This window comes from Homarus americanus, unplaced genomic scaffold, assembly GCF_018991925.1.
Source record: "Homarus americanus isolate GMGI-L3 unplaced genomic scaffold, GMGI_Hamer_2.0 scaffold54443, whole genome shotgun sequence".
In the NCBI taxonomy this organism is placed as follows: Eukaryota; Metazoa; Arthropoda; class Malacostraca; order Decapoda; family Nephropidae; genus Homarus; species Homarus americanus.
In genome coordinates this window covers 6,575,652-6,647,740 of record NW_024750852.1, presented here as the reverse complement: position 1 = coordinate 6,647,740, position 72,089 = coordinate 6,575,652, and the positions used below count along the sequence as shown (strand labels likewise).

The 72,089-nt window shown below is 41.1% G+C and overlaps 2 protein-coding genes across 2 annotated transcripts; one reads left to right on the top strand and one right to left on the bottom strand.

Annotated features, from left to right (window-relative positions):
• Positions 1-29,636: 29,636 nt before the first annotated feature.
• Positions 29,637-51,052, top strand: LOC121854372 (ATP-binding cassette sub-family F member 1-like). Its single transcript, XM_042349001.1, has 9 exons — positions 29,637-31,233; positions 33,464-33,660; positions 34,539-34,639; positions 35,861-35,945; positions 36,713-36,912; positions 42,627-42,813; positions 44,618-44,746; positions 45,734-45,832; positions 46,540-51,052. The coding sequence occupies exons 1-9, from the start codon at positions 29,748-29,750 to the stop codon at positions 47,386-47,388; spliced, it is 3,333 nt and encodes a 1,110-aa protein (XP_042204935.1). The 5' UTR covers positions 29,637-29,747; the 3' UTR covers positions 47,389-51,052.
• Positions 51,053-56,687: 5,635 nt separating this feature from the next.
• On the bottom strand, positions 56,688-69,402 carry LOC121854353. Its single transcript, XM_042348971.1, has 5 exons — positions 68,821-69,402; positions 68,122-68,236; positions 66,462-66,745; positions 59,467-59,587; positions 56,688-59,315 (listed from the first exon to the last, which is right to left on the bottom strand). The coding sequence occupies exons 1-5, from the start codon at positions 69,375-69,377 to the stop codon at positions 59,157-59,159; spliced, it is 1,236 nt and encodes a 411-aa protein (XP_042204905.1). The 5' UTR covers positions 69,378-69,402; the 3' UTR covers positions 56,688-59,156.
• Between the last annotated feature and the right edge of the window lie 2,687 nt (positions 69,403-72,089).

Genomic DNA, 72,089 nt, shown 5'->3' with positions numbered 1-72,089 from the left:
GGCTGCACTGGCGCTTCATATGTTGAGGGAGAGTGTAGCCTCTTGGTTTTTGGCTGCACTGGGGCTTCATGTGTTGATGGGGAGTCTGCACTGGTGTTTCATGTGTTGATGGAGTGTCTAGCCTCTTGATTTTTGGCTGCACTGGTGTTTCATGTGTTGATGGAGTGTCTAGCCTCTTGATTTTTGGCTGCACTGGTGTTTCATGTGTTGCTGGAGTGTCTAGCCTCTTGATTTTTGGCTGCACTGGTGTTTCATGTGTTGCTGGAGTGTCTAGCCTCTTGATTTTTGGCTGCACTGGTGTTTCATGTGGTCTGGGGGAGGATGGCCTTTTCGTTGTTTGCTTAGAGATTCCTTTAAAATTCGTTGTGGACCGAATAATTTTTATTTTGCTACCACACTATGTTTTATACTCCTTTGGGAGAGATATTTTCAAACCTATGGCGCTATTCTGATCTGGTAATTAATCCTTACATCGGTAGATACAGTCACGTAAGTGCCGTATCATCAGTTCATTTGTAGGCCTAAGAGCAGGGTCTTAGTTTTAGGACATTGTCAACCATTTTATTATATTTGTCTTGATGGGGATCCTTACCGTTTGCAAAATATGTCGCCACATAAGCCCGAGGCTGAACATCTCGCTGGCTTCTGAACATCCCCCTCCATCTCGTACCTCAGGAGCGTACCAGCAACATGTATAGGAGATGGGGCTCAAGAAAACCGGAGACCCAAGCTGTCTGCACATTCCCAAATCAATTATTGAGGCCTGATGGTCTCGGATGTTCACACATACATTATCTTCTTTTATATCACAGTGGGCATAACCCATCGTTAGTATCCCCTGCATTGCCTCATGTACTTATAACATGATATCGTATAGGAATTCTTCATCTACATCATATTTCTCGAAGAAATTATCCACGGTTAGGCCGGCATTTTCACTTAAAATGATTTTTTTTTCAACACACACGCCAAAACATCGCTACACGCCCCGAACACATTAAAATCGGCTTATCATATTAGCTTCTGAACTGAAAGCGTTTTGGGCATATTCGCCGCTTGAATGAGTAATGACTATTGTTTTAGAGCGAGGCTACATAATTGGATTGAATCCCTTCCGGAGTCTAGTATTTTTGTATTTGTGGTAATTGAGGGATACTAAATTTGAGCCCAGAATATTGACGTAGTAGTTCAGGCGTTCAGTCTCAAATACCAAACTCAACATTTCGCTTCTCGATACGATACAACACACTGTAATTTGTGCACGAGAGTGCCGCCGTTTCTCTTATATGAATAATTATCAAAGACAAGCCGAACATTCTCGTGATGTTTAGTAAAAAGTGGACAGTAGTAGTGTTAAGTAAAGGCGCCCTTTAGTGGTGACAGTAGTAGTGTTAAGTAAAGTTCTGTAGTGGTGACAGTAGTAGTGTTAAGTAAAGGTGTCCTTGTAGTGTATGAATAGTGTAGTGTTGGTAAAGGTGTCCTAGTAGCAGGACAGTGGTAGTGTTAAGCAAAGGTGCCCTTGTAGTGGTGACAGTGGTAGCTAAGCAAAGGTGTCCTTGTGTGCAGGACAGTGGTACTGTTAAGTAAAGGTGTCCTTGTAGTGGTGACAGTGGTAGTGTTAAGTAAAGGTGTCCTCAGAAAAGACAGTGGTAGTGTTAAGTAAAGGTGCCCTTGTAGTGATGGAGACAGTGTGTTACAAAGGTGTCCTTGTAGTGGGTGATACAGTGGCTGTGTTGTATAAAGCAAGTCGTGTAGTGGTGACAGTGGTAGTGTTAAGTGTCCTTAGTGTAAGGGACATGGTACCAGCAGCAAAGGTGTCCTTGTAGTGGTGACAGTAGTAGCAGCCAAGTGCAAAGGTGTCCTTGTAGTGGTGACAGTGGTAGTAAGCAAAGGTGTCCTTGTAGTGTGACAGTGGCAGTGTAGGTCAAGGTGCCCTGTAGTGGTGACAGTGGTAGTGCTAAGTAAAAGGTGTCCTTGTAGTGGTGAGCAGTGGTAGTGGTAAGTAAAGGTGTCCTGCAGGGTGACAGTGGTAGTGTTAAGTAAAGGTGTCCTTGTAGTGGTGACAGTGGTAAAGTGTTAAGTAAAGGTGTCCTTGTAGTGGGTGACAGTGGTAGTAAGCTAAGTAAAAGGTGTCCTTTGTAGTGGGTGACAGTGGTAGTGTTAATGTAAAGGCACCTTGTAGTGGCACAGTGGTAGTGTTGGCAAAGGTGTCCTTGCAGTGGTGACAGTGGTAATGTTACAAAGGTGCCCCTTCGTAGTGGTGACAGTGGTAGTTAAGTAAAAGGTGCTCTTGTAGTGGTGTGACAGTGGTAGTAAGTTGGAAGTAAAGGTGCCCTTGTAGTGGTGACACAGTGGTAGTGTTAAGCAAAGGTTCCTATAGTGGTGACAGTGGCAGTGTGTCTCAGAAAAAGTGACAGTGGTAGTGTTGGGCAAAGGTGTCCTTGTAGTGGTGACAGTGGCAGTGTTAAGCAAAGGTGCCCCTTGTAGTGGGTGACAGTGGCAGTGTAGGCCATGTGCCCCTTGTAGTGGTACAGTGGTAGTGTTGGCAAAGGTGTCCTTGTAGTGGTGACAGTGGTAGTGTTGGCAAGCAGTGTCCTGTAGTGGGTGACAGTGGTAGTGTTAAGTGCAAAGGTGTCCTTGTAGTGGTGACAGTGGTGAAAAGCTGGGTGAAGGTGTCCTTGTAGTGGCACAGTGGTAGTGTTAAGTAAAAGGTGTCCCTTTTGTAGTGGTGATAAAGTGGTAGTGTTAAGTAAAGGTGCCCCTTATAGTGGTGACAGTGGTAGTGTTAAGTAAAGGTGCTCTCTTGGGTAGTGGTGACAGTGGTAGTGTTATAAAGGTGCCCTAGTGGGTGGGACAGTGTAGTGTTAAGTAAAGGTTCCCTATAGTGGGTGATTAAGCAGTGGTAGTGTTAAGTAAAGGTGTCCTTGTAGTGGTGACAGTGGTAGTGTTAAGTAAAGGTGTCCTTGTAGTAGTGACAGTGGTAGTGTTAAGTAAAGGTGTCCTTGTAGTGGTGACAGTGGCAGTGTAGGTCAAGATGCCCTTGTAGTGGTGACAGTGGTAGTGTTGGCAAAGGTGTCCTTTTGTAGTGGGTGACAGTGGTAGTGTTAAGTAAAGGTATGTCCCTGTAGTGGTGACAGTGGTAGTGTTAGTAAAGGTGTCCTTGTAGTGGTGACAGTGGTAGTGTGTTAAGTAAAGGTGTCCTGTGTAGTGGTGACAGTGGTGGTAGTGTTAAGTAAAGGTGTCCTTGTAGTGATGACAGTGGTAGTGTTGGCAAAGGTGTCCCTGTAGTGGTGACAGTGTAGTGTTAAGTAAAGGTGTCCCTGTAGTGGTGACAGTGGTAGTGTTAAGCAAAAGGTGTCCCTTTTGTAGTGGGACAGTGGTAGTAAAAGCAAAGGTGTCCTGTAGTGGTGACAGTGGTAGTGTGTTGCTAAGTAAAGGTGTCCTTGTAGTGATGACAGTGGCAGTGTAGGTCAAGGTGCCCTTGTAGTGGTGACAGTGGTAGTGTTAAGTAAAGGTGTCCTTGTAGTGATGACAGACAGTGTAGGTCAAGGTGCCCTCTTTGTAGTGGTGACAGTGGTAGTGTGTTAAGTAAAGGTGTCCTTGTAGTGGTGATACAGTGCAGTGTTAAGTAAAGGTGTCCTTGTAGTGGTGACAGTGGTAGTGTTAAGCAAGGTGTCCTTGTAGTGGTGACAGTGGTAGTGTTAAGTAAAGGTTCCTTTTATAGTGGTGACAGTAGTAGTTAAGTAAAGGTGTCCTTTGTAGTGGTGAGGGACAGTGGTAGTAGTCAAGGTGCCCTTGTAGTGGGTGACAGTGGTAGTGTTAAGTAAAGTGTCCTGTAGTGGTGACAGTGGTAGTGTTAAGTAAAGGTGTCCTGTAGTGATGACAGTGGCAGTGTAGGTCAAGGTGCCTCGTAGTGACAGTGGTAGTGTTGGCAAAGGTGTCCTTGTAGTGATGACAGTGGTAGTGTTAAGTAAAGGGTGTCCCGTAGTGGTGACAGTGGTGTATGTTAAGGAAGGTGTCCTTAGGTGATGACAGTGGCAGTGTAGGTCAAGGTGCCCTTGTAGTGGTGACTGTGTAGTGTTAAGCAAAGGTGCCCTTGTAGTGGTGACAGTGATGCTAAGTAAAGGTGTCCTGTAGTGGTGACAGCGGTAGTGTTGGCAAAGCTGTCCTTGTAGTGGGTGACAGGTAGTGTTGGCAAAGGTGTCCTTGCAGTGGTGACAGTGGTAGTGTTAAGTAAAGGTTCCTTATAGTGGTGACAGTGGTAAAGTGTTAAGCAAAGGTGTCCTTGTAGTGGTGACAGTGGCAGGTAGGGGTCAAGGTGCCCCTTTAGTGGTGACAGTGGTAGTAAGCTAAGTAAAGGTGCCCTTGTAGTGGTGACAGTGGCAGTGTAGGTAAAGGTGCCCTTGTAGTGGTGACAGTGGTAGTGTTTGGCAAAGGTGTCCCTTGTAGTGGTGTGACAGTGGCAGTGTAGGTAAATGGTGTCCTTGTAGTGGCAGGACAGTGGTAGTGTTGGCAAGGGGTGTCCCTTTTGTAGTGGTGACAGTGGCAGTGTAGGTAAAGGCGTCCTGTAGTGGTGAAAGTGGTAGTGTTAAGTAAAGGTGTCCTTGTAGTGGTGACAGTGGTAGTGTTAAGGAAAGGTGTCCTTGTAGTGGTGACAGTGGCAGTGTAGGCAAAGTGTGTCCTTGTAGGTGGTGACAGTGGTAGTGTTAAGTAAAGGTGTCCTTTGTAGTGGTGACAGTGGTAGTGTTAAGTAAAGGTGCCCTTGTAGTGGTGACAGTGGTACAAGTAAAGGTGTCCTTGTAGTGGTGACAGTGGCAGTGTAGGTAAAGGTGTCCTTGTAGTGGTGACAGTGGTAGTGTTAAGTAAAAGGTGTCCTTTGTAGTGGTGACAGTGGCAGTGTAGGTAAAGGTGTCCTTGTAGTGGTGACAGTGGTAGTGTTAAGTAAAGGTGTCCTTATAGTATACAGTGGTAGTGTTAAGTAAAGGTGTCCTTGTAGTGGTGACAGTGGTAGTGTTAAGTAAAGGTGTCCTGTAGTGGTGACAGTGGTAGTGTTGGGTAAAAGGTGTCCTTGTAGTGATGACAGTGGCAGTGTAGTTGGGAAGGTGCCCCCTTGTTGTGGTGACAGTGGCAGTGTTGGGCAAAGGTGCCCTTGTAGTGATCACAGTGGTAGTGTTAGGTAAAGTGCCTTGTAGTGGTGACAGTGGCAGTGTTGGGTAAAGGTGCCCCTTGTAGTGATGACAGTGGCAGTGTTGGTAAAGGTGCCCTTGTAGTGGTGATAGTGGTAGTGTTAGGTAAAGGTGCTCTTAGAAAGTGATGACAGTGGCAGTGTGTGTAGGTAAAGGTGCCAGTGATGACAGTGGCAGTGTTAGGGTAAAGGTGTCCCAGTGGTGACAGTAGTAGTGTTAAGTAAAGGTGCCCTTGTAGTGGTGACAGTAGTAGTGTTAAGTAAAGGTGCCCTTGTAGTGATGACAGTAGTAGTGTTAAGTAAAGGTGCCCTTAGTAAAGGTGTGATGACAGTAGTAGTGTTAAGTAAAGGTTCCTTGTAGTGATGACAGTAGTAGTGTTAAGTAAAGGTGCCCTTGTAGTGATGACAGTAGTAGTGTTAAGTAAAGGTGCCCTTGTAGTGATGACAGTGGTAGTGTTAAGTAAAGGTGCCCTTGTAGTGGTGACAGTGGTAGTGTTAAGTAAAGTTGCCCTTGTAGTGGTGACAGTGGTAGTATTAACTAAAAGGTGTCTTTGCTAGAAATTGGTGACAGTGGTAGTATTAAGTAAAGGTGTCCTTTGTAGTGGTGACAGTAGTAGTGTTAAGTAAAGGTGCCCTTGTAGTGGTAGAAGTGGTAGTATTAAGTAAAGGTGCCCTTGTAGTGATGACAGTAGTAGTGTTAAGTAAAGGTGCCCTTGTAGTGGTGACAGTTGCAGTGTTAGGTAAAGGTGCCCTTGTAGTGGTGACAGTGGCAGTGTTAGGTAAAGGTGCCCTTGTAGTGGTGACAGTGGCAGTGTTAGGTAAAGGTGCTCTTGTAGTGGTGACAGTGGTAGTGTTAAGTAAAGGTGTCCATGTAGTGGTGACAGTGGCAGTGTTAGGTAAAGGTGCTCTTGTAGTGGTGACAGTGGTAGTGTAGGTAAAGGTTCCCTTACAGTGGTGACAGTGGTAGTGGGTAAAGGTGTCCTTGTAGTGGTGACAGTGGTAGTGTTAGGTAAAGGTGTCCTTGTAGTGGTGACAGTGGTAGTGTTAGGTAAAGGTGCCCTTGTAGTGATGACAGTGGCAGTGTAGGGTAAAGGTGTCCTTGTAGTGGTGACAGTGGTAGTGTTAGGTAAAGGTGCCCTTGTAGTGATGACAGTGGCAGTGTAGGGTAAAGGTGCCCTTCTAATGTAAACTACAATGACCTGATTTGGGTTTTGAGGGTCAGCTCTTAGCCTATGCCCGTGACTATACTATCATCTACACTACATCTACTGCACCATCATCTACACTACATCTACTGCACCATCATCTACACTACATCTACTGCACCATCATCTACACTACATCTACTACACCATCATCATATACACTGTTCCATCATCTACAATACCCATTACTATTTTATTTCTATCCTTGAATGTTTGTGTTATATACCCACATCTACAGTCACTCACTCACACACACACACACACACACACACACACACACACACACACACACACACACACACACACACACGCACACACGCATAGACGTAAACCAAATGCCAGGAATTTTTAGGCAGCTGTTGTAAGCGGAGTGACTGTTCCATTTTCATTGCTTCTTGCCTTGATGTCGAGGGCCACCCAGATAAAAATGGTAATGAGAGAAATTGGGTTTTCCACATCGGGCGTCTGTTCAGGGATGATCCAAGCTGGGTACTTTTGATGTCTTAATTGGACATCACGAGAGAGATCATTGGGTCACTGCCTCTCTCTCTCTCCTCTCTCTATGTGTCTTTATTTCTCTCTCTCCTCTCTCTCTCTCTCTCTCTCTCTCTCTCTCTCTCTCTCTCTCTTTTGTCCTTTCCAGTTCCTGATCACTTAATTATCATATTTTTTTATCTCTCCATCATTCTATTTATATATGTGGAGGGAGGAGGAGGAGGAGGAGGGAGAAGGGGAGACAAGGAAAGGAAAAAATATTCGATTGTTTTGGTATCATCTTGAATTATTTATTTTCGATTTTACTCTCTACTGTTCATTTTTGTGTGTTAGGTGTGTGTGTCTGTGTGTGTGTGTGTGTGTGTCTGTGTGTGTGTGTGTGTGTGTGTGTGTGTGTGTGTGTGTGTGTGTCTGTGTGTGTGTGTGTGTGTGTGTGTACAAGGTGGTGTAATGCGTCTTGTGTGGCAGCTACTTATCAAATCTTGGCAAAAACCTGCAGATTTTTTTTTTTAGTTTAACAAATTTATTGACAAAGCTTACAATACAGTTTGCCTATTCTGAGTAATTCAGTCAGGTCTTGACACTGTGGGTGGTATCACATCTCACTGCCACGCAGGACAGAGGTTCACACACAAAGAAATACATCATATTCATTAACAGTGTATATAGGTCAGTCACTGTTCACTGTTTATTGTCTTAACTAATGAACTTTTTAACTAATTAATTAACTTAAAAGACTGTCAGTTGACTGATAACGTCCAAAGGAGGGCCACCAGACTGGTGCTTGCACTGAAGCACCTCAGCTATCCTGAGAGATAAGAACGCCCCACAAGGCGTCTCAGCTCAAGGTTGAAGAAGCTACACGGTCAGAAAACTGTGAGGGGTAACTTTTTCGGAGTGAGAATTGTGAGCTCTTGGAACAATCTGCCAGAGAGTGTTGTGACGGCACCGAGTGTGAGCTCTTTCAGGACAAGATTTGTCCAACACTGGAGTAGGTTCAGATACATTCAGGAGTCAGTGCATGCCCAGTACTTGCCAACAGTGTGTAACAGAGACGTGACCGACCGCCCAAGCGGGTAACGAGCCGATCAGTGGTGAAGAGGATAATGTTAAGTATTTGGTTTTAGGTGTAAGATTATCCTAATCTTTTAAGGACAATGGTGTAAGTTCTAATACATTCCTGAATAAAAAAATATTGTAATCTATGAATGTTATTATTATTATTATTATTATTATTATTATTATTATTATTATTATTATTATTATTATTATTATTATTATTATGTTAAGTTACATCTAAAAAAAATAGCATCCCTTACACTCGAGTGCACTCATCAGTCAGACCAGGTGCGACTGGCACAGAGCTGGCTAACGCATCCAGGTAATTACACCTCAACCTGGAAGAAGTTATTTTATTAAGGAAATTATTATCATTTTTATTGTTTTTCAGGGAATTATGATTTATATAGCTTATGAGTGTGATGATCTCTCTCTCTCTCTCTCGATATCAGAATAAGTTTGTATTATTATTGGATGAGTCAGCAGCTTTATTCGTGACTCTTTAAACGACTGATTCACTTGTTTACTGACTCCCTTGTTTACTGACTCCCTTGTTTACTGACTCCCTTGTTTACTGACTCCCTTGTTTACTGACTCCCTTGTTTAACGAGTGACTTTCTTCAAGTATATGACTCACTTGTTTACCGACTCACTTGTGTATTAAATCACTTGTTTTCTGACCGAGTTGTAATGATCTTTGTTATCCACTTGACTTATGAAGAACGAATCTCCCAAAGCTTTGACGCATTATCTTCCCCTCCTCCCCTCCCCCTACCTCCCCTCCCCCGTCCCCCATTCACCAACTCTCAATGTAACTCAATCTGTTGCCATTTTTCACACACTATATATATTTATCTATACCAATATTATGCTCTTTTTTTTATACCTCTTTGGAATTTGTATATTCATTGCAAAATTTTCGTTACAAAAGTTTTGCCCCTCAAAAGAAAAATGGTTTTATGTATTTTAGTATTTCAAAAAAAAAATTTGTTTCGTTCCATGTGTGAATTTTGATAACTGTTGTCGTGTACATGTGTGGTAGTTTTTATTTTTATTTTTGTTTTGGGGGAATAACAGAAATAAATATAGAAATATATATATATATATATATAAATAAAAAACTGGTTGAGTATTGGCACCTGCTGGAACATATTCTTTCTCACGCTTATATGTATACATGTATGTCTGTATGTCTTTTGTGTGTGTGTGTGTGTGTGTGTGTTATATGATTGTTTTTTAAGAGTATTCTTATCTATCTGTTTAATATTTCCACATAATGTTCATAAATTCTTCATATTCTTAATCAATTTTATAATTCATTATTCTCTACGTATCACCTCTTGTGGTTATTTATTCAATGATGATAATATAAATAATCCAATTACTCTCCGTCAAAGAAAACGACAAGGTATTTACCGTCAAAGAAAACGGTCCAGTGTTTAGATGAAGTTTGTAAATGGTCGCTGAGTTACACAAACATGGCGTTCAATGTTGACGATGCCGGACACAACCTATACTGAGTCCGTCTTTCCATCTGTCGGTCTGTGTTTCTGTCAGGATGTTGTTTAAAGTTCAAAGAGAGACCAGACTCGATTTAAGGCCGCTGTTTAAATAAGCACACACACACACACACACACACACACACAGGGCTTTTATTGGCGGTGTAGGGACCAGAAGCCTAACCTAACGGGACTTGTTTCAGTCTTGGCCTTTAAGATCCATGTTGGGATAAGGAGACTGCAATTTGATTATTTTTATAGTAGTTTTAGGACTTTTGGATGGGCTGGCGACTGAGCAGCTTGAGTTAGAGACCAAAGGAACCTAATTCGTCTGGTTTCTTGAGTCAAACTATAGAGACTGTAACTGAAGAGCCCCAACCACGTCTTGACTTTCAGCATTTAAGAACATTTTGACGAAAGCCTCATGAGTTTTGTTTGTTTATATTTTTTAAGGCTGCGTTAAAAATGTCAAAATAAATCCTCCTCCTATCCTTCTCAATACCCTGACCAAACACCCTTACACCCTCAAATCCCTTAATAAAACACCTCTTGAACACCCCCCCCCCCCACCTTTACTTAAAAAAAAAGAAAAAACACACCCATTGTCCTCAAACACTCCAACCCCCAAAACCTCGGTATTACGGCTGGACAAGAGACCCAGGAAAAATCCATTTACTACCATGTTGCGCTGACCATCACTCCAAAAGCCTCAAAGCCCGACAGACAGAGAGACACACACAGAGATATTTCCTCCCTCTCACCCCCTCACCGCCCCCCCCCCACCGCCCCCCCCTCCCACTCCCACTCCCACTCCCACTCCCACATTGTCGGGTCGTCTCTTTGCTCTGATGAAACAAGAATCGAGTTTTAATTTGATATTCAAATGATGTCATCCGTGGCATTCTTGGCTCCTTTATCCCTGGCTCTCGTAGTCCTGCTGAACTAATAGAAAAACTTTAATTTGAATACTTTTTCCTTTTGTTTGTGGTGGTGCTGGACGAACCCTCCCTCTTCCTCCCTCTCTCCCTACCCCTCCCTCTCTCCCTACCCCTTCCCATCTCCCTCTCCCCCTCCCTCCCTCTCTCTCTCTACCTCCTCTCTCATCTCTCTTACACCCTATACCTCACCCTCCCTTCGTTCTTTACCTTCCTACCTACTTACCTATTTCCCTACCTACCTCCCCCCTACCTACCTCTCCCTACCTACCTCACTACTTACCTTCCTACGTCTCCACTCTCCTCGCAAGAATTTCTATTAAGAACTCCCTGTTTGACAAAATGTTGTTTCAAGGGATAGACGTCTCTCTCTCTCTCTCTCTCTCTCTCTCTCTCTCTCTCTCTCTCGGTAGTATTAGGTAAATGAGCGGCGCCTGGTTGGTGACAGCCTGGCCAAGGAAGTTATGGTTAAGTGTCTGAGGTTAAGATCTTACCATTACTAACGGAACAATAATAATGATAATGAGGATGTTATTATTATTATTATTATTATTATTATTATTATTATTATTATTATTATTATTATTATTATTATTATTATTATTATTATTATTATTATTATTATTATTATTATTATTATTATTGAAGATTACGATACTGATGGAGAAGAGGGGAAGAAGGGTCCTGAGGAAGGGAGGGAGGGGGGGGATAGAGTTCTTTTCTTTTTTTTTAGGTTTAACAACTTTAATAGCAAAGCTTGGGGTACAATTTACCTATTCATAATTATAGTTCAGTCAGGTCTTGACACTGATGGTGGTATCACTGTTCACTGCCACATAGGACAGAGGTTCACATACACGTCATACATACTCTATCTGAGGACTAATCAGTGTGGACTAGCAGCAAATTTTAGAAAGACAGCAAGAATGTCCTCAAGCACTCCAGATTCAATGTAGTAATTACATAGTTCATGATACAATAAGCCAGGTGGCCTGAAGTCTTTGACAGTGTCACATTCAATAATCTAGTGTTCAGGTGTATGCTTTAAAGGTTTACATGCTGAGTGTTCCGGTATGGGTACAGTGTTACTAACCTGCCAGATGGAGGAGGAGGGAAGAGGGCGAGGGAGGACCATCAAGTGATCAAATATGCCCTGAAGGGACACATGACCTCCGCTTCATCCCTGATGCTTCTGTCCCTCGCCTTGTACAGGGTGGAAGAGGGTGCACAATAAATTAGCCCTCGTGTTTGTGGGGACAAATTTAAAAATCTGAATCTAGTGTAGGACCTAGTGTAGTAGGACCTGGTGTAGTAGGACCTGGTGTAGTAGGACCTGGTGTAGTAGGACCTGGTGTAGTAGGACCTGGTGTAGTAGGACCTGGTGTAGTAGGACCTGGTGTAGTAGGACCTGGTGTAGTAGGACCTGGTGTAGTAGGACCTGGTGTAGTAGGACCTGGTGTAGTAGGACCTGGTGTAGTAAGACCTGGTGTAGTAAGACCTGGTGTAGTAAGACCTGGTGTAGTAAGACCTGGTGTAGTAGGACCTGGTGTAGTAAGACCTGGTGTAGTAAGACCTGGTGAAGTAAGACCTGGTGAAGTAAGACCTGGTGTAGTGAGAGGAGCCGAGGTGTACACAACCCCCCAGTCCTGCTCGCTCTTTTAGGCCACTAGGGAGGACGATCAAGGCCATTTCCTCTTACCCCTCCTTCTCCTCTTCAAAACCCTCTTCTTCCTCTTCTTTTTCCTCCTGTGTCCCCCTCTTCTTCCTCATCCTCTTCTTCCTCCTGTTCCTCTTCTTTCTCTTCCTGTTCGTACTCCTCCTCCTCTTCATCTTCCTCTTCTTCTTCTCCTATTCCCTTGCCCTTCTGTCCATTTAACTTTTCTCTTTCCTTCCATATTTCTCTTTCTGTCTCTCTTCTTCTTTCCATTCATTCACTCATCCATCTCATTCTCGTTATATATCTGTTTTCCTATCTCTTCCATTCATCCATTCGTCTCCTATTCAACCAATCATCCATTTACTACCTAACCCTGTCTCTCATCCACCACCTCTTTCCTTGTCCTCTCCACTTCCACTGACCCATGGAGAGAGAGAGAGAGAGAGAGAGAGAGAGAGAGATCCGAGAGCTACGATAGTCTTAGCACATATATTACGCCATTTTGTTTATCCCAAGACACAAACAGGTCTTAGGTCTTAGGGAGCCATTCATTTGGTCTTAGTTTTTAGGTGCTTCAACTACCATGGTCTTTAAGTACCTTCCATGTGTCTTATTGGGTGATACATGGTAGTGGGTGATACATAGGACACATGAACCAGGACTTCAGACGTAATCACAAGATCAAAGGTACGCCCCTCCGCCCTCTGCGACTCTCTCCTACACCACCCACACCACGACCTCCACTACGACCTCCACGACCTCTACGACCTCCACCACCTCCTACACCACCTACACTACGACCTCCACTACGACCTCCACGACCTCTACGACCTCCACCACCTCCCACACCACCTACACCATGACCTCCACTACGACCTCCACGACCTCTACGACCTCCACCACCACCACCACCACCACCCACACCACGACCTCCACTACGACCTCCACGACCCTACGACCTCCACCACCACCTACACTACGAACCTCCATCACGACCTCTACCACCACCTACACCACCTCCACGACCATCATTACCACCATCACCACCACCACCACCACTTACACCACCCATCATCACCACCATCACCACCACCATCACCACCACCACCACCACCACCACCACCTCCTACACCACCACAACCTATAAGTATTAAATAAGCAAACACAAAAGTTGGCTGAACACACACACACACACACATACACACACACACACACACACACACACACACACACACACACACACACTATAATTGGGTAGAAAATATTCAGATAGGTAGACAGTGATTTATTTAGTATCAAAAAACGAATAAACTTCTCGCCAAAAAGATGTTTAATGATTTATTTTTCTTTCAACGGAGAAGGATTTCTATCAATATTTTCCTTGAGCTAAAATATAATTTACGATTCAAAATAACATTGAATTTGGTGATTATGTTTACCATGAATCTTATTATTAATGTGATTTGTGTGATTAAAATGGACTGTAATGATAAATAAGGAATTAACTACTGTACAGCAATTTGGGACCCGGATGGACAGTTTTTCAGCTGATGGTAACTTAGGAAGGATAAGAACTGGCAATTAACAGTTGTAAAGCATGAACTGACAAACATAGCAACAAATGACGTAGGAGACATATAATAATATATATAATGGTTGCCCCTCGTGTAACGGGCCCAAGGGCCACCCAGGCGTGAATTTGTTTAAGGTGTAGAAGCTGTCGCCAACACAACAACCACACCCTGAGTTAACGAGTTGCATGTCCCGGTGTCAAGGAATAGTCCGAGAAGACCGGACAACTCGCCAACTGCACTGGCTAACCATTACCCCGGAACACGATCTGCAAATCGATTAACTTCCAGGTTCCGAATTACTGCTGGGTAGACAGAGGCAAATGGCGTAAAGAAACTTGCCCATGGTTTCACCCTGCCCTGGTCCGCTCGCTTGCGAGGCGAACATGCTGACCATTACTCCACAGGTCGCCAGACACTCACACACTCCACATATGTCCTTAATATTAAAACTTCACACACCATTAAAATATTATTGAAAAATTATCCACTGAAATATAATATGGAGAAAATATCTTATATATATATTTATATTATTTCATCGCCATCTTATTTACAATATTCTCATTTTCTATATTTTTCCTCACCAGTTGTAAGGTAGACCAAAGCATTTTTTTCCCCTGTTCAATATCAAACCAATACATTATATCGTCTCGGTTTTCGAATCGGCTATTAATATTTATGAGCTGTATCTACCTCTCAAAATGTCAACGAGTATTATCATCAATATTTCCCTTATTTTTATCACTAGTTATCTTAGTCAGTCTACATTATAATATTTCCCTGCGATGTAATACGTACCTAAAAAAAAATAAAGAACTCAACCAAAAATATTCGTTAGAAATTGGTGGAAGGTTTTTGGTGGTATGTGTTATTTTGTTGGTTCTTTTGGGTGTTTCTGGGTGAGAGATGACAGGCTGGGGTTCATATCCCAGGAGTGAGGGTCTTATAAGATTGCAAATGTTGTTTACTCTCTTACCGTCGGCCGCGTCGCAACGCCTCACTGCCCGCGACCCTTTTAGGGGGGCCGTGTGTCGCAGGTCCTCTCCCTCCCCCCTCACCACCACCAACCACCCCCTCCCCCCCCTTTTCCTCCTTGGCCTCCTTTTTCTATCTATCTATCTATCTCTTTCTTTTCTTTCAATTTGTCTCTCTTCCCCACTTCTCTGCTCACTCCCTCTCTCTCTCTCTCCCTCTCTCTTATCTTTCAATTTCTGTCTCTTCTCTCACCACCCATCCTCTTGCCTGTCTCGCCTTGCCCTCATTCGTCTTCTCTTTCTCTTTTATCTCTTATTCTCTCCCTCTCTCTCTCTCTCTCTCTTCCAGTATTCTACGTTTTTTGTATTATTCTTCCTCTTTTGATTCTACCCACTCTTTATCTTCTCCTCTCCCTCTTCCTTTTATATTTCTCTTGCTTTCCTGTATCTGTTTCTGTATCGTTAACTTCTTCTTTTCACTTCCTTCTTTTATCATACTGTTCCACTTCCGCCTTTTAATACTTGCCTTCTTCATATCTCTCTTTTATCTCATCTTCCTGTTATCATATTCTTCTGTCTTCTCCTCTTAACATCATTTCTTCTTTTTTCTTATTTGTATTAAAAAAATTCGTGATTCGCTTATTTTGTTTATTCTACTAAGGCCTTTGCGTATCTCTTGTGCCCTATGCTTCTTCATTTGTTTTATTTAATTATCTGTTTCCTAATCGGTTTTCTTCACGAATGTATTTTGTTTTCTATTTCTATCGTCTCTTCTTCTCTGTTTTTACTTATTTCGTTTCATTATTCTATTCTACTTGGTATTTTCCTGTCTTACTTGGCGTCATTGAAGCTCCCCGCCGCTGTGTCTAGTGGCGTCACCCCTTCCTTCCTGAACTAAGTGGGGATTGTTATGACATAGGCTGCTATTACTGTCTAAATTAGCTATTGAATGACAGGCGAGACGGCCAATTTGAGCTATTTTCGAATTAGCTTCCTTGATTCATCGACTAAAAAGTGATTGGCGTGGAGGGGTTGAGTCTGAGAGAGAGAGAGAGAGAGAGAGGGAAGTTCTCTACAATTGGCTTTACGTAGCGAACACATGTTGCTGAAAATTTACCCTTTTTCGGTATTTTTCGGGAATTGTTTTATTTTCTGGTGAGAGTTTGGTGTATATTTTTTTTTTTAGTTAGTGTCGTATTTTTATTGGATTCTTAAAGGTCTTTGTGTCCTTGTTGAATGATTCCTCGTTTTGGGAGTCGTTTCCTTGACAGTTTTATTTCCTGTTCGTCTTATTGCCTTACCATCGCTTTCCTCTAAAATACAAACTACGATTTTAACCCTTTGGTGGAAGTCGGTGAATTGAGTCGTCACTGGTAACGGCTGTGAAAAGAATAAAAAAAACTCAAATTGAACTTGAATCATGTGACGTAATGAACCGCGAAGGGTGATCATTGGTACATTCCCTGCGGCGACCGGGCATTGTTAGCCAATTAGAGGCGTTCCCGCGCCCGCCAAATTTGAATTGATGGTAATTGCGCGCCCTCTGCCTGCGGTGACGGGCGGCGCCGAGCACCCCAGGAGGGGCCCACTGCCTGGCCTCTGGGACCCTCTACCCTCTGATCCCCTATCCCCTATCCCTGCCCCTCATCGCTCCTCTCAGCCCCTCACCGCCCCAGGCTGTGGCCAACCCTCGCCCCAAATGTGTCATCACGTGGCGGGGGTCCTGGCTGACGGCCGTCCCGCGCCCGACTGGCCTGTGTCATTATGAAGGTGCTGACGATATTGTCCAGCGGCTGACACACCGTGAGTCTCCTGCGGTTATTAAGATGCAAGCTGACACGCATTAATATTGGGGCCCATTAGGACTGGGGTCCATTTGGACTGGGGCCCAATTAAACACCCCAAGTCCCCGCTTTCTCAAAGATCCACACACACACACCATTGTCTTCACCTGGTGATAGATGAAACACAAGTTATTGACTCAACTACGTTATAACAAATATGGCGACCATTATGGCGTTGTATTAGTACTGTGACTATACCGACCCAGGGGGCGAGTGTCCCTAGTTAAGGTAGATAATGAAAGCGGGGGAACGAGAGTAAACAGTATACGGGTGTTTTTCTCAAGTGAACAGGTGTCTCAGCTCATACATGTCTCAGCTCACGGTAAATCTTCTAATAGCTGGTAGTAAGGTCGTGGTGGTGTTGACAGTAGTAGCAGCAGCAGTAGTAGTAGTAGCAGTAGCAGCAGCAGTAGTAATAGTAGCAGTAGTTGCAGCAGTAGCAACAGCAGCAGCAGCAGCAGCAGCAGCAGTAGTAGTAACAGTCGTAGCTTTTATAGATAAGGAAAATAGATAAATAAATTGTTTCGTAAATATATAAATCTAGTAAATAAAAATCCTACAACAATAACAACAATAAAACGATACATTTAGTAATACAATCATCTTAAATAAATCATTTACCCCACCCTCCCTCACTCCTTCCCCTCTCTCTCCTTTCCTCCTTCCCTTCTCCCTCCCTCCCTCTTTCACTCCTTCCATTCCTTTCTCCCTCTCACTCCCTCTTTACCATCATCACATAGCCCCCACTCACCCCTCCACCCCTCACCCCCTACCCTCTCACCCCCCACCCCTCTCACCCCCACCCCTCACCCCCCCCCTCTCACCCCCACCACACCTCCACCCTCACCCCTCACTCACCCCTCCACCTCTCACCCCTCCACCCCTCTCACCCCTCCACCCCTCCCCCACCACCTCACCCTCCACCCCTCTCCCCTCCACCCCTCCCCCCCACCACTCACCCCTCCACCCCTCACCCCCCACCCCCCCCCACCCCCTCCACCCCCCCTCACCCCCACCCCTCTCACTCCCCACCCCCTCACCCCTCCACCCCACCCCTCCCCCCCCACCCTCACCCCTCCACCCCTCTCACCCCTCCCCACCCCTCCCCCCCCACCCTCACCCCTCCCCCTCTCACCCTCCCACCCCTCCTCACCCCCACCCTCTCACCCCTCCTCACCCCTCTCACCCCTCACCCCCCACCGTGCTTGTCACAGCCAATGTTAATATCCAACATAATACAGATTAACTTACCTCTCACCCGCCTCGAAAAATCTGCCCTCGCGGTCCGCCATGGCTTGAAGATTTAATTGGCCAATATAAACTTTTCCGTACGTGTCACTATTGCTCTGGCCGCTCGCTTCAACCTTAATTTAAAACTCGTCCACAAACACTGTATTTTTTTTTTTTTTCATTAATATTATTCGCGACAATGTTTTTTTTTTTTCGTGTAAGACAAAAATTACGAGATATTTAAATTCAAAAGAGATGATAGAGATATTAGGAGGTGTGTGTGTGTGTGTGTGTGTGTGTTATGAGTCAATTTTAAGTTCAAGAAGCTTAAGATATATATTTTTTGGGGGGTTTTGAGAATTGGTATATCATTTAACTATTTGTCTTCAGGTTATTTTTGTGCCTAAAAGTGTAGAGGAGATGTTATGTCATTTGTTATTGCTTGTTCGGAAGCTGTTTGTGTTTACTGTAGACTCTCTCTCTCTCTCTCTCTCTCTCTCTCTCTCTCTCTCTCTCTCTCTCTCTCTCTGGGTCCTGGGGGTGGGTCCTGGGTCCTGGGTCCTGAGTGGTGGGTCCTGAGGTGGAGTCCTGGGTCTGGGGTCCTGGGTCCTGGGGAGGGTCTCGTGAGTCTGGGGTTGGTCCTGAGGTTTATCCTGAGGGTGGGTCCTGAAGTGGGTCCTGTGGGGTCTGGGGGAGTAAATAACTTATTATGATATAAACAATTACTTCTGCACATAACGACACAGTAGGGAATAAATTGTCGAAGCTAATGTGGTCTGTTTATTTTACGACCGAAAGATAAATGTTTTAGAGGTTTTGTTGTGGAAGGGGGAATAACGCACATAGACACACACACACACACACACACACACACACACACACACACACACCTATACATACATACACTATAAAAAGAAAATTAATATCTCACCAATTTTGAACTCTTGAAATAACTTTTATATAGAATCAAATTTATACTTAAGAAATTTTTAAATTATAATGCATTTCATATTGAGTAAATCCTTCAAGGGCGTAAATATTTTAGACAGATATATATATGTCATGTAGATGTTGTATATTATAGTAGTTTATTAGGGAGGTGTTCAGGGATATGTCGTACAGTCAACTTTGGGGAATGCATACAAGTAGGTGATGTGTTTTTGCTTGTTGTTGTTAGGATTTAGGTTATTGTATTTGTTATTGTTATTGTTTAAAAAAATATATGATTATTTTCTTGTTAGTGACGTCATCATCGTTTGTGTTGTTGTTGTTATGCTTGTTGTTGTTGTTGTTGTTGTTGTTGTAGTTGTTGTTGAAGACCGGAGTTATTTGCTGCACGAATTCACAATTACACCTGGAAAAAAAAATTAAATTATCACTGCACATTAATTTTATTGCCGCAGTGCATCAAAATAATTAAAAAATAAATAAAAGTTAGAATAAAAACACATAAAAACAAATAAAATAATAACAAAAGAAAACGAAAAAAGTTAAGTAAATTTCTCACCTTCTCTTTACATAGGTTCAATTAATAGCCATTAAAGCCAAGAAATTCTGGAGCGAAATTACATTATGGCAACTCGAGTACTATAAGTTAAGAACGGAGTTACCGGTTCACCTTTTAATGTTAACTTAATTTAACCACAATTTAACCTAGGTGATAACATTAACTTTTATCCGGTTAGTGTGTGGGGAAGTTAATTCTACTTCATTTATGAGGTGAGAGAAGATAAAAGAAATTAAAGAACACGATGATAAATGGGGGAGAAAAATTATTGGATTAGCATTTGTTTATTCGCAGTGTAAATAAAAAGTTTTGATTTGTCACTTAAAATAATAGAAGAGAAATAGATGAATTTACTCCATTCACCCCCTGACCACTCCTCTCTCTCTTACCTCTGCTCTCCCTACTCCCCTCACTCCTCTCGCTTCCCCTCTCACTCCCCTCATTTCTCCCCACTCTCCTCACTCCCCTCGCCCCCACTCCCCCCACTCCCTGTGCTGTCGTCAGCGGCTGGCACATTAGCAAGTCAAATGCTGGTGAGGTAGGAGGTGTCTGGGGGAGGGAGGAGGTGTCTGGGGGAGGGAGGGGGTGTCTGGGGGAGGGAGGGGGTGTCTGGGGGAGGGAGGAGGTGTTTGGGAGGGAGGAGGTCTGAGGGAGGGGGTGTCTGGGGGAGGGGGTGTCTGGGGAGGAGGTGTCTGGGGGAAAGGGTGTCTGGGGAGGAGGAGGTGTCTGGGGGAGGAGGAGGTGTCTGGGGGAGAGGAAGAGGTGTCTCAGGGAGGGAGGAGGTGTCTGGGGGGGAGGAAGTGGTGTCTGGGGGAGGGGAGGGGGTGTCTGGGGGGAGGGAGGGGTGTCTGGGGGGAGGGGGTGTCTGGGGAGGAGGTGTCTGGGGGGAGGAAGGGGTGTCTGGGGGAGGGAAGGGTGTCTGGGGGAGGGAGGAGGTGTCTGGGGGAGGGAGGAGGTGTCTCAGGGAGGGAGGAGGTGTCTGGGGGAGGGAAGGGGTGTCTGGGGGAGGTAAGGGGTGTCTGGGGGAGGAGGGGGGTGTCTGGGGGGAGGGGAAGTGTCTGGGGGAGGGAGGAGGTGTCTAGGGGAGGAAAGGGTGTCTGGGGAGGGAGGGGTGTCTGGGGGAGGGAAGGGGTGTCTGGGGGGGAGGGAGGGGTGTCTGGGGGAGGGAAGGGGTGTCTGGGGAGGAAGGGGTGTCTGGGGAGGAAGGGGTGTCTGGGGGAGGGAGGAGGTGTCTGGGGAGGGAAAGGGTGTCTGGGGAGGAGGAGGTGTCTGGGGAGGGAAGGGGTGAGGGAGGGGGTGTCTGGGGGGAGGGAGGAGGTGTCTCAGGGAGGGAGGAGGTGTCTGGGGAGGAGGGGGTGTCTTGTGGGGAGGGAAGGGATGTCTGGGGGAGGGGTGTCTGGGGAGGAAGGGGTGTCTGGGGAGGAGGGGTGTCTGGGGGGGGAGGGAAGGGGTGTGTGGGGAGGGAGGGGGTGTCTGGGAGATGGAGGAGGTGTCTTGGGGAGGGAAGGGGTGTGTGGGGGAGGGAGGGGTGTCTGGAGGAGGGAGGGAGGGAGAGTAGAAAGGAAGGGGAGGATAGGGAGGGGGAGGTAAGGCTTCTTCCCCCATTTATGACTGCTTGGGCCCCAATATATCTTATTCCAGGGCCCCAAATGTTAAGATGGGCCCCCTAATCTCTCTCTCTCTCTCTCTCTCTCTCTCTCTCTCTCTCTCTGCCCCAACTCTCAAAAATAGGAACTCTTAATGTGAACCCAATGACCAAAAATCAGTACTGAGTTTTCCCTGCTCTTGTCCCCCATCCTTTCCCCTTTTAATTGCAAATTTTCCCTAACTTAGTTTCAAATTCTCCCTGTTTGAGCTCCAATGTTCTCTCTCTCCCTTTCTCTCAGATTCTCCCTGCTCAAGTCTCAGTCTCTCCAAACTTTATCTCAAATTTTCCCTGTGTAGGTTCTGTTCTCTCTCCATTTAATCCCAAATTTTCCCTTCTCGTGCCATAAATTTTCGTGATTTATTCCCAAAATTAAGCACAATATATCCCGCAGGAGTCCCAAGTTTTCCCCCAGTATGGCTCCGACTACGTTAACTCCAGGCCAAATCTCCCCCAGCTAGCAGGGGAAAGTCACCAAATATTCCCTACTACTGAAGTAAACAATTCCCTAACTCTCCTCATAGCCCTAATGCAACTGGGTCGAACAGCCCTCGCCCACCGGATTTTTGTCCCTAAAAGGTGGGGGAAATCCCTCCTCTCGCGCTCCAGTTTCTCCCTAGAAAGAGGGAAACTCCCCTCGTGTCCTCATTTTTCCCTACAAAGAAGGGGTGACAACACATGTTTTAGGTGCTGGCATTAGTGTTTGGGCGGGAATTTTCGTTCGAGCCTCAACACAGACCTACTAGACGAACATACTCACTGTTTCTCTAAATAATAAAAAAAAGAATGATGTACTGCGTGTTCTGATTTTCCTCCACCACCCAGTATCAACACCTTATATTATGCTACCAAACTTCAGTAAAAATCTATCGTATTTACTGAACTATTTCAACAAGGCATCAATCTAGTTCAGTTCATGACAATACAATAACATCTCACTATCTTAACTCAGTAAAATCAATCATAAATACTGTATTGTGTAACATTACCTGATCCAGCCACAAGATCCCACCCAACCTAACCTGTCATTAACTTAACACCACTTAACCTAATTAAACCTTATATAACGCTTATTTAACCTATTATATCCCTAACATAAATCCAAGCCTTAGCCTAACCTAATCAAACCTAACCTAACCTTACGTGTATGTGAGAGGAAAGAAGAAAGACACTGATTTTCCAACCCATACACACTGGACAGCATCTCCCACACACACTACGACCCCCCCTAAGCCACATCATGACTTAAGACCAAAGATTATAGAGAAAACATCAGTGTACGAATAATCTAACCTCTTAGTCCTTTACAGATTAACTTTACCATTAACGGAGGAAAGGATCTTGATGATACTTGTACCATCATCTCTGTAATGTAGATTTACTAAGTGAGGAAAGATATTTTGAAGGGAAAGAACATTAATTGCGCGTATAATTGTGACTGCGGGCCGGGCTAGACTAGAGGCGCGCCAACCAGCCAGCGACCTCTGGCATCTGACCGTTTCCCCCCCCGCACACACATTCTTTACTGCACACATTATCAAGGCCGTAAAGACCCTCACGACGGCCCAAATCATCCCAAAACTTCAAATCCAGATTCCTTATAAATTCCGCATTTTATTTTGCATCGAGTGTTTACGGAATTTCCGAGAAGGAGTGGTGGCTGAGTGTTGATGTAATGGCCACTCTGTCGTATAGATGCCAGATGCTGCTGGAGGACTGTCCTTTCTCTCATTCTCATTCTTTCTCAACTCTTTTATCTTCTCAAGTCTCTGTTTTAGTATCTCCCTAATTTATTATATACCTCCACGATAATGATGCATTAGAGGTCATCCACTTTTTATTCTTTTCTGGTTTTATTTTGTTGATTGAAATTAAAAAGTTTATTACCGGTACTGAACCTTGACCTCAAAAGTGCTAATGTTTACACTTCATGTCCAGGTATATTAAACTGAGTTGTTAGCATTATCTACACTATGCTAAGGAGAACTGTTCATTATCTACACTATGCTAAGGAGAACTGTTCATTTGATAACACATATAAAAATATCAATATAAAAGCCCAAGGTATTAAATGAGTTTTATATTTTGTATATTAGCAAAAACTATATTTAAAGAAAATGGGATATGTGGTGCCTAATTTGTGGTGAAAATGTAGCTCTCTCTCTCTCTCTCTCTCTCTCTCTCTCTCTCTCTCTCTCTCTCTCTCTCTCAATCGAGCCCGGTAGCGCTAAGCAATTGCGTTCATTTACATTACTTTATCATGATATTCAAAACGGCCGCAGGACAATGCTTAGGTGTATCACTGCATAGTCCCCCTGTGATCTGTATCAGAAAACGGCAGACCACAATTTTTTTTTTCGACTACACTAAAAATGTGAAAAAAGATTCTTTTTTTAGGTCCCGGATTGGTGGACGGCAACGCAGAAAAAATGCAAATCCCTTCACATGACCCAGGCAAAAATTCATTACGCTCGCAGTCCCTTTGAATGTGCTGTTGTCTAGAGTGACTTAAAATGGTACGCAAGAATGACGGGATATTTTGATGCAAAAATAAAGGGCATCAGGTGTGGTATACCTTTATAGAAATAACTTGTAGTCTTATGTTCTTCGTCTGTATGCGTGGAGAACATTCTGCTGAGAGAGAGAGAGAGAGAGAGAGACCACTTAATATTTAATTGTTGATAACTAGTGCAATTACTAACCTCGCTTGAAGACCTTAGTTGTCGGAGTGCAGTAACACATCAACAATATACTAGTTTGAGGAATTCGGTTGAGTTTCTTCTCGCTAAAGTTGAGTTGTGACTGAGAGGGGAAATAATCTTTGTGGTGTAGAACGTCACTCACACTCCCGCTGTAGGTAAGGGCTGGTGTAGAACGTTACTCACACTCCTGCTGTAGGTAAGGGCTGGTGTAGAACGTCACTCACACTCCTGCTGTAGGTAAGGGCTGGTGTAGAACGTTACTCACACTCCTGCTGTAGGTAAGGGCTGGTGTAGAACGTTACTCACACTCCTGCTGTAGGTAAGGGCTGGGTGTGGGACGTTGCACGGCTTCCCTGGGTCAAGTGCTGTCCCCCCTTGACCGTCCCTAAGTGCCCTGCCCCTGCCCCTGATGTATGGCTGTGTGATATACCTATGTCTAAACCTGGGGACATACATACATACATACATACATACATACATACATACATACATACATACATACATACAGCAGCAGCCAAACATCGACTTATTTTTAACAAAGTCGATGATTTACGTGTTTATTTCAGTATGTTTATCTAATGTGATATAAATTTCTGAGTGAAAGTTACTGTCACACGCCACTACAACAAGGTGAGTCAGGCCTGGAAGTGAAGCCTTGAGGATGACCCCCCCCCCCCTTCAGGAGAGCTTTCAGACGTCACTACCCCGAGGCCAATGTAGTCTTATAGTGTCTAGAGGTGTGTTACTCCCACTTCACCCTGTACCGGGCCATAAGTCTCGTCACACAGATCAACTCGACCATGCCTCCTCCCTCCGTGTAGCTCAGATGTGGTTCCTTGTAACTTATTAATTCTCTCGACATCTCAAATCCCACCTCCAAGGATACCTCTTTCAGGATGATTAAAAAAAACTGAAGGACGCTACTGAGATATGGTTTAACCCTTTGAGTGCGATGAATTTAACCCTTTAGGACTCAAAGGGTTAAAGAGCAGTATAGGAAGACTTCGATTAGACTATTGAAGGATAAATGGAGTAAGTGTATTGACAGTCGTTGATAGATTTCTCCAGTCATTATCTCTGCTTGAGCTATCTTTAGCAATTTCAGTATATGTCTTCCTTTTACATACGCTCTCTTTAGCGAACTCTGCTTACGCTCTCTTTAGCGAACTCCGCAATTAAGCATCAATGTTTACACCAGCGCGGACGTGGGTAGTCGACCGTAGATTAGTGATGAGCTTTTACCCTCCCTCATTTCCCTTCCTCCATTCCTCCTGCCCTCGTCCACCCCACCGCTCCAGAGAAGAGGAAAATGGGGGAAGAGAATGGGGGAAGACAAAGGTATAGGGAAGAGGAGGAGGAGGAGGACGAAGGGAGGGCGGAAAGAAAGAGGAGGACAACAAAGGAAGGGGGGGAAAGAGGAGGACTAAAGGTGGGAGGAAAGGAAGAAGAGGACAACGGATGACGGGAGGAAAAAGAAAAGGGAAACGGACGCGAGGGAGAAAAGGGGGGTAAAAGTATAGGGACGATAGGGAGAAAGGGAGGGAGGGAGGGAGGGAAGGGGGAAGGGAGGGATTTAAGGAAGGTAGAGGGATGAAGAGGAGGAGGGCGAGGGGCAGCAGGAGGAGGAGGGCGAGGAGGAGGAAGAAGATCCAGCCGTGATAAAAGGCTTTAGTTGTTTTAGCCATTAATGAATTTCATTAGAGAGCTTTCGCGAGAGTTTGCCGTGTGTACTCAGGGAATGAATAGGGCGTGTATCTATCACTTAGATGAAAGCCGCTATTAACATATCCATACATTACTGCCTCCTGCCTGCGTCCTTCCTCGAGTTCTCAAAAAAAAGTTTCTACGTTCAGTTTTATTTCTCCCCTGTAACTGTTGACAAAAGAACTCATCTATTTGACGCTCAAGTTCAAGTAGAATTTGTTTTGTTTAGTATTTCAAGGTGGTAGAATTAATTGATAAGGACCTAAAATTCAATGATCAGTTTATAGATATATATATATATATATATTTTAACCTAAGGTCCTTTAATAGGGATTCTTAAAAGATTCTGTGAAGTAATTTTGTCCCTTAAATGGTACTAAGTGAAAGGGATCTAGTTAAGGTAGAGTCTCAGGGTAACTTTAACACCATCTTGTTGCTCCATCTTAAGCTTCGGTCAGACAATTAGATGCGACCTCCTGTTAAGGTAGATTAGGTTTGGTTAGGTTAGATTAGGTTAGGTTAGGTTTGGTTAGGTTTGGTTAATCGTTGTTATGGAGAAGGCAATTGTTATATAGGGGCGATATAGGAGGAAAATATCATCAATATTATTACAACTTTTATAAGATTGTAAAAGATGCTAACTCATATATCGGTAGAAAACAGACATACAGACAAACAGACATACAGACATACATCAGCAGACAGACAGACAAGCAGATATAGACAAGTACACAAACAGATATAGGCAGACAGACAGATATAGGTAGACAAACAAATATGGACAGACAGCCAAATATATAGGCAGACAGAAAAAATATAATTAGACAGAGAGACAGACACAGGATAGCCTATATAAACGATGTAACAGAGTCGTTTTTTAGGGTAAATTATGTCATGTAGAGAAAATCTGTATGAAAATTCAACTTGGACAATAATTTCCCGCCATAACGCCCGAAAAGACTGTGTGTTCCCGCTGTAAACCATGAGTGCCTGGGAGGGCTGACCAATGACAGTGTGAGTGTCGTAGGCCTGAGCCAATAACAAGATCCTATAAACATGACGTCATGAGCGTGTGGCGTTCCTTAGAGACCTTCTTTGTTTCTAAGATCAGTCTGTGTTGGGGTGTTGTGTAAAGAGGTGTGTGCCCGGGGCGTCTGAAGTGACCGACCGCCCAAGTGTTGGTGGTGAAGAGTACAAAGGTCAAGAGTAAGAGCGTTATGAAGGTGCATGAACGATCTTTGTATAAATTCTAGTAGTTTATTCTCACACTGGTCTTAGAATTTTTAGTTCGTTGTCAATATACAGACTTAAATTCTTTTCACATTTGACCTACGTTAATATTATTTCGTGGCCAGGTTGGGGCTATGTGATACTTTTCCTTACTGTTGGTCTATCCAAGGGCGGATCCAGGGGATTACTGGGGGTCCGGACCCCCCTTTCACCAGAACATTCCAATACTTTTTCTTGAATGCAGTATTGTACTCAGGCATTTTTGTACAGTAAAAAGTATTAACTATTTACTTCGGAATCTTTCCTAATATCAAGTACACATGGCATTAAAATGGCCTCAAAATAACCATGATATTGGTCAGATTTAAACAAAAAAAAATATCTGGGGAGGCTTACAGCACCCCCCCCCCCTCCCCCAGATCCCCCAGCTGGGTAAGCTCGCTGCATTGGCCATGTTCCTCCACCCACAACTTCTTGGACCCCTGCTACCACAAGCTCGACCTGACAAGATACGTACTCAAATATTCAGTTTGTATGTCTTTCTCTTAAAATATTATATTATTCCATTTACTTCTATCATTTGAGGTAATTTTCCTTTCTATTTTAAGTGTTATTTGACATGTCATCATTAACTGAGTTTTAATTTATATTTACTTTGATATATACTAAAACTTTACTATTAAAACTTATTATTTTTAGCTACATCGTCTAAATATAAACTATTTATCATAAAATATAGCTTTTGAATATGTACCTCTGCTTAACTTCTTTAATTTTAGCTTTATTATACTTTAGTACACACGAGGTGTTAGAGGCGACCCCAGGAAGAGAATTTTCCCGGGTTAACCCTTTGAGAGTTAAGTATTTACGTTTTCTATAAAATACAAATATATTTGTTTTCTGTGACAATGATACAAGATTTGGTGGATAACTCTACGAAATTGTGTTTAAAATATTGAAACTACGTTGCGAGGAACAGGATGCTGATAGTCTATCAGTGATAGAGTTGGGGAGTTAAAATGGCTGGGTTGAATTGGGAAAACAAAATAGCTAGGCAGTTTATTTCTTTCTTGTCACGTTTGTTGTGGTGTCTTATCGTGGACGGCAACAGTAGTTTGATCAGCATCTTTCCAACTGAGACATCTGATATTATATTTGATAAGTAAGATTATGCATTAATATGAAAGGAGATTTTGTTCATAAATGGTACAGCGAATCTCGACATCTAACAATAACTAATTTAAGTGTGTCAGCAGCTTGAAAGTCAGTCCAAATATAACAACGGAACCAGTTCAAGAAGTCATCAGTGTTGCCCAGAATTTTATGTCTGATGTCTAAGTCAATCAAACTGGTAATGGTAAATATAAAAACCTGAACATACTCAGGGCAAACCTGTATGTCAGAGAGAAGGGCCTTTGGAGCCTACCACCCACTGAAGACGTATTTGTTCACCATGTAAAGCGAGCTACACTGTCTTACACACATATATTTGGGTCAAGGCTGATCAAACACAACCTGTGGATAAGATAAATCTTGATAAAATCCGTTGTTTCCCTTTTCCCGTGTGATTTTATCAAGATATATATATATATATATATATATATATATATATATATATATATATATATATATATATATATATATATATATATATATATATATATATATATATATACATGGATAATATTGATTTGTGAGTCATTAATCTGGAAATAGTATTTCTTGTAAATTGTAGATTATAATGCATATATAACACTTGACATTTGTATAGTATGTAGCACAGGTAATGGCACTCAATAAAAAAATACTTATTTCTTATTAGTTACATATTGTTGAAAATTAGATGTTTGGAGTTTTTTTTTGGGGGGGGGGGGGTTGTGCCTCCCCCTCCCCGTAACATGTCATCAACCACTGAACACCGTAGTAAATCTTAAGGCTACCTCAGCTAAATTTTAGTACTGTACCCCGACCTTAAATTGTCTCTAGCCAACATAATCTGTTGAAAAGAACATTAAACCCTCCTGCAGCTCACACTGTAGGGCAGTGGTGTCAAACTCTAAACCTTTCGAGGGCCAATTCTTATTTTAGTTACCCTCTTCAGGGCCAACACAAGTGCTATGTCACATATTTGCAGGATTGAAGTTTACAGCTTCACACATTGCCTTACCTGGCTTACCAGGAATACCTCATTTGGATTTGTCTAGTCTTATGTATGTAAAATTCATTTTACTAAATAAACATGATTATATCTACTTTTTTTTCATAATTTCACGGGATGATAAATTTTACCGTCATCTGCAGGCCACACCTGACCCTCCCAAGGGCCACATTTGGCCCGCGGGCCATGAGTTTGACACCTGGTGTAGGGTACCACTCAAAAGCAAATTTGGGTTTCAAACTATTAATATTTTAAGCGTTACGCCAGCTTGCTATGTCAGGTCTTATTCTAAAACTAGTCATTCCCCAATGCTGTACTTAGGTACTTAAAACTACTCTCTGGTTGTACTACAGTGATTTACTTGCACATATATATATATATATATATATATATATATATATATATATATATATATATATATATATATATATATATATATATATATATATATTAAAAGTGCAATAAAATTGCTTAAATATAAAATGGAGTTTAATTAAATATATAGTTATAAATAAATCAAAAGTGAATTTGAAGAAAGTACATTTTGTTGCTCACTGTTTTCTTTGACATCACTGATCCACACACAATGAAAACAATAAAATACATTAGCCACTCACTACAGTACTGTATTACCCACTGAATACCATAAAAACCTCAAATTTGTCATTTATTATTGTGTTATTATTAGTATACCCATATTTCTGATTTCTTTTGTAAAATTAAAAGATAAAACCATTTATTTAGTGAATAAAGTGAGTACATAATTTCATACAGATATTTAGTCTCACATTTATTGCGTCATTCGTGTTAATTTAAAGCAGATAATCGGAGAATGATAAGGACCATTAATATATAACTTCTCTCTCAACATCCCTTTAAATTATAATAGATATACATTACATGAATATAATTATAAAAGTTATTTAATTATACATAAATAAAAACTGGATATAATTTTAGATACGTATTACATATTTGTTGTTTATATAAAACTTTATGTATGACAATAGTTATAGTTGTAATCCCTTAAGGTGGCTGGTCTCTCCTGGTCCACATGTAGAGAGAGGTGGCCGCCGCATAATACCACAAATTTGTTAAGTTTACCTCCTTACAGACTACATAACATCTTTAATTGGCTACCAGGATGCCACCCAAGAAAGGCAAGAAGGGTAAGAACAAGGGAGATTGGGGCTCTGATGCGGAGGAAGAGAAGAAAGTAACGGGTAATGTACAGGACAGTGAAGAGGAAAGTGTGACAGCTGTACAGAAGAAAAATAAAAAGAAGAAAGGAAAGAATAAAAATGAGATAAGTGATGATGAGGAACTAGTGAAGAGCCAACTAGTGGAAGTAGATGATAAGAAGAAAGGTAAGAAGAAGAAAGGTAGAACCAAGAATGATGTGAGTGATGAGGAAGATAATGTTAAGACACCAGCCATAGACATGGAAGAGAAGAAGGGAAAGAAGAAGAAAGGAAAGGGGAAGAACGACGTAAGTGATGATGAAGACGAACCACCTGTGAGTAAAAAGAACGAAGCAATGCACAAGAAGGGGAAAAAGAAGAAAGGAAAAGGGAAAGGAGAAGACTGGAGCGAGGAAGATAAGGCGAAGAACGACGTAAGTGATGATGAAGACGAACCACCTGTGAGTAAAAAGAACGAAGCAATGCAGAAGAAGGGGAAAAAGAAGAAAGGAAAAGGGAAAGGAGAAGACTGGAGCGAGGAAGATAAGGCGAAGAACGACGTAAGCGATGATGAAGACGAACCACCTGTGAGTAAAAAGAACGAAGCAATGCAGAAGAAGGGGAAAAAGAAGAAAGGAAAAGGGAAAGGAGAAGACTGGAGCGAGGAAGATAAGGCGAAGAACGACGTAAGTGATGATGAAGACGAACCACCTGTGAGTAAAAAGAACGAAGCAATGCAGAAGAAGGGGAAAAAGAAGAAAGGAAAAGGGAAAGGAGAAGACTGGAGCGAGGAAGACAAGGTAGTCGAAGACATCACAAACCCTGCCGGCGAAAGTGACGAAGAAACCACCAAAGAGAAAGTGACAATTAAACACATGAAGAAGAAGAAAGATAAGAAGAAGAAGGGGAAGAAAGACGATTGGTCCGATGATGACGAGGATGTACTGGCGGATAAGATGATAAACATGGACTTGGAAGACGGAACCGATGACGAGATGTCTAAACAGATGGACTTCAAAGCAAAACAGAAGAAAAAGAAAGAAAGAAAGAAGATTCAGGAGGAAGAGGAGGACGAAGAGGCTGACGCAGAAGACGAAGACATGGAAGAGGAAGAAGAAGAGAAGGAAAAGGAAGTGGAGGTGGTGAAGAAAAAAGAGGAAGTAGCAAAGATGGAAGAGGAAGTAGCAAAGAAGAAAGAGGAAATGGAAGTAGTGGAAGAGAAGAAACCAGAAGATGTAGATAGAGAGGAAGTAGAGGAGAAACCTAATAGCGGAAAAGAGAAACAGAAGGAAGAGGAGAAGGTAACAACACCCGAGCCTATGGAGGTGACGACGACCCCCTCACCACCCCCGCCGGCCCAGGTCTTGGCCTCACCCCCGGCAGAGGAGTCCGAAGAAGAGGAAGAGGAGGAGAGTGAAGAAATGAAGTTAAAGAAGAAACGTCTGGCAGGTTAGTGTATTCTTGGCATCTGAACGAACCTCTCTTAATTTTTCGCTTCGGGATAAAATAAGAATTGTGTACAGTAGCTAGTTCCTGTATTATGCTTGGGAAATTTTGGTTGGATTAGGTTAGGTTAGGTATGGGCCTTGTTATGTTTTTAATTCCACATTTTCTCTCTTCGAAACCCTACCAGTGGGGCCAATACTCATAACTCTAATTACTGTATGCATTGCCCCAAACTTTGAACACTACTGTATTAGCGTGAAAACCTGTCTAAATCATTTGCTATTGTTTACAGAATAATTACCAGGTTTATTTTATTCCTAGTATGATCATTATTGTATGTTCTTTATTTGCTGTCTTGTAAACCTGGTGCAAGGAATGTCAAATTTAATCTTGGCTTTAAAGATCTTGTATATTGAAGGAAAGTTGTTGTGATCCTCAAAAAGTTACACAGTATATATTTGCCTTAAGAAATGATTTATTGTATCCTGTATAGTACAACTGGCATCATAGTTACCTAACCCGCCCCCCTCCAGGTAGTGTTAGGGGGGAGCCACAAAGTACCCAAAAGTATAGCAAATAAGGGTCAAACCTTAACAAATATCTGTTATACATACACAAAACATGTTTAATAATATTTTTAGTGTAATTTTGTAAAAATAATTTGTAAGATGAAATAATAAACAGCGAAAAACTTTCAGTATTGGCGAACGCTAAATTCCAAAGAGTTCGTGAACAAGGGAGATAACTCAGATCCATCGTGATGCACTTCACTAACCTAACCTAACAAAAAGTAAATCCTACGGCTATGTTAAATACCCCAAAGTAACAGAAACATCGGTAAGTATATCTCCATTTTGGATAGGTGACTCTTTGGAATTTAGCATTTTTCGCTGTTTATTATTTCATTATTTTGACTACATTTCAATGAAAACAGCATTAATCAGGTTTTATTGATGTAAAACATATATTCGTCAAGATTTTACCCTGATTTAATATACTTTTGGGTACTTTTGGGTATTTCGTTGGACCGGTGTTAGGGTATTTAATCATTATGTGAAGTTACGGTAATACTTTAGATGTCAGACTCATGGGAAGGAACCACTTAGGGAATTTTTGCAGCACTGGAAGATGTTGAGGTGTTGACACGGGCATCTCAGGGCTTCCCGTACCAGACCTGGTCAGTTTATAATGACACTTACCCGGTAAACTAAAACAGTGTACAGTATTGTTCTGTATTAAGCATGGTTAATTAAGCTAAATATTAAATACACGTAGTGATTTAATGTCCCGGGATTTGATCTGATATCATATGAAAGAATAAAGTGTTAATTGGATAAATGCAACTTTTCTTCTTCAGATAAAACTACAGGGTATATCAAATAAAAAATTCAGTAAAAGCAAAACTATTAAAATGAATATACAGGTACATAAGGTGCCCGGTATACTTAGTGTTGGTGCGGCACTACAGAATTACCATTTTTTTCGCTCTCTCTCTCTCTCTTGAAAATTGGTTGATTTGTTTTATTAGAAAATAATTTTTGGATATAGGTCTAGAATAAAGACCCTTTGTTGATGAAGTCTTTACTGATATGTCTTGTGTTAATGTATTAAAGGCACACCTGGTGGTGAAAAAAGGACATAATGAGTGTAATGGTGGATGATACAAACACCATTTAATCTTCTGACATTTGTTAATGCTCGGGGTCTTTCTGGATAAATAAAATTACAGTTAATTTCTGTCACCAACACAGAAAAATCACTTATATTCCTAACTTAAAGGCCCCATACACAAGCTACTTTGAGCTTCTGCCAGCAGTTTTAACATGGACTTCAAAGATGTGGCATGTGATTGTGATTTACTGCTAAGCAGCAGAAGAATGAAGCATAAAAAAAGTACTATACTGTACTGGGTACATCTGATCATTGCTCAGGGGTCAATTTTGCTCCATGAGGATTTAAGACTAGCAATTTCTCATGAAGTCACCAGTATGAGAAAATGTGTGCCAGCAGAAGAAAGATTGGCAATAACTCTTAAGGTAATAAGAAAACTAAACAGATAGTCTGTTCAGGCCACAAAATAGTGTCTTGTGTGTGTGCTCTCTTACAACAGAAGTTTGTCACCTTAGAACGTACAGTAGTCTTTGGCCATGAGCATAAATTTACAGTTTTAGGAAGGGGAATTCCGTATACAAATTTAGAATCAAAGTGCTAAAGCAATAATTTTTTTAAACAGAAAAAGAAGCATTAAAGAAGTTGTCGCACAAGGAGAGGAAGAAGATAAAGCAACAGTTGGAGTACGAGAGACAAATGGAAGCCATGTTGAAAAAGGGAGGACACGGCTCCTCTGCCCTTGATGACACATTCTCTGTCTCCCAGGCAGAAAAATCTGATAAACAGCAATCACAGTTAGAAAATGCTGTGGACATTAAGGTAAGAAGGTTCTGGTATAAAACAGTAGCTTTTATTTAAGATGAAAAAATATATATAATTCCATATTAGAAACAGTCGTCCTATCTTTCACCTGTAAAATTGGAATTATTGCAATATTTAGGTGTAACCTGTCAGAGAGTGAATGTTCTAGTTAATTTGAATATTTTAAGATAAATTATTACTATATGAATTTATAGATTTTCAATTATATGTTCTATGCAGTAACTAACATGTACAGTAGCTATAATGAATGTACCTATCAGCCCATACAGTTGAATTTTAAGTATCCATATCTCACACACTTAACAAATTTTGATGCACAAATTCACCAGAGGTTTTGGACACTGATGTATTTTGATGGCCACCATTATCATGCGTCAAGTCACTGCTGTTTGGTATTTAATACGGAGGTAGATCTATGAGAGTTATGGTGCGAGTTGCTCCATTGCTACAGTACATTTCTTAACCCTGCTCTGTTATTGTGTTTCTTCCTACATATCTTGACATCATCCCCACTTAGACATAATAACCCATGGAAGTGTGGAAAATGGCTGTAAAAGATTGATGATTGATGATGACAGGCAACACACAACTTCACATTTTTTGCACTAACACTGGCTTGCAATGTAATGTTTAAGCACCCTTTGTTACTGACTGCTAAATGATACAATTGCTGCAGATGCCATGACAGTACCCATCGAAGGGTTATCATACAACTCCCCCTAACCCATTTTAGTGGTGAAATTCTCTACAGTATTCTGTTTGTCTCTGGAGGCTGCATCACTATCAACAAAACACCTCCTCCTCCTCCTCATATCCTGCAACATGAAAAAGTGTGTTATTCATAGTTCATTACAATATTCTCATCTTCTTTCCAGATTGAGAACTTCAGTATATCAGCCAAGGGCAAGGCACTGTTCACAAATGCTTCACTCATGATTGCAAATGGGCGAAGATATGGTCTGGTTGGTCCTAATGGGTAAGTGTAATTAATCCTTCATACTCTGCTTAGATGACTTTATATCCTGTCTCTGCATACATATTTAATCATCATTGAAGTTAAATTTGTATATACAGTATCATTTTGGTTTCCTGAATTGTTTAGATTTTCTTTAGCCCAAGTTGTTTATTGTGTCCTGCTTCCACGCAGCTGACTGGCTTGAGGTATAGAAAGGGGATCCATCAATCCATTTCTTCATATGTCCGTTGAGGTGTTTCTCCAGAGCATAACGCTTAACCCATCTCAATTGGGTTTCTTAAATGATTTTTTTATGCAATTTAAGTTAGCAATACAGAGAATCTTTTAACGAAACTGGATAATTTCAAAACAGTAATATCTCCGTTAGCCGGAATACCTCAAACCCAGAACTCTCCGATAGTCGGAATTTTCCAGGAAATTCCGGCGTTGGGAACGATTTTCCGAGGGGCACATTTTCCGGAAAATTACGGGGACGGAGGATATTTTCCGGGTTTGAGAGAGAAAAAATCAGGCGCATTTTCTGGAAATTCCGATAAAAATTTTCCGTTCCCTGGAAAATTCCGGGGATGAAGGATTTTTTCCCGGGTTCGAGAAATGATGTAATGGGCAATTTCTGGAACTTCCGAGAACATTTTTCCATAACCCGGAAAATTTCGGGGATGAGGGATTTTTTTCCGGGTTTGATAGAATCGTCTTGTTACCCAGAAATCCCTCATTCCCGGAAGTGCTCTGCACCAATTGTTCCGGCTAATGGAGATATCACTGTATTGTTATTGCGACCGGGTCAGTTAAGTAGTAGCTTCAGATGAGTAGGCAGTTTTATAATGCTTGAATATAAGTGATAAGTACTGTACTGTACTGTGTATATTTTCACATATGTACAGCCAACCCAAAACTATCAACTCTCCAGGTTCTGATGGAATAGAAAACAAGCAATAACCTCCATCATACTAATGTATCGGCTGAGTTGAGTTGGTCTTTACCTGATGTTTCATAATCTTTTAGACACCTGGGGACTCAATACTGTTGGATTGGCTGTACTGTAATGCTCACTGTATTAGATACATAGCTGGAACAGTGGAGAGTTCATAACAAGTGTAAACTATTAGTGAGTGGAAGCTATGCCTGTGGCTCATGGTGGCACCTCTGGGTGCTCTACATCATGTGTTAGAGAGGAACATAAGATCCCAGGAAATTTATTACCATTATGATCATTTTCAGCCATGGCAAGACCACTCTACTACGTCACATACAGTCCAGGGCTCTCAACATTCCTCCAAATATCGATGTTCTTTACTGTGAACAGGTAAGTCTTGCCTTTATATTTTAAATTTTGACAGACCAATAATTACATCTTTAAGAGACCTTCCATAAGTCAGTCAAGAATGGGCAATAAAGTGGCCAAACCTTATTGAGTCTCTTCTGAGCCAGTTGATCGTGTGTTACTGTAGGTGTGGTCAGGAAACTTAACAGGTGAAGGAGAAGTCTTAGCTGTCCTTCTCTGCCTTGTGGATTAAAAGTTCTGTACCGTATTTGCTATTTGTCAGATAATAAGACTATTTTGTTTGAGAAGTATTTTTGTTATTTGGGTTTTTTTGATAAAGTTGATAAACATGTCTTGAGGAATGTCTGCAAGAACTTCACCATCAGGAGATTATCATATGAGCATTATCTAGTAGTTACTGACAGATGTGGATGGTGATGATGTAAGGTTACTTCAGCTACAGATAATGGCCGTCTGTGAATTTAAAAGCTTAGTCATTTTTTTTATTATTATTATTATTCTTTCAAGTACCAAGGAGGGGATAAACTCATAAATTGTTATTTTAGGCTAATGCAACCTCCTCTTTTTGTGTATACATTTATTTCTTGTTAAAGGTTGAAGAGTTAATCCAGGTTTTCTTTTATATAAAAAGACTGTAATTTGTACTTTCCTTCAGCTTGTATTTTATATCAGCACTGAAAAGTGTCTTGGATGTCCTTTGGACGTACGGTGCAGCTAGCAGGTATTGCTTATTCTTTAGATCTTATTGTACAGTACATCAAATGCTCACTAACTTGATGATTTCACAGGAGGTAATCGCCGACGACACTCGAGCCATTGATGTCGTCCTCCAAGCGGACAAGAAACGCAGTGATCTTCTGAAGGAGAAAGACGAACATGAGGGAAACATGAAGAAGAAAAACAAAGAGGTGGATATGGATCGTTTACAAGATGTTTACGATGAGCTGAAGGCTATTGGAGCAGATAAGGCAGAGCCCAAGGCCAGGAGGTATGTTGTTATTACAAACTGCAATATGAAATACCTGTACAGTTGAGAGGCTTGTGCATGTTTATCTCACAACTGTACATCAACTGATTACCCCACCATCACCCACACCCCTTTTTTGCCATTCTTGTGATATTAAAATGGTAAGCTTGTTATCACCATTTTCCAGCCATTTTTCCATGTTTTGGGGGCTGAACTTGATGACCCGATGGTATGGGGTCTACAGTTGCCATCAGATATATTGAAGTAAGTTTTATGGCTGGATAATCCCAGGGCTCTTCCCTACATTTTCCAGCAGTTCTCTTGCTAGTGGTAAAAAGGGAACAAGAACAATGTGACAAAAATCAGAGGAAAACTGTTTTAGACATTTCAGTATTTAACATTTATCTATAAGCTGTAGACATTTTATGTTTAAGGTTAGGTCTCATACAGTCATTTGAAGTACTGTATACATAAATGAAAAAACATGGTGGGAGAATTGCTGAGGCAAGTTAAAACCAATAGCAGGGCTGTGGAGTCGAAGACAAAATTTTTATGCTTCCGACTCCGACTCCTTGGCCTATTTGTAACAACTATTTCTACCATCCTAATTGTAATTTGTATGTTGTAACCTGCATAGGTAAAAAGTAAAACACCGTGGCTATACTGCTACAGCTTTATTAATGATCTGGACGATATTTAAGAACTACAAAAAGATGATAGGCTTGACTTTCAAAGTTTCAATCAAAAGAAAAATAAATTTATTAAGAATTCAAGATATTAACTAGAAAACACCATTTACATGTATATCTAAAAGTTCGATCTCAGCATGTGAATTTTGTTTAAGCTCATAATCTGATGTGGATCTAAATGATGATCCTACAATTCCTTTTAAAGTACAGTAAAGTTATATATTTATGTACATTAAAGAAATGAATACCTTATTAAGGAAAATGGATAAACCTTACATGATTAAGTTATTAAATTAAATTTGCCTTAATCTCACCAAAAACAGGTTGTAGCTAATTGTTTTGTAGCTGAGAGCCTCTGTGCAGTTTTCAACGAAACAAAATTTGATATAATTCAAAATTTCAAATGGTAAAGAAGAGACTATCGTCCAAAATTATAGTGCTATACTGTGCCTGCTACAATAAATTCATAATAATGCTTATAAAATGGAAATAAATTCTTTTAATAATTTAAGAAAATTAGTGGGATCAGTGGAATCACTGCAATGAATATGCCTGAGTTCATATATTTGTTCTTAGGAACAGAATAGCTTCAGTCGGAGTCGGAGTCGGAGTCTGGACAATTTTACCGACTCCGACTCCGACTCCACAAGCCGAAATTTTCCGACTCGACTCCGACTCCGACTCCACAGCCCTGATAGGTACTCCTGAATGTGCTGCTTAAGGATCTGTTAACCAAAATTTGATATCTTGATTATAACTTGTTCAAATGGCTTTTAGAAAATGTTCAAATGATTTTTAGAATATTTTAATTACTTTTGCAATGCTAATTACTCGCCACTTATGGGTTTTCGAGGTCATTTCTTGGTGCTTGTGTATTATTCTGGATGTACTTAAATAGTTAGGCACATTAAATTTTAGTTCAGAGAGAAAACGTATTTTTGGCCAAAAATCCTTTAAGGCTATAGACTTACAATTTTTGTCATTTCGGCCAAAAAATGGATTTTGTTCAAAATTTCAGTATAGGTACTCCTGAATGTGCTGCTTAAGGATCTGTTAACCAAAATTTGATATCTTGATTATAACTTGTTCAAATGGCTTTTAGAAAATGTTCAAATGATTTTTAGAATATTTTAATTACTTTTGCAATGCTAATTTCTCGCCACTTATGGGTTTTCGAGGTCATTTCTTGGTGCTTGTGTATTATTCTGGATGTACTTAAATAGTTAGGCACATTAAATTTTAGTTCAGAGAGAAAACGTATTTTTGGCCAAAAATCCTTTAAGGCTTTAGACTTACAATTTTTGTCATTTTCGGCCAAAAAATGGATTTTGTTCAAAATTTCAGTATAGGTACTCCTGAATGTGCTGCTTAAGGATCTGTTAACCAAAATTTGATATCTTGATTATAACTTGTTCAAATGGCTTTTAGAAAATGTTCAAATGATTTTTAGAATATTTTAATTACTTTTGCAATGCTAATTACTCGCCACTTATGGGTTTTCGAGGTCATTTCTTGGTGCTTGTGTATTATTCTGGATGTACTTAAATAGTTAGGCACATTAAATTTTAGTTCAGAGAGAAAACGTATTTTTGGCCAAAAATCCTTTAAGGCTATAGACTTACAATTTTCGTCATTTCGGCCAAAAATGGATTTTGTTCAAAATTTCAGTATAGGTACTCCTGAATGTGCTGCTTAAGGATCTGTTAACCAAAATTTGATATCTTGATTATAACTTGTTCAAATGGCTTTTAGAAAATGTTCAAATGATTTTTAGAATATTTTAATTACTTTTGCAATGCTAATTACTCGCCACTTATGGGTTTTCGAGGTCATTTCTTGGTGCTTGTGTATTATTCTGGATGTACTTAAATAGTTAGGCACATTAAATTTTAGTTCAGAGAGAAAACGTATTTTTGGCCAAAAATCCTTTAAGGCTATAGACTTACAATTTTCGTCATTTCGGCCAAAAAATGGATTTTGTTCAAAATTTCAGTATAGGTACTCCTGAATGTGCTGCTTAAGGATCTGTTAACCAAAATTTGATATCTTGATTATAACTTGTTCAAATGGCTTTTAGAAAATGTTCAAATGATTTTTAGAATATTTTAATTACTTTTGCAATGCTAATTACTCGCCACTTATGGGTTTTCGAGGTCATTTCTTGGTGCTTGTGTATTATTCTGGATGTACTTAAATAGTTAGGCACATTAAATTTTAGTTCAGAGAGAAAACGTATTTTTGGCCAAAAATCCTTTAAGGCTATAGACTTACAATTTTTGTCATTTCGGCCAAAAAATGGATTTTGTTCAAAATTTCAGTATAGGTACTCCTGAATGTGCTGCTTAAGGATCTGTTAACCAAAATTTGATATCTTGATTATAACTTGTTCAAATGGCTTTTAGAAAATGTTCAAATGATTTTTAGAATATTTTAATTACTTTTGCAATGCTAATTACTCGCCACTTATGGGTTTTCGAGGTCATTTCTTGGTGCTTGTGTATTATTCTGGATGTACTTAAAAAGTTAGGCACATTAAATTTTAGTTCAGAGAGAAAACGTATTTTTGGCCAAAAATCCTTTAAGGCTAGACTTACAATTTTCGTCATTTCGGCCAAAAAATGGATTTTGTTCAAAATTTCAATATAGGTACTCCTGAATGTGCTTGGATCTGTTAACCAAAATTTGATATCTTGATAACTTGTTCAAATGGCTTTTAGAAAATGTTCAAATGATTTTTAGAATATTTTAATTACTTTTGCAATGCTAATTACTCGCCACTTATGGGTTTTCGAGGTCATTTCTTGGTGCTTGTGTATTATTCTGGATGTACTTAAATAGTTAGGCACATTAAATTTTAGTTCAGAGAGAAAACGTATTTTTGGCCAAAAATCCTTTAAGGCTTTAGACTTACAATTTTTGTCATTTTCGGCCCAAAAATGGATTTTGTTCAAAATTTCAGTATAGGTACTCCTGAATGTGCTGCTTAAGGATCTGTTAACCAAAATTTGATATCTTGATTATAACTTGTTCAAATGGCTTTTAGAAAATGTTCAAATGATTTTTAGAATATTTTAATTACTTTTGCAATGCTAATTACCGCCACTTATGGGTTTTTCGAGGTCATTTCTTGGTGCTTGTGTATTATTCTGGATGTACTTAAATAGTTAGGCACATTAAATTTTTAGTTCAGAGAGAAAAAGTATTTTGGCCAAAAATCCTTTAAGGCTATAGACTTACAATTTTTCGTCATTTCGGCCAAAAAAGTGGATTTTGTTCAAAATTTCAGTATAGGTACTCCTGAATGTGCTGCTTAAGGATCTGTTAACCAAAATTTGATATCTTGATTATAACTTGTTCAAATGGCTTTTAGAAAATGTTCAAATGATTTTTAGAATATTTTAATTACTTTTGCAATGCTAATTACTCGCCACTTATGGGTTTTCGAGGTCATTTCTTGGTGCTTGTGTATTATTCTGGATGTACTTAAATAGTTAGGCACATTAAATTTTAGTTCAGAGAGAAAACGTATTTTTGGCCAAAAATCCTTTAAGGCTTTAGACTTACAATTTTCGTCATTTCGGCCAAAAAATGGATTTTGTTCAAAATTTCAGTATAGGTACTCCTGAATGTGCTGCTTAAGGATCTGTTAACCAAAATTTGATATCTTGATTATAACTTGTTCAAATGGCTTAGAAAATGTTCAAATGATTTTTAGAATATTTTAATTACTTTTGCAATGCTAATTACTCGCCACTTATGGGTTTTCGAGGTCATTTCTTGGTGCTTGTGTATTATTCTGGATGTACTTAAATAGTTAGGCACATTAAATTTTAGTTCAGAGAGAAAACGTATTTTTGGCCAAAAATCCTTTAAGGCTATAGACTTACAATTTTCGTCATTTCGGCCAAAAAATGGATTTTGTTCAAAATTTCAGTATAGGTACTCCTGAATGTGCTGCTTAAGGATCTGTTAACCAAAATTTGATATCTTGATTATAACTTGTTCAAATGGCTTTTAGAAAATGTTCAAATGATTTTTAGAATATTTTAATTACTTTTGCAATGCTAATTACTCGCCACTTATGGGTTTTCGAGGTCATTTCTTGGTGCTTGTGTATTATTCTGGATGTACTTAAATAGTTAGGCACATTACATTTTAGTTCAGAGAGAAAACGTATTTTTGGCCAAAAATCCTTTAAGGCTATAGACTTACAATTTTTGTCATTTTCGGCCAAAAAATGGATTTTGTTCAAAATTTCAGTATAGGTACTCCTGAATGTGCTGCTTAAGGATCTGTTAACCAAAATTTGATATCTTGATTATAACTTGTTCAAATGGCTTTTAGAAAATGTTCAAATGATTTTTAGAATATTTTAATTACTTTTGCAATGCTAATTACTCGCCACTTATGGGTTTTCGAGGTCATTTCTTGGTGCTTGTGTATTATTCTGAATGTACTTAAATAGTTAGGCACATTAAATTTTAGTTCAGAGAGAAAACGTATTTTTGGCCAAAAATCCTTTAAGGCTATAGACTTACAATTTTCGTCATTTCGGCCAAAAAATGGATTTTGTTCAAAATTTCAGTATAGGTACTCCTGAATGTTCTACTTAAGGATCTGTTAACCAAAATTTGATATCTTGATTATAACTTGTTCAAATGGCTTTTAGAAAATGTTCAAATTTTACCGACTCCGACTCCACAAGCCGAAATTTCCTCCGACTCCTCGACTCCGACTCCACAGCCCTGACCAATAGACACTATTTGCATTGTGTCGTGACTTAATTTTGCAAATTTCATAAATGCTGTGTTATTTTAATCACATTTTTTAACCTTACATAAAACAATGCAGTCTTACATTAATGTTGACAGAATCTTGTGTGAACAAAGTACTGTACTGTGTATTGTTGTGCTTGTGTACGTAGCTGAGTGTGATAATGTTTAGAACTTTGAAAATGCCATTTGTTATTTTAATGTGTAAACCTAGGGACTTTATATGATATGTAGAGACAGAAATGGTAAACATCTAAAACGAATGATATTTCAGGATTTTGGCCGGTCTTGGGTTTACCCGTGAGATGCAGGGCAGAGCGACCAAGAACTTCTCAGGCGGTTGGAGAATGAGAGTGTCCCTAGCCCGCGCCCTCTTCATGGAACCAACTCTGCTCATGCTTGACGAACCTACCAACCATCTGGACTTGAACGCCGTCATTTGGTTAGACAATTATCTGCAGGTAAGGTTTTTCTGTAGCACTTGTAAATTGAATTTGAGTTGTTTAATACAATTTTTGTGTTCTCTCTCATTTCTCTCTCACTCACACTGAAAGTACCCAACCCACCTTTGCCAGTTCAATCAATAAACATTTATCCGTACACCAGCGAGGGTTACCAGGATCAGCTGGGAGTAGTTATGTTATGATTATTTTTCAACTCATAGTTTTGGATAAATATACTTAACTTTGTTCACCTTTCTTTTCTACTCAGTTACCTGCACTCACAATCCTACATCAATAATATACAAAAAAAAAAGGTTAAAGGAAATAACTATCTTTGGTCAAAAAGGGAATAAACATTTCTTTGTGTGAGAGCCGGGCTGGGCTGTGTTGCTATGGTAGCCACTCATGAAGCAGCCACTGTCTATGCAAATGAAGCTGCTGGCGGCTGTGTTAAACTTTGATTTAGGTTTTCCTAAGTTTAAGGTCCACTAGTGTTGTTGTGAGCTCTTGTGCTGGGACACATTACTGTACTGTGATGGAGCAGGAGGTGACAGTACCTATTATTACCTCTGTCAGAAAGTGTTAGGTGGTTTTTCCCCCTCACCTTTTTATAACTATTAATATTATTGTCGTTTTTAGTACTATTATTAATACAGTATTATTATTATTTATTGTTTTTGTTGTTATTATTAGTGTTGTTACTACAGTCATCCCCTGGGTTACGGAAGGGTCCTGTTCCTGAAAATCTTTCCATATCACAAAACTATTTTTCCCATTGATTCCCAGTATATATGACGAGATATGTTCCTGCGGAAATGTTTGCAGCCCAAAAATGTAACACAAGCACATATATGAATGAAAATAGATGCATACAATGATTTATTCATGATGTAACATGACAATAAATGCACGCACTGGAATTTAGCTCACCAGAAACAATGTTGAGTGCTGCAGGCGGTGGTGAGGTGAGGTGAGGTGGTACGATGGGAGTTACTGGGAGTCACCTTAAAACATAATGTTTATTGTTTAACGTAATTCCTTTCTGTAATCTTTTATCATCGCTGCTTTCACTTAAACTTGATGGTCTTCTTCCTCTCATCTTGAATAAGGGTACATAGTAACACAGATGCATAACAACAAAAACTGGGGAAAGAATTCACACCGAGGAGTGCCATTGTTGTGGTGGCTGCTAGGTGAGCCACACTCCATCCATCTTGTAGCTACCACACAAAATATATTTCATAATTTCAGTGAATTTTTTCCTCTTTATCAAGATTTTTTCTTCTGAAAATCTTAATAAATTAACCATAATTCCTTAATGGCAAATACAGTCCCGAACACAGACACACAGCTGAACACAATCCAGGGAAAGAATTCTAACTGAGGAGTGCCATTGTTGTGGTAGTTGCTGGCATCTGAGGAGGTGAGCTGCCCTCCAACCATCTTGTAGCTACCACCAAGAATCCACACCAAATTGTTGTTTTAATTTTGTTGAATTTCTTTGTTATTTATCGCAATTTTTACGTTTGTAAATTTTAAGAATTTACCAAAATTCTGCGAGGGCAAGTTTTTTGTCCGTATTGTGGATTTTTTTGTCATAATGACGAATTTCCGTAACCCAGGATTCCGCATAGCTGGGGTTGCCTGTAATATTATTTAATATTTTTATTATGTTTGTTAGGTTAGGTTAGGTTCTAAAAGTTTTTGGAAACTAAAATTTTCAACTGCTTTAGGTATTTTGAAATCATGATGAAAGTTAATGAACTTTTCCCCATATTGTATTTCCTTTGTATATATTTATCCAAATTTACAAAAATTCCAGGGTTGGAAGAAAACTCTTTTGGTTGTTTCCCACGACCAGTCCTTCCTTGACAATGTGTGTACCGATGTTATCCACTTAGACATGCACAAACTACAATATTACAAGGGCAATTACTCCATGTTTAAGAAGGTTAGTACTGGACTAATTATGAGTTATGAGTATTTGTGTGTAAATATTTCATCTTGTTGTCTTACCTGTTTCCTATCCATATCTACACATCATTGCATCACTTTCCTCTATTGTTGTTTCTTATGGTATAGTATTATTATCGCTATAGTACTGTACGTCTGTCCTTGAAACAAACACCCATCCCCCACAAGAGCAAAGACAACAGATGGCTCGAGTACAGTTGTGATGCGAGTGTATTATTAGACAGGTCCTTTGTCCATTCATTAAATCTCAAATATCTGTATACGTATTCATAATAACTTTAACTGGCATAGCTAATTATGATACAATATATATAATTATTAGACTTTCTTCATTTGAGTTTTAAATCTTCCAATGGATGAAACACAATCGTAACACACCAAGGTTCTTAAAGAGAATGTGACGCTTGAAGGTTTTCTTATAGGACAAAAGGTTTCTGTTCTAACACTGGAAGGTCTTACATAGTCATAGACAGTAATGCCTCAGGTATGACTTATTATTTTAGTGGAGTGGACTAAAGTAGATGACCCAGTGACTGTGTGTGTGTGTGAGTGACCCAGCATATAGGAAGAGGAATGGAGAAGTTTTTGTTGATGTGATGTAAGGTGGTCTTGGTATTTGGAACAACCTGTGGCCATGATGTCACTAATGTTGTCTGGAGTACTGTACTCGTCTACTGGTATGGGAGTACTGTACTAGAAGGGCTGTTAGGCAGATTAATGACACTTGAAAAGATTTAGCTAATACAAAATTTCCTACAGTTCCAGGAGTATTTTTGTGAATATTTATCCCTTGTTAGTTATGTCCCTTATCCAGGAGGAAGGTCATTCAAGTAATAAGGAATGTTAGGAACTTTTAACCCCTTCACTTTGGGGATGCCACTTTGGATATTTTTGGCCAACACCAGATTATTTTACTGGGGAAAAACTATAATCTTTAATGTTTTTGTTATTTTATTATTTGTAGATGTTGGTTCAAAAGAGAAAAGAGCAGATAAAGGCGTACGAAAAGCAGGAGAAGCGAATCAAGGATATGAAAGCCTCCGGTGCCTCAAAGAAACAAGCTGTAAGTTTTGTCACGAGCGTTTGTTTTATTCTTCGCTAAACATTGCTTACCAAGAAAACTTAAGGCGATTGAACTGATCAAATGGTGTGATTTTTCATATCTTTAAAGTATTTAGTTTACAGACTTGTTTAACTAGTACATACCTGAAACAATATTGTACTTTTTACTTTCAAATATTTGTCTTTCACTTTTGGTATTATATACTATCAATGTGAAGTGATAGGAGTCGGCCAGATTTGGGGCCATATTAAGGAAGGGAAATGCCTTAGTTGAATACGTCTTTTACAGCAGTCAATCAATCAGAGTACTGTCTTCATATCTGAGGGTTGGCGACCACAGTCCTCCACTCTAAACATTCTCTGGCTGTTTTACCAATCCTCTAAGGTTTGGTATCTCTTGGGACCCAGTTTTTAATTTCATTCATCCATCCCCTTCTCCTGGCCCTCTTACCCTCATTAATATTTTTTTATTATTCCCTCATCCCTAATCACATCACTTAGAACAGCTTAATGAGTGGAGGGTAAATGTGGGTCAGTATTTTTTGTCTTATTTTTTATCATCCTGTCTTTAATGGAAAGGTACTAAAAATAGCAAAAAATAATATATATACATATATGCAAAGCATTCGTATTAAAGTTTTTACAACAAAAATGAAACTAAAAAGAAAATAAGTAATTGTTTGTCCCTAACACCTTGTCCCTCTTCAGGAAAAGAAAACCAAGGAAGTGCTCACTCGTAAGCAGGAGAAGAATCGTGCCAAAAACAAGAAAGAGGAGAAAGAAAACGGACCCACTGAGTTACTTGAAAAACCTCAAGAATACATTGTCAAATTCAACTTCCCAGAGCCTCCACCCCTGCAGCCCCCAATTCTGGGATTGTATAATGTTAGCTTTAACTATGATGGTCATAAGCCACTTTTTAAGAAAGTTGATTTTGGTATAGACATGGATTGTCGGATAGCAATTGTTGGTCCAAATGGTGTAGGAAAATCAACATTCTTGAAGTTGTTATTAGGCGAACTGTCCCCGACCATAGGAGAATTACGGAAAAATCACCGTGTGAAGATTGGTAGGTACGATCAGCACTCCGGAGAACACCTGACTGCAGAAGAGTCTCCATCTGAATATCTAATGAGACTTTTTAATCTTCAGTACGAGAAGGCCAGGAAAGCCCTCGGCACATTTGGTCTTGCCTCTCACGCACACACCATTAAGAATAAGGATCTCTCGGGAGGCCAGAAGGCACGAGTGGCTCTGGCTGAACTTTGTCTGTCTTCTCCTGATGTTCTGATTCTTGATGAACCCACCAACAACTTGGACATTGAAAGTATCGACGCCCTTGCCGAGGCCATCTCGGAGTACAAAGGCGGCGTGATCATTGTCTCTCACGACGAGCGCTTGATCCGAGACACCAACTGTAACCTGTGGGTCATAGAAGAGCAGACTATTAATGAAATCGACGGAGGCTTTGATGAATACCGTAAAGAGCTGTTGGAGGAGCTCGGTGAGGAGATCAACAACCCAAGTATTTCTGCTCATGCTGCTGCTGATCTGTAAATTTTTGGTATTGTACACATGCTCATTATATTCATTTTTATATAGTTATTTAGTCTTCACACACACACACACACACAGACACACATATATATATATATATATATATATTGGTCTTTTGCTTCTGGTTATGGCTAAAAACCAAGTATCTCATTGTAACAAGAGTACCTGCTATGTCTGAATTTTATTTTATTGCCCACTAGGAAAATATTCATTACTTAAGACTCCACCAACCTAGGAGATTTGGGATGAACCACTTGTGGAGAGCCAGTTATAATGGATAGTTAGAGCAGTACAGCTTCGAAATTACATACAGTACATAAAATTTTAGTAAAGCACATTATTGTACCTTTATGAAACTTTACTTCATAAACAAAAATTAACAAGCTTTCCTTTAAGAAACTACATTGCCTTTTGTGCCAGCATTCTACCACTCACACTCATGCTGTGGGCGGTAAGTACGTACAAACATATCCAACGTCTTCGATCTTGGTAATGCTTTCTTGCTCCTCCTTGACATAGGTGTTTGTTAGTTAGGATAAATCTTCAAATTAGTTTGCTTGTGTATGTCATCGCTTTTCTTTATTCTCCGATGCTGAAGTTAACATAGTACAGTAATGTTATGGCTCTCTTCAGTTTGATGGTTAACACGTCACATTTTATCTCCCGTACTTTCACTTTTGATAATGGGGAAGACAGTAGGGGCAGTTCTCATTGTCCATTGCCCCAGTGTTAATTTTTTCATTAACTGTTCATTTGAAAAGAAAGTTGATAGTTAAATTATAATTGACAAAAGGCCCCATCCTTTTCAGGATAGTTTACCCAAGTGTGTGACAGTAATGGGTGTTGTGTAGTCCTGCATACAATAGTTCATTGTACAATGTAATTCGTCCGTTTCACTTTTATCGTTAAATAATATTCAATTAAATTTAATTATAGACTACTGTATTTTGTATTTAGATTATTTGTAAAATCTTCACCAACATCTTTACTACTTGAAAAGTAAATACAGGTATATATCATTGCAGAATATTAAGTAAATTCAATAAATTCTTTCAGACAAATGTGCAGAATCAGACATTTTCATGTTTTAAACACAAATGTGCCAGCCCTGCTGTGCCTCATGTTGGGTTACCATTTTTTTTTTTTTTGCATTAAAGTGCCCTCCATTTTTAGATTATGGCCTCTTTAATTATTCGGTAAGTGATAGTGGTGCACCGTGAAGAGGAGCAACATAACACCTGAAGATCAGAGCCTATATATAATCAGTGTAAACAATTTTTACCTGGGAGTGCTGTGATACAAGCCCAGACCACCAAGGGCATGGAGTCCTTGAGTTGCAATTAGTAGCTAAGGATGGGTAGCTTTTAGTCCATCGTGGTCCAGTGGATGACTGGGTTCAAATCCCGGCACTTGAGGTGAAAATTTTTTATATTTGTGTCAGCTTCCAGACCATCACTAGTAAATGTTACATGTCAATTACTGCCAAGATGCATTTTGTAAGATGTTATTGTAAAAACACCGAGTGAAATTAGATACAGATACAATTGTTGGGACACATCTTCCATGTATTAGATGAAAGTCAATGGGGGTAGTCGACCCCTTCATTCATCATTTTGATTTTAATTGTGGTCCTCAGGAGTTCATCCCCAAGGTATAGCGAGGACTCACTGTACCGAGTGTTTGGAAGCTGACGTGTTGATTTAGTGATATAAACATCAGAAAATTGGATAAAGTCACAAATGTAACAAGAGTCTATTGCTTACCTCAGGAGATATAATATGCGGACTGAGTGTATGCCAACCAACAATCTGCTGTATTCCATCTTATTGTTGATTGACTGGTCTGAAGCACCCAGTTTTCACTGCCTCACAATGGACTGTGATCAACTTTGCTATGTATCTGATGTGATATACGTGTGACCACTGACCCCACGGGTAGTCTGTTTTGGTCTGTGGATTTTTTTGCAAAATTGCGTTTACTTTTGAGATGGGTGAAATATGTGGATAGGTGACAATTTCAGTTACTTAGAGATGACGATTGTAGCAAGTCTATTGTATTATTGTACTGTACATTCAAATCACATTTTTGCTCTCCTTTTGTTCCCAATAAGAAACTATTATTGATTATTTTTAATAATGTACTATCATGCCTCTTTTAACGAAGCCTCGGCCAATGGAATTTCATTTAACGGATAAGAAAAAATATGCATTTAATAAGTACTGTATAGTATAGCATCATTCAAGAGACATTCAAGAGAAAAAATAAAAGCAAGTGGTGAAAAAGAACAAAAAATAAAATCCACCACTATCTTTATTGCTTACATTCTCTAAGCCAATCAGCCATCGTCTCAAATGTATACAGTAGCCCGCCAAGATTCATATCGGTTGTGTCACGGTAGGTCTTTTCATACTCACTATTTACGTGTGTCTTATGAACGTATTGTCCATTATGTCTTGTAAATGGCCTGCAAGTGAGTGTATTGGTAAACCAGCCTAGGTGCCCAGGAAAGTCTTCCCATGAGCTGTCTCTTGTCTCCCACCACTGCCAGAAAGAAGGAGTAGGTGCTCAGTAGGAGAGAGGGGCAGTGGTGGTAAACCACACAGCAAGCTCTGAAAAATTAACTAGTTAGTGTTATTAAATTTAGTTTTATTTATTATTGACGTTGTCAAAGTCTTCATTTGAATGTACAAAGTTAAGCAATACAGGTTAGAACCTCGCTAAAATGGTTAATGTCACATGCTTATGTTTTGCAACATTACAACCACTTCCACTGCTTGCTGGTCTCTTAGGAAGCATATTTTGGGGGTAAATTATAAGTATTTAAAGGTAAAATAGTGGCAACAGCCACTTGAAGTGTGCTATGACACCGTCCCGAACCATCGAAGCTGCCAAACTCGGGTCCTGGATTAGCGGGGTTTAGCCTGTATCACCTGTACTGATTGCGAGAGCCATATTTGGTGTTTTATTATTATTGTGCTGGAGGTGTTTTTTTGCTTGCTTCTTAATATTTACAGTACTGTATTGTATTCTTCGTACAGAGTCGGCGGTGGAAAATCATATATGTATTTCTAACTAACTGCAACTTTTTTCTAATGTTTAAGACCTATTTTGGCATGCATAATCACTATTTAGTCATTCTGTATGTAAATAGTAGTATTTAAAGGCATTTATTTATCAGTTCAATTAATTTTGCTATTAAACAAGAACGCATCTCCATAAGCACCATGTTAGAATGACCTCTTAACGGATATTTTGCTCAGCAAACCCGCCTTAAGAATGTATCTTGTCTGTTATAAGAGGCATGATAGTACGGTACTGTATGTTTATATGTTAATTAGAACTATGGATAATCAGTTTCAGAGGTCACTAGAGACTGTAGTGATATTTCTGTTTGTATTATGAGTGAAGAAATACTTAATAGTGCATCAAGTATTCAAAATGTCCAACAACTGTATCACTTATCAAGCTTTCAGTTTACAAAATCATAGAAAATAAAAAAGTTATTGAAGAGGTTTTTAAGTATTGATAAGATTACATGACATGGTATTAAGACAGTTAAGTGGAGTTGTGGTTTCAGAGACAGCAGTGGCATTGATTACTATCCATCTTCTGTTTATGGAACTTCTATACTGAATGTGTCTGTAGATAATAAACTTAATATTTATTTGTTTTTTATATATACTGTATATATAACTGATTAATGTAATTATTTCTTAAGCTTTTCACTTACCAGTACAGGCATCCCTCGCTATACGAATGGGTTAGGTTCCTGGAAACCATTTGTTAAGTGAATTTTTCTATCTCAAATAACAGAACTTATGGAAAAAATAGGGTTCAGTTCCCCAATGACAAAAAACCCAAAACATGAAGTCAATTTACAAACTACAACAAAAAACTACCTAACTCATGATAAATAGTATACAGCAACTGTAATTTACTACCTAACACATTAAAAACATTGATAAAATACTATCTAGATGAAAATATGCAGCTGAAACACTTATGGAAAAGCTAAATGAATGTTTAACTCAAGCGTCATGTGCATAGATGCTGGCTGCGTGACCTCAAGCCTCGCCATAGCAACGCTGCCCAGCTGGGTCACTGCCTCTGCCAACCCTTAGCAATGGGGCTCCCCCCTCCTGCTCTCGTACATAAATAAATATTTTTTACCCGATAATAAATATTTATTTTAATTTTTTTGCACATTATGTATGTATGTAGGATTATGTGCATGTAGCCAAGTTGAAAAATAATCATAACTGTCCTGCTCAGCCTACTAACTCGCTGGTTCATGAAGAAATGTTTACTGTAGTCACTTTGTTTTTGACCTTGATAATTATTTTTTTTTTTTTTTTGCACATTCTGTATGTAGGATTTTGCATGCATGTAACTAAGTACAGTAAAAAAAAGATATGAAGGAAGCTATGTTTATCTACCCAAAATTACGAGTTGAAAAATAACCATAACATGGCTCACAACCTCATCCTGGTAGGGAGAGGGCTAGAGGGATTTGGCTGCTTTGACCAAAATCAATATAAGCAGGGAACCATTCGTTAAATGAAAAAGGTGTTAATTTAGTAAATTTGATTAAGTGAATTTTTGTATCTCGAACGTTCATATAGCAAGGGATACCTATAGTAGTTAAATTGGTCCAGCTTCTTAATGGTGTGGTCAATAAAAATAATTGGTGCAATAATTGGTACAGTTTATTCAGTGCTACCATTACAGGAGTTAAGATTCCTCCCTTCATAACTCGTGACTGTCATTAGTAAAAAGAATACTGGTCAAGGAATTTAAGCTCATGGATGGCAATGGGGCATGGCAGTGTCTACATGGACAAGGAACCTCTTGTACTGGACATGCCTTACCTCTTTCAAGTGCTAATGTGTAATTAGTTCCTTTGGGGAAGGTAATCCTCTTGATCTCCGTCAAACTGTTTCTGTGCCACAGGCAAGTACTCTTTTATCTACTGTAGGGCAAAGATATATCTATTGTAATCATGTCTGCTTATTATAACACTGGAATGTGTGGCCCTAGCTTGACCACACAAGGTAAAGCAGGACCATAAAGTTTAATTCAAAACAAATACAAATGGAAAGTGAGATACAAGTTTTTTAAGGTAAAAGTGTAAGGCACTGATACAGGAGTCACCTGGTATGGCAGAGATGCAGCCTGTAGTTATGTGTTGTGTTACAACTTGAATCTATAACATGGTTTTGATAGATTCATTCTGGGTGTGTCTCAGGGGCTCCATACAATTAATTTTGACAACTGGTTCTTTCATGTGGTAGGGAAGCATGAATAGGTCAGTCGAGTCATCTTGTCACCAAGGTTGGTGTGATCAAAGAGACTGCAATAATTAGTACTGTGGTTTGCTAAAATTTTCATAAAATTATTAGTTTTTCTAGTGATAAAATTTTTTGTACCTACAACTGAAAAACTGATACAGTACAGCACCACAAAGCATGTGGGAAAAGGAAAATGTGAGTATTATACTGCACTGTACTGTTGTAACGACCACGGTCTTACAAGTCAGTTAGCGCCAAAATCAAATGATTCATATTACGCTCAATAGCCCACAAAACATGCAACTCGGCTTTCGTTTGAGTCCTCCATCTGAGGAGTCCGTTTTCTCATCACTTCAAGACACCTCAGTCCTCCGTTATCCCATTTTCTCTGACTTACTGAAACCAACCTCTCTATAAAATGAATTTGAGTGTGAGAGAGAACACCCTTGTTTTGAGTCAACTTAGATATGTCTGTTTACAGTTGGAACAGTCAAGATCCATTGTGAGTGGGGTAGAACGCTTCAACTGTCCTTATCGTTAGTAAAACGTGTCAAGTAAGTGAGTGTCGAGTTTGCCAGCTAGAGTGGCGTATTTTATGTCGTCCGTGGGGGTATCCATGAGTTTCTGATCGCGCCTGAAGTTATATAATTTTGTCGCCCCGACATCAGAGAATCTGATGTTTATAGTTTAGTTAGTGTCAGTTGTCTATTTAAGAAAGTCATTAATCTCCTGAACTGTTCTGTCAACTGGTATAATCTCCAAGATCTAGCGCCTCCCCGTGAATAGCGCCTTGTTCGCCTCAAGCCTGAGCTTGCAGAATTAATGTTATCAACGTCTATATTCCACCTTTTCCTGGCAAGCGCAACCTCTGATTAGATTATATGAATAGACATAGGAAATTACCCTGATCAAGAACACCGGAGTTCATAATGAAGTATACAGTGATCCAAAATGATAGAGAAGTTATGTTGTTGGTAAGATCGACCCTTCTGGTATGAATACGGAGGCCCAAGCTGCCCCGCGGGTGCACGTTGTGAGGGGGCGGATTCTTGGGCTGCCACCAATGTGAGGGGGCCGGTTCCCTCTCCTTTTCTACACCACCCTCATCTTACTTACTTCTCTTAGTTCTTACTCTTACTCAGTTCCGTCACCTATGCTTGGGTAGCATGGACATTCTTTTGGTAGCATGGTCATTCTTTTGGTAGCATGGTCGAGGGTCTAGGCACGTGAGTATGGTAATTTTGGTATCAGGTCACTTGGATGGAAATAAAGGTAAAATACTGTGGGAGAAATGAATACACCTAAAGTACTCTAAAACAAATTTATTAATATGCAATCAATGGGGGAAAGATATTGTATTAATCATATAATTACCAGGCTCACCTCCTGGGCTTAGTGCAAACTCAGTACCTTCTTCTTTACTCTTACTCACAACATTACTGGTGGTACATTACATGGCACTCATTGTAGATTATTCAACATATACGTAAACAATGACACTAGTATATGCAGGGGTCCACTACCCAACATGGGATAATTATTTCCAACTAATTATCCCTAGCATACATGTTACAACACTCTCTGTGGACATATACTTCCAAGGAGTAACCCAGGGTAGAGCACTGGGGCTGTTGTTATTGTGGGGTAGCCAGACACATGGCGGGTCTGGGGTCTGGCCCAACGAAGGCGTGGGGCACATTAATCAGGCCGCATCGGTGCCATCTTCTCATACATGATCCCGGCTGGACATCTAATACATCCGAGGCCGTTGTTGGATGGTAGAGCGATTCAAGAATCACAATGGGATCGGGAGACAAACGGGGCAGCGTCAGGGAACCTGTAGGGATGAAGGGACGGGCACTCACTAACGGTAGAAATGCCCGCGGGGCCCTCACTCAAAACAGACCAGGGAGTCCACCAACTTCTATTCCGATGAATTAATTCACTGTACACTCTGACGTTGAAACTGAGACTATGAACTCATTTTCATTCTCTACTATTATCTTCACTAACAATGCTCTGACTCAGCTATCAAAAGCAAAATTAAATTGATTACAAAGGGTTGGATGGCAACAGGTCCCAGCATACAGCGTCTGCTACTAAATCCGTGGATTATATTCAAAGTTCCCATAAGACAAAGACGGGGAAACAGAGAAAACGGGGGACGTTTCCACTGGGGGACTCAGAAGGTTTTGTGGACGTTTGAGCGTAATATGAATCCTAAAGGTTTTCAGGTTAGCCGTCATCACGATCATGACAACGTATATACCTCTACACGAGGGAGAATCACGCATTCGTGACTTCCTCAACGTCTCTCCAGTGTGTCGAGCTGAATACTCATCGGCTAACGTGGGTCGGTAACCGGGTTGGACGATGCCGTTAATTCGACAGGACTGAACTGGGAAGTCCGTTTCCTGCAAATCAGGCGCCCACTCCCTGAGCGTGTGTCGGTCTACAACCAACCCCTAACAGCGATCTTCATTTGTTGTAGAGACCAGCGTTACCCTGGGGCACTCCTCACAGTTACTTAGGCCTAAGTATTATAATATCTTGTTTGGGGGATAACTAGCCGAAATATAGTATCCCAGGTTAAGTATTGAACCACTGAATGAGAGTTAAAAGTGCCATGTCGTTCCTTGTGAATTAACAGGAGGTATTGTATGTTGAGATAATTGTGGAGTTGTTCATTGTGCTATGTATTCATTGGTAGTGACCATGAAATGATAATCTGAGAGTATAATGATATAACCAAGAAGTGAAGAGTTAATTTGCTACTTGGTAAGGTAAGACCTGAGGGTCCAGTGATATCTGGTGTATACCCAGTACTGAATATCATTTGGCAGAGTGACAATACCACAATTGTCGATTGAAGTAATAAGTATTTGGAGGTATTTAATGAGGTAATAAGTTCTTGAAGTGTTTGATGACTTAAGAAATAAATTGCAGTTCTGCTTTGTCTGAGTGAATCTAAGATGCATCTTATCCAATCACTGTGTTAATAAATATTGAGTCAATTTGACTATGGACAGCTGACAAAATCCGAGAGGCTTGTTCCCAGTAGATTCCTTAACCCTTATGCCAGCAGCATCAGTGCCTCAGGATCTTCTTTCAGTCATTCTATTTTCTGTATTTTGGAATAAAGTTTCTTTCCTACAAAGTTTCAACAGTGTACAGTATATCAACCAAAATACCGATATATTACCTGTAGACTTTTAACCAAATTTGGCTGGGATCCCTGAAAACTATGAGAGGCAACGATACAAATTGAGCTTATGGCAGTACTAATGTAGTACAGTACTAAAACTGTTGTAGTCTATAGCAGGGTCAACAGGAACTTTTAACTAACAGTATCAATAAGCAATTAATAGTAATGGACTAGTTATCCTTATAGGAGGTGAGACTGAAGACCAAGTATGTGTAGAAACGCCGCTGCCGGGATTATAAAGTGCTATGAGCTGATGACAGCATACTGTGTAGTGTTCTCTGCTACAGATATAAATAGCATAGTACCTCCTCTGTATCATTCAAATTACCAATGGTATAAGTTATGACAGAGTATTAACAATCATCATATCCTATATTATCTGTCACTCTATGCAAGGTGGTACAGAATCACTGTTCAATGAGATGTATGGCAAAAAAAAAGACTAAATTTCATATACTGGTTTGCCATTAAAATGAAAAGTATTACCCAGAAGGCAAGACCAAATCCTTTGCAAATTTACACTAAAGGCAGTGTCTCCAGTGATCATACTGTACTTAAGATTTCAAGACTATGTAAAGAAGGTTAATACTGTACTGTACTACAGTCTACAGTGCGTATACTTTTATCCTCTTCACCACTGATCGGCTCGTTACCCGCTTGGGCGATCGGTCACGTCTCTGTTAGGCACTGTTGGCAGGTACTGAGCATGCACTGGCTCCTGAATGTATCTGAGCCTGTGCCAGTGTTCTGTATGTGATGACAAAGACAAATAAAAGGGATAGGAGATAGATAGGCAAATAATATTGTCAAGTTAGATAAGTTTTAATCAATACACAGCCAACCTACCGAGCCAAACCTCCCCGTCAGTACTGTTTTCTAATCTAACCCAGCGGCTGTATAACATAAATAATCTGAAACAAATTACTGTGTTTATTTATTTTTGTTTCTCCTCTTCCCTCCACACTTCTTAAGCTCTTAACAAACTCTTGATAACTATGGTCAGATAACTAATAACTGTACTACCTGTACCTTTATGTGGAAATGTGCTAAGTTACTTGGCTTTCCCTACTACTTTATTTAACTAATGTACACATACAATGATTATCAACTTAGACTGAAGACATGGTTCTCTGCATTCAGCAACTAGTGGGTTAACCTAATCCCTTGACAGGCTGCTAGTCCACCTAAGGGTTGTTCCACTACCTACGAGCACATTTTTAGTGTACTGTACTAATATTATTGCTGAGTGTTCAAAGGCTAATGTACAAGGAAGGAGTCCAGGCCTTGTATCCAGTAGGGGTAGGCGGACATCTCGTCACCAGACAATTCGTGACCAGTCTATTGAATACACACCGTGTTACGTATACATTAAATTTGGATAATAATGTCTTTATTTTGGAGGTGATAAAGTCATGGTTAGGTTAGGTTAGGTTTTTACGGAACCGGTGATGAATTGTCCGGTGATGAAATGTCCTGGTACCATCCAATTGGTTGCTAACTTCAGTAATAACGTAGCAACCATAAAGTTAACATTTCTAAAATTTCCCCAAAAGATATCAGTTCCTAACTATTCATGGACCCTAACACCAAAAACCAAGCAGACACACTCAAAACACTAAGCTTTCTTCGTGTGGGTTATGCAACAAACTATTTAAAAATAATACAAATCTTTTCAGGTTGTTTTGGAGTTTCAGAACAGTTGCAGACTACCAAAGAGGTGCACGGTAAGAATGTGCCAAGCCTGCAACTGGAGAAAGGATAAGACCCTTTCTCATTCCGAGTTTTAATGACATGTTAAGCCGGGCCAGCTGGTCCTTAATATAACTACAGGTACTGTACTGTATTATACCATACCGTCATACATCACTGCTGTGGCCCACGAGAGCACAATACAATATACCGGGTACTGTACTTCATCTACTGAACATTTGACGATATAAAAGGCACAAACAACTTGATGTGTCACGAGCTGCCATTACTAAGAAAAAATAAATAAAAAATAACACCCAACATAGATATATTATTCACCCATATGCATTTTGAATACATTTCCCTCCTGAATTATAATTAACTCAGGTGTTATGACCTTCATCAAATATTTAATCCGGTACAGCATCACCAGACAGCACCATAGCGCATGAGTCAGGGTTAAGGGGGAAGTTGCCATTATTTCTTGCAATATTTTGTGGAATGATCACCAGTTTTATATTTTCCTTCAGAGACTTGATAAAAATAATTACTTAAACACCGACTGATTGGAATAAAAAATACATCATTAAATACTACCAAACACCAGACAAGGTTACTCGTCACAAACTACTGTACTACACTCAAAGTTGGTATTTTCCTTATTGTCCAGAAAATAAATATGAATGAATCTTAATCTGCCTTTACACTTGAAACTTTCGCTCAACCAAGTTCAGTGTATAACCTAGTCACAACCAATGTTCACTCTAACCTCAACACCACCTCCATGGCCTCGCGACAAGCTCACCATCAGCACCATTGCCTCCCTCCACCGGCCAAAGGGAAACAAAATCTCTCTCTCTCTCAGGCATTATCTTGAGAATATATATAATTTTTGTTTTGTTTTATAAGAACCTGAATTGTGGTCTATAAACATGTTGCACAGTTATCCAAAATTTGTATATATCTATTTATCATTATTGACAAGGTAAATCACGTCTAGGAATCTATTCCACCAATCAGCTTCATTGTTTCAAGACTATTAGGGATTCATTCATAAGTTTGCTCTAGTAATGCAACACTGCCACATGTACGCCAACATCACCACAGGGGGTAAAGGAATTCTTTGAGGCAACTGTATGTGCTGAACAAATGTAAACTTGCATGGCGACTTTACAAAGTATCTATCTATCTATTACGTGAAACAAATCCTATGCATTAAGAAACAACCCGCGTCTTAACACGGACTCACTTAAGTAGTCATCCCACACCACCTCTGACGTCAAGGCTTGCGCCACAAGAACAGTTGTGTGTTTTAATTATACTGCCATACAAACAGTGACATTAAGAACATTTATCATACAGTAAACTTTGCAAATATCTTTATTACAGAGATAAACTTGGGCACTATAACCTTACACCATTGGTCGAGTCTCCAAATGGGTTACGACCAAAACAACACACACACATACATACATACATACATACATACATACATACATACATACACACACACACACACACACACACACACACACAAACACACACACACACACACAGATAAACTAGATAATAACTACAGGTGATCATCAAGACGACTTCTTCATGTCAGACGATCGTAGGTTGAGCTTGCCGATGTTCAGTTTCTGGTGGGAGAGTTGGCGGGTGTTGGTGATGACCTTCCTCCTAGTAAAGCTCTTCACCACGAACCACACCACTGACTCACTCACACACGACAACATGGCGTCCTGAAACACATAATATGGTACATCAATAAAACATTAACAATAATATATGTAAGAAATACTTGTTTATGTTATGTGTGTTAGGTTAGGTTAATTCAGGTTAGGTTAGGTTAATATAGCCTATCTTACCTCCATGACTACTTGGCTGACTTACCTGTACAAGTATCTCCGTGGCTCGTGGCTCTAGATCAGTGCGGCCCAGGATAGTGTAAGGCAGAAGATACATCACCTCGCCCGTGTATCCCGCCGCTATCGCCATGCCGTCCCCAACTCGTCTGAAACACAGGAGGACTGATGATGTGTGTTCCAGTACTGTGTGAATATTGATCTGTTTTTAGAAGTCTTTTAATGTTTCTTTTAAGTCATTAAGTAAGTTTAGAGGTTATTTAATATCTCTAGTGACATCGGGTTGGGTTTACGAATTTCATAGAGTACAATAAACTTATAATTGTGCCTGAGAGAGGGGTGAGCTGAATGGAGTGGATGATAGGGGGGGTCAAGCGAGTGGGCTGGGTGTCAAACAAAGAGGTAGATACGTAATGGGAGGGAGGGGGAGAAGGGGGAGGAGTGAGGAAAGAAGAGGAGGGGGAAAGGCAGGGGAGAAGGTGGAGGGAAGGAGAGGCAGGGGCGGGGACAAAGAGTGGGAGGAAAGAAAGAGGGTGGGGGGGGGTGGGAGATGGAAGCCGTTAAATCGTCAACAAACAGCATTTCGATTAATTTCCTCTTGTTTGATGGACTCGACCTTGTGAGGGAGGGAGACGGACCTAGGGAGATGTTTTCGAAGAACAAATTACCGAGAAGTAATTTATTTTAAGTGAACTTGTTTTCCTCCCAACTTTAATAAGGTTGTTGTTTATGCGAAGAAAGAAAAACAAATGAAACACGAGATAGAAATATATAACTTGAGGGGCATCGATGACTAAGCTTTGGCGTCAATCTTACTAATTCTTCCCTCCGATCATGTTTTTGTTTACATGGATGAAATACTATAGTCTCCCCCTTAAACGTCACTGTTACAAGCCTTAACGTGATGAAAGAAAACGATGCGGTGATTGGAGAAGGTTAAGGGGAGACAGAGGTTAAACTGCTCATACTTGTTTCATGCGATTGGTGTTCTTCTCTGTGTGATTCCTTCCTTCCTTCTTCCTTCATTCCTCCTTCCCTTCTTCTCTTCCTTCCTCTCTTTCTCCCTCCTTCCCATCCTCCATCTCTTCCTCCCTTTCTTCTTTCTTTCTTCACTCTCTTTCTTCCCTCCCTTCCTTCCTCCTTTCTTCTCTCCCTTATTTCATCCCTCTCTTCCTCCCTCCCTCTCTTTCTCTCTCCATTCCTTCCTTCCTTCCTCCCTCCCTTCCTCCCTCCCTTCCTCCCTCCTTCCCTCCCTCCCTCCCTCCCTCCTTTCCTCTCTTCCTCCCTCCCTCTCTTCCTTCCTCCCTCCCTTCCTTCCTCCCTCTCTAAGTCGCTCCATCCTTTCCTCCATCCCACAACAAAGGGCAGGGTCTTCTTCAGCACACATCAAAGGCTTCGTATGAGGTATTGTTAGGGCCGGGCTGTGTGATCATGACCAGAGTAACGGTGTGTCTCTTAGTGGCGTGTAGTGTGAGAGGCGGGCGCAGTGATCAGTGTGAGCCAGGAGGTGGTTGGAGGGGTGAGCTTGCGTACAGGGTGGCCTCTCTCTCCTTTACCTCCTGAGGTCCCTAAGGCTGAGGTACTCCTTAAGATGACTTTGTTGTGGTTGAAAGGAAAGTGCTAGCGGTATTTTTTTTTTTTTTTTAAGATGTAACTGAATATTGTATCTGTTTATTCGTGTATAACTATATATTGTAGTTTACATTTCTATATTTATTATTTACTCTGCTTGTTCCTTTTTTATCAATCTAATTCGTTTATACATTTAGTTATTTTAAATTTGAATAAAAAAATACTCATACAAAAACCTATTTTAAATAAAGATCACATTATCGAGAAAAATAAATGGCAAGATATAATTGCTTATATATTTTTTCATCGTTCATATTTATGCCTGGCCTCTCTATGATTAAAAGTTCGACACCTTTCCAAAACACTCTCAAATACCTTCATAAAATTAGTGAATAAACGCTGTCGAAATTTAAGTGTCGCGATATTTCTGTAAACTTTTTCATAACCTCAGAATCGTGGTGGTGGGGGAGGGCTGTGTCGCATAGGGGGAAGTGAGGAAGGGGAAGATAAAGTGGGGGAGGGGAAGTGGAGATGGGGATGAGGAGGGGGAAGAGGAAGTAAGGAGATGAGGAGGAGGAGGTAAAGGAAAGGAGAAGGGATATGAAAGAGAGAGGGAGGGGAAAATATAGTAGACTAAGGGATGAGGGTTGGGGAAAGGAGGAAATAGGGAGGGGGGAAAGATAAAGTAAGAAATGGGAAAAAGGGAGAGAGAGGAGGATAAGAATAGGGGTAGAAGAAGAACAAGGTGGAGAAGAGGATAAGGGGAAGGGGGCGGGGAAGGGAAGGGGAAGGGGAAAGAAGTGCAAAGCCAAATCCCCAAAATACGCTTCAGAGAGTCTTTTAACAGCAGCACCGGGGAATTCTCGAGGTAAAATTCAATTCACCTTTACTCTACAACATGTTAGGTCTTCGCTAGTGACCAGATATCCCTAGAGGGAGAAAAGCCTGGTGTTGCTTTAAAGGTGGAGGAAATTCACCGTAACATCTGGTCTTTTTAGTACTTGGGAAGGTGGTAATGGAGGTGGGGCCTTGAGACTAGCGACACTATATATACATACGGATAGAGTGATTGAGAGAGAGAGAGAGAGAGAGAGAGAGAGAGAGAGAGAGAGAGAGAGAGAGAGAGAGAGAGAGAGAGATAATATCAGAGAGGAATAGATATACAGAAAAGATAAAGAGAAAACGAAACAGAAAAATTCATAGAGAGAGAGACAGACAGACGTACCCAATAATACCGTAAAGGGCAAAAATATCAAAAATATAATCTTTACAGGAATCACCAAATATCTTGATGCAACCTTTAATAAAATTACTAATTAACTTTATCAGCGGACTGACTAGTTAATTACCTACTAATTAATACAGGTAATGAGGTGTGATCACCGGTGTGCGAGAGGTCATGGAAGGTTAGATTTAATGAGTTCTGAAAAATGGTTCCTGATTTTGCTGTATAAATTTGGAATATTTTGGTTTCGGTTCTGTGTCGAATGGACCCCAGTCCTTGTGGGCCCCAGTACTAGTGGGCCACAGTACTCGTGGGCCCCAGTACTAATGGGTCTCAGTCCTTGTGGGCCCCAGTACTAGTGGGCCCCAGTACTAGTGGGCCCCAGTACTAGTGGGTCTCAGTCCTTGTGGGCCCCAGTACTAGTGGGCCACAGTACTCGTGGGCCCCAGTACTAATGGGTCTCAGTCCTTGTGGGGCCCTAGTACTAGTGGGCCCCAGTACTAGTGGGCCCCAGTACTAATGGGTCTCAGTCCTTGTGGGCCCCAGTACTAGTGGGCCCCAGTACTAGTGAGCCCCATTACTACTCGGCCCTAGCCCTTGTGGGCCCTAGTCCTTGTGGACCCCAGTACTAGTGGGCCGCAGTACTAATGAGTCCTAGTCTTTGCGGGTCCCAGTAGTGAATGGCACCAATCCCGATGAGCCCCAGCCTTAATAGGCCCAGTACCAATAAGACCCAGCTTTCAGCTAACCATTACCACTGGGGCCCATCAGGACTTAGCTACTAATGTACTCGTAACATCGAGTCTTGGTCTCTTACGTCAGGCAAGGCGGTGTTTACCTCACGACCAGCTGACCACCGTCCACGTGGGCTCTCAGCTGGGCGCCTGGACAAGTGACCAGCCATCATCCATAATAAAACGATCATTACCAGGGAAAGAAAATAATCCCGCCTCTGCATCCCTTCACCTACGACCCAATAACTCCTGGCAATCCTTTATATGTCTGTAAGTTATTGAATGTTTTGAATATTCTTGTGTGTGTGTGTGTGTGTGTACTAAAATCCCTTCTCTGAGGAATCGTCTCCTTTCCTGGTGAGTCTCTGTCAACACTCACCCACGGCCCACTAGGGAGGAAAGATAGCCGTAGGTCGGCCATTTTCCTGTCTTCTACATCATTGCGTAAAAGACAGTCGAGTGAAGGGTAGTTGACAGTAAGTGACCCTGACCTTAAATTACTTCCCTAAAATAAAACATAAACGTATTTTGAATAGTAGTGATGATGTTTAACAAGTTTCATATTGATTCATCTAAACCTGTAAAACATCGTACTGAAAAAGTTAAAATATCATCCTATTAAACCATTGTCCTAAACAAACCTTTACAGAGTTAAACCTGTATATTCATTTAAGTGTTAACCATTACTTCCAGAGGGTTAACCCATAAAAACTTAGAGTTAAACAATCACCTTATTAAACCAGAACCCTCACAAGATTAAACCATCACCCTAAAAAACCGATATCCCTTCAGAATCAAAACACACGCTCCCAAACACCAAACACCAGTATTTTTACCAGAGAAAAACGAAAGCATTTCTTTGTGATGTGAAACCTCATTCGAGACAAGAGAAACCTTTTTATGCTTGCAGCGTAAGATAGGAAACTCCCAGTGGCGCGAAAACTGGGCATTGAGGCGAGATATGTCATCGCTAGTACGGAGTTTTTCATCGGTACTTGTGTTGTAAACGTCTCGGGTGAATGTCCATTGTCGTGTATTTAATGGTAGGAAAATCAGTAACGACGCACGTGTTTCTATGTACGAAGGCTTACTGTCTGTTCCTCGTGTTTTGTCAATTCGTAGATTAAAAGGTACGTAAATAGCCTAAGACGTACGTACGTTATCCTATAAAAATGCACGAAACTTTACGTACCGTCCTCCTCTTGTTTACATCTCCAGTGCTGTGCCAATATCATAGATTCAATTTAGAGAACTTTAATTAAATTTTTCAGTATTTGGGTCCAAAGATGGAAATATATTAATTGCCTCCCGGGAGAAGACCTTTAAAACCCCCCGAGCAGGGAGATAAAAAGAGAAACGGGGAGATAAAAATGGGGAGACAAGAGATGAGACAGGGGGAAGAAGGGGAAGAATGGGAGGCCACACAAAGTGATTAAGGATTTTGTCACCACCTTGGTAAATATGAACCTCCTGAGCCGGGCGAGGTGGGGGGGGGGAGCTTCGTAGGTGATGGGAGGGTGTATGGGGGTGATGGGGGGCCTTGTAGGTGATGGTGACTGTAGAGCAAGATCCCCCTTCCCTCCCTCCCCCCTTCCTTAATTCCTTCCTTTCTTCCCTCCCTTCCTTACTTCCTTCCCTCCCTTCCTTCCTTCCTTCCTTCCCTCCCCTTCCCCCTTTAGTCGGTAGGATTGTGTCCAAAAGGGCCTCGTCTCAGAGTAATAAGGCACCAAGACCATAATAATCTATCTTCATCTATCCTTACTCCACCTTCTATCCCCGCCTATCCAAACTACCTCTCTATCCTCACCTAAACATCTCTCTGCCCTATGATTAAAAAAAATAGATTGCATATATTATTCTATTCAGGCGTAGTCAAGTTTATTATCTATATTATTTATGTAAGGTATAATCTGTCAGGCCATATCAGACGGAAGCCAATTAGCGGCGAGGACACCAAAGGTACACACAACCCTATTTGAGGATGACTTATTAATGGACATCCAGTTAATATACCTAGTACGTATTTATGGATATGGTATAAATGGGAATCCTATTAATGTGAATTCAGGGTTAAGGATGTCTCTTATAATAGGGCATCACCGTAATAGGATACTCCCAAAATAGGACACCTGTCAGGACACACCCATCAGGACACACCCATCAGGACACACCCATCAGGACAACACCCATCAGGACACACCCATCAGGACAACACCCATCAGGACAACACCCATCAGGACTTCACCCATCAGGACTTCACCCATCAGGACACACCCATCAGGACACACCCATCAGGACAACACCCATCAGGACACACCCATCAGGACACACCCATCAGGACACCCATCAGGACACACCCATCAGGACAACACCCATCAGGACAACACCCATCAGGACTTCACCCATCAGGACTTCACCCATCAGGACACACCCATCAGGATAAAATTCCCTTCCTAGTATAGCCTGTTCTCCCGTCCCATCTTGAGATTCCTTCCTGCCCAAGATTATAATCAGAGACGGCGGACGTTATCAAGGGACGGCCAGAGGACCTCCCCATAAAGCCCCAGGTCGTTGCCAGGTGATTAAGGCAGGTGTGGGGGTAATCAGTAAGCGAGAGTTCAGGTGAGAAGAGCATGTGGTGAGGGAGGAGAGATGTTGGTGCTATTTACCTGTACTGTATTGTGAAGGAGAGGAAGATCTGATTGAGTGGGTGAGGTAGATAAGTCTCTCTCTCTCTCTCTCTCTCTCTCTCTCTCTCTCTCAACATTAGAGTCAATAGGCTACAGTAGGTTAGAGTTAGTCAGCTGGGAGCCACCTGACCTATTGGACCAATCAGGTTTCAATTTTAGGCTGTAATAGTAGTCACCATGGCAACGTATGATGCTCCTACCCCACCCTCTCCCCCTCACCCCCTACCCTGACCCCTCCCTCTTCCCCCACCGGCTCACCTCCTACTCCTACCCCTCCCCTCACCGGCTCACCTCCTCTTTATGTCTTCACTGTTTGTCTTTATACACGAATGGGGAAGTATGAATGTTAAGTGATGTATTGGAGGTAAATTCAGTAAAACGGAATAGTGAAGAAATTGGTGTGATGTCATAATTATGTTGATTTTGTTGTTATTGTTTTTCTGGTCAGCTGATGTGGCGCTTACCTGTGTTATTACCTCATTATTTTCTCCCTGACACACACACACACACACACACACACACGGACACTTCGCATACAAAGATAATTGTCTTTATATAACACAACCATAGAAAAGATCCTCTTTACGCCAGGCATACAGGAGCGCCAGGCGAGCATAAGGCATATGGATCACTGTCTGGAGTAGATATATGTTCTCCCGTCTTCTGCCTGCACTGGCGCTCATTCAATCTATGGTGTTACTGTTTATACCGCAAAGCCAGAACTGAAGGGAACACCAGGCGTACCTGATTGCTCGTACTGGCGTTGCATGTCAGGCAGGAGTGTCAAAACCTTGATACTCACCCACTGTCCGGCGTCTCCACCAGCAGCGCGGGGCCTGTCCCTACTGGGGGTCTCTGGGGCCCCTGGAGGCCCCTCTTAGGGCCTCGTCCCCGCCACACGCTCACCCCCAGGTCACAGGCAGGGTCCCCCAGGTGCACCCGCTTGATGGTGCACACTACCCCAGGACTCAGCTCCTCCCGACGGCGAGCACCACGACGACCTGCTGACCCCATCCCCATGGCGCTGCTGCTACGACGACCTGGTGACCCCCCGTGGTACACGTCGTCCGCCTCGTCTTCGTCATCCTAGTGTAGAGGTGAGAACACGTCAGCACCGGGTGGAGGGGAGGTGGAGGGCTGGTGGAGGGCTGGTGGAGGGGTGGTGGAGGGCTGGTGAGTGAGTAAAACACCACATTAAACACTAATTGTTATGCCTCACCTTAAATCAGCTCTCTCATATCTTCACTATATGTGTGTGTGTGAAGGGAGACATCGTCTTTATGTTTACAGATAGATAAGTAAGGAGTCATTGTACTTACACTGGCTTCCTGTTAGGTAAGCTAAGTCAGGTTAGAGACCATACAGAGGTGGATAACAAGACTAATCCCGGGCATTAGGAACCTTGGGTACAGAGACAGATTAAAGCATCTTAATTTGCACTCCTTCGAGAGACGTAAAGTGAGGGGCGATATGATAGAGGTGTATAAATGGAAGTCAGGGCTAAACAAAGGTGATAATACAAAGGTACTTAAACTATCCAACCAGGAGAGAATCGTAGGAATGGTTTTAAATTAGACAAATTTAGATTTAGGCGCGAAATGGGTAAACAATGGTTTGGAAATAGAGTAGTGGACGAGTGGAACAAGTTACCAAACATCATCATTAACTCGAATACACTGGGTAGCTTCAAATATAGGTTGGATGAATATATGAGCGATAGGGGTTGGGTGTAAACAGGACTGCTTAGTATGGGCCAATAGTGAGCACACTGCAGGTTCCTCCATTCTTATGTTCTTAGATTAGGTAGTGGACAGGGAGGTACTACCACCTGGGAAGATATTGGAAGCATAATGTGTTGTCTAATGGTAGACCCTGCTGCTATATGGCATCAAAAAAATTGTGACCAAGTCCCAGGTTGCTGATCTGACTTCCTGCCTCATTTACACACAATTGCAGGGTCTCAATTGTTTCTCTTACTACTGACAACACAACATACATATATTGTTTCTCACTATTGAATATTTTTTAATTTATTATTATTATTATTATTATTATTATTATTATTATTATTATTATTATTATTATTATTATTACTACTAAATTTTCGCCACCCAGGCCCGATGTGGGTCAGAGACCTGTGCCCGAGTGGACTAATCCCCTGAAAAAAAAAGTACAGTTAATTTGAGTGTTGAGGTCAAGATAGTGAAAAGTGGGTGGGCGCCACCGTAGATTTTCTCGTGGAGTCAGAGTGTTGAGGTCGAGATAGTGAAATGTGGTTGGGCGACACCGTAGACTTTCTCGTGGTGACGCGCCTCTTACGAGTCCTTGAGTTCTTAAGCATTCTAAGGAGAGAGAGAGAGAGAGAGAGAGAGAGAGAGAGAGAGAGAGAGAGAGAGAGAGAGAGAGAGAGAGAGAGAGAGAGAGAGAGAGAGAAATATAGACAAAAGACAGACACAACATACCGCAGAACCGTCAAGTAAAGGCGTCAACTTCTCTCTGGTTGTAAAGACAGGCTTGGTCAGGCCGCCTCTGGACGCTGGGCTGAAGAAGTACAGGGATCGACCTCCAACCTTCGTCCTGTGAGAGAGAGTGTGGGTGAGAGGTGGTGTAGAAGAGTGTGTGGGAGAGAGTGTGGGTGAGTGTGGGAGAGTGTGGATGAGAGGTGGTGTGGGAAAGTGTGTGGGAGAGTGTGTGGGTGAGTGTGGGAGAGAGTGTGGATGAGAGGTGGTGTGGGAGAGTGTGGGTAAGAGGTGAGGAGACGGGAGGAAGGAGAGTGTGTGTGTGTGTGTGTGGGAGGAACTGGAGGAGGGATAGTGTGTATGTGGGAGGAACGGGAGGAGGGAGAGTGTGTATGTGGGAGGAACGAGAGGAGGGAGAGTGCGTTGATTGAGGAGGAAATGGGAGAGGTGAGGAAAGAGTGAATATTTTGACATTTGGTGAGGGGTGAGGTAAGGAATGCGAGGAGTGAGGGGTAAGAGGTGAGGTAAGGAAGGTGAGAGATGAGAAGTGAGGTAAGGGAGGTGAGAGGTGAGATATAAGGATACACTACATTGGCCAGAATGAATATATACCAGAAAAATTATAGACCAATACATTGTTTTATCACACCTCTCTCTCTCTCTCTCTCTCTCTCTCTCTCTCTCTCTCTCTCTCTCTCTCACTTGTGGCTGAATACGACGTGTTCGGTGGTGATGTGTCGTGGTACAAGTCGCTCCAGCAGCTGATGGTCGTAGGGGCTGCTGTTGACTACACTGGCAGGGGGCTTAACGGAGGCACCGGGACTGTTCATGTTGTTGTTGGAGTCGTTCTTGGAGGGGTAGTGGGCGTACCTGCTGGGGAGGCCACTGTAGCTAGGACTACCTGTCTTGCTAGGAAGGCCACTGTAGCTAGGACTACCTGTCTTGCTAGGAAGGCCACTGTAGCTAGGACTGCCTGTCTTGCTAGGAAGGCCACTGTAGCTAGGACTACCTGTCTTGCTAGAAAGGCCACTGTAGCTAGGACTGCCTGTCTTGCTAGGAAGGCCACTGTAGCTAGGACTGCCTGTCTTGCTAGGAAGGCCACTGTTGATGTGGCTATTAGTCCTGCTAGGGACACCACTATAACTAGGAAGACCAGTGTTGCTAGGACTGTTAGTTTTGCTAGGCACGCTGCAGTTGCTAGGACTACTGATCTTGCTGGGAATGCTGCTGTTGCTGCTGCTATTGCTGCTGCTGTACATGCTGCCGTCCCTCCGTCCCACCGTCCCTCCGTCCCACCGTCCCTCCGTCCCACCGTCCCACCGTCCCACCGTCCCACCGTCCGTCTGGAAAAGAGAGAAAAATGATTAATGTTCCTGTCTGATAAAAAATAACAAACATAATTTAATAACAAATTCCTATGACCAATTTTTTTTTAGGTTTTCCCAAATTTTCCTTAATATACAGAAATTCAAAGGCTCAAAAAGTTCATTATTTCTCTTAAGTGAAAATATAAGAATTAACCTAACAAGATGAACTGAACACAGAGACCAGGTTAGAATATAATGGCCCCAATATTACACTGAGACTCTACCTTATGAGTTCACTTAAGATAGAGAATTTTGTCTTTGTTTTGGTTTAGTCTAGTGCTAAGTGATCGTCCCTAATTAAGGTAAAGTCACAGGTGTACAACAAAGGAATTCTCAGGTGAATTACACACACACACACACACACGCACACGCACACGCACACGCGCACACGCACACGCACACGCACGCGCACGCGCACGCGCATGCACACGCACACGCACACGCACTTCATACATCACCCCCCAACAACCTCATTGTAAAACATCAACCCATTTATTACCACCTGAACGGTCACCAAATCATAGCGGTGTCAGGTGGTAATAGTGTTGACCTTACCCGGGGTCACGTGTGTGTCAGGTCAACAGATTTACAATGAAATATACGAATGCGAGAGGTCAGGTCACATTGGCACCGTATTTAGTAGTGCCACGATAGATCAGGTCATATTGGCACCGTGTCTAATAATGCCACGATAGGTCAGGTCACATTAGCACCGTGTCTAGTTGTGCCACGAGAGATTAGGTCACATTAGCACCGTGTCTAGTTGTGCCACGAGAGATTAGGTCACATTAGCACCGTGTCTAGTTGTGCCACGAGAGGTTAGGTCACATTAGCACCGTGTCTAGTTGTGCCACGAGAGGTTAGGTCACATTAGCACCGTGTCTAGTTGTGCCACCAGAGGTCAGGTCACATTGGTACCGTGTTTAGTAGTGCCACGATTGGTCAGGTCACATTGGCACCGTGTCTAGTAGTGCCATTAGAGGTCAGGTCACATTGGCACCGTGTCTAGTTGTGCCACGAGAGGTCAAGTCACATTGGCACCGTGTCAACAAAGACTCTTACGTCTTCAGTTACGATCTTAGTGAGTCTTTCCTCCACGTGACACTGGTGCCTCTGAGTGTGCCAAGATTAAGGGGTGATATTTATGGCACTATCACTGACGATTTAGAGGATCATATGGTGACCCTGTTGACGTTAATGGCACTGTAAGAGAAAGTTAGTGGCACTGTGGGAGTTGATCTAATGGTTGTTTATCTATCCATCGATTCATTCATCCATCAATTCAAGCTTCATCCATCATTCCATCCATCATTCCATCCATTCATTTATTCAGCCAGTCATCCATCCATGCCACCAAGATATAATCACAGGTGCGTTTGTCCAGGTGTTATTCGTAACCTGTGATCAACAACTGACGCAGGTAACGTGTGTATTAATTAGTGGTAACTAAAGTGCTGGTATTAACACCTGACGGATGGAAGAAGAAGAAGAAGAACAAGAACAACAACAACAACAACAAGAGGCTTGACGACAAAACAAGGTAGAGTAGGGTAGGGTAAGAAGGGACGAGACAGGGAAGGTGAGGCGAGGCTAGACGGGTGCGGGGCTAGACGGGGCCATGTGGGGCGGGGTGGGGCAGGGTAGCTGGAGATGTGGCAGAGGTCTGGAAGTGGGAGGGACACCGTGTTATTCAGGTGGAACAATGGCGTCATAGTGGAGGTGTAACTAGTGTGGAGAGAGAGAGAGAGAGAGAGAGAGAGAGAGAGAGACCCAATAACTTACTAGGAACGTCTATTGTCAGCTGGGCGCCTATAAATTCCAGAATAACGCTTGATACGTCAGCCAAAACAAATGACATTCGCGGGAGACATCTTAATCCTTTACTACCACAGAGACCGAGGAGGACTGTGGTCAGATTAACCCTATAAGGAGTAATGTCACACATAGGTATTTTATTCTGGTTAATGAAAGACGATTTTATTCAGTTAAGAGAAACTCCGGCCATTCATATACGTCACAACGCTATTCATGTCATTAAAACGTCGATAACTGAAGACGAACGCCGATAAAGCCAAAAATAATGGTTGTGAACCTCAAAAGAACTCCCGTGAATGTCATATGAACGCCGAGGAAACACCTAGAATGATTGTCATGTCCAAATAACGCGAAGAAACATCAAAAGAACATCAACAGCTTAGGGAGAACGTTTAAAGTACCAAAATAACGCCTACAAAGTATAACATATTCACGGCCAGACAACTCAATCCCCCAATATCGCGGCGACAGAGGATCCCAAACGACTAATTGGTGTCGGATCCTCCTGAACAATATGGAGAGGAACCAACAGGTGGGAGGCAATGTATAAACAAATGAATATCGTTTTAGTAAGTGATGGACATATTTGATCTTAAATATCAGATCAGAATACAAAGTTAAGTTCAGATAGTATTGATATCAGGATATTTATGATACGTTAGGTTAGGTTGTATGACGATAAAGTTATGTTATGTTATAGGCTATGTTACGTTAAAGTTAGGCTATGTTACGTTAAAGTTAGGCTATGTTACGTTAAAGTTAGGTTATGTTACGTTAAAGTTAGGCTAT

What these genes read in the sequence shown, in the direction of transcription:
- LOC121854372 (XM_042349001.1), top strand. Translation starts at nt 29,748, where the DNA reads ATGCCACCCAAGAAAGGCAAGAAGGGTAAGAACAAGGGAGATTGGGGC. An exon ending in GGTCTGGTTGGTCCTAATGG is followed by an intron (nt 34,640 to 35,860) that starts GTAAGTGTAATT and finishes GATCATTTTCAG; the next exon opens with CCATGGCAAGACCACTCTAC. An exon ending in ATTACTCCATGTTTAAGAAG is followed by an intron (nt 44,747 to 45,733) that starts GTTAGTACTGGA and finishes TATTATTTGTAG; the next exon opens with ATGTTGGTTCAAAAGAGAAA.
- LOC121854353 (XM_042348971.1), bottom strand. Translation starts at nt 69,377, where the DNA reads ATGTACAGCAGCAGCAATAGCAGCAGCAACAGCAGCATTCCCAGCAAG. An exon ending in CACGTCGTATTCAGCCACAA is followed by an intron (nt 68,237 to 68,820) that starts GTGAGAGAGAGA and finishes TCTCTCTCACAG; the next exon opens with GACGAAGGTTGGAGGTCGAT. An exon ending in CCACGGAGATACTTGTACAG is followed by an intron (nt 59,316 to 59,466) that starts GTAAGTCAGCCA and finishes TATGTGTTTCAG; the next exon opens with GACGCCATGTTGTCGTGTGT.